Genomic DNA, 71,329 nt, shown 5'->3' on the forward strand with positions numbered 1-71,329 from the left:
CTCGATTATACTTGATCGTTCATACTCGATCATGTTGGAAATGCCCTCAAACTTGCGGTTTGTAAATCGTGTTAAACATTCTATTTATCAATAAAATATTATTGAGTATTTTATTCAAACAAAGTTGTTGATATTGTATTTTATTATGAAAATTCAGTAAACATATAATATTTTAACTTTATGTGATGACATAAACATAATCAAGTTAATAGTATATAGCCTAAATGGTCTATAAGTATAGGAACGAAATTGGGTATCTCATCCTGTTAACACGATTTGGATGTGGCCCATTTTGTATAGGTAATACAAATGATGTGATCCACTGATCATTCATGTAGAGACGTGAGAGTGTGGGCATCTTATGCAATAAGTTTGCATAAAGATTGGACCACGAAATAGTCGCTTTTCTTTATAATACCGTTTACTCTTAAAATTGACTATTTTATACTAAAGTAACATGGGATAACTCGATCTTAATCCTGAGCTAGTTATGAATTCCTGTTTATTCGGGATTGTCCTTTGATATGCATGGAACACTACTCAATAAGCCTTCTATTTTGAAATAAGATCGGATAGATAGCTAGGGACATAGTCCTGCGAGATGGAATTCGCTCCTACCCATTTTAGGGTTAGCAGATAAGTTGTTCTTTAAGTACTGATTCCAGATCTTAAACAATCGGGCCCCGCCTTCTCAGAGAGAGACATGATTCATAAGTAATATTATGAATCAATTTTTCATTAGATGGTCAGTGGGAACTTAAGGAATAAGATGTATTTATAGAGGTAAAACAGTAATTTTGACACAGCTGTAATTACGAACGATTTGTGAAGGATCAACTTACTTATTATGGTTTACATGGATAGGAATATATCTACAGTGAGAAAAGTGCAACTATCGAACTATAGTGATGTGCTTTGATAGTTAATGAATAATAATTAATTCGATTTGAAGAATTTAACTGATTAATTACAAATCGTTGGAGCTCATAATCTATAGGTACATTAGGTCCCACTACTAGCTCATAAATTGGAATTACAAATTGAATATTTATTGGATGAATTTTGGAATTAGGATTATGAATTTGAAATGTTCAAATTCAATTTTTTTAGGGTTTTTCAATTAATTATATTTGTTACAAATAAAAACGTTTAATTTAGTTGAAATTAAACGAATCAATTAATATTTCAATTATGATTTAAATATGAAATTGAATGAAATTAGTGTTTTATTAATTTAATATTAAGATATTAAATTAATATTCTTTTAATTAAAAAGTTTAATTAAAATCAAAATTAGTTTTATTTAAAATTAATTATTTTGAATTAATTTTATAAAACTAATTTAAAATAAAATGGTTTTATTTAAAAATCATTTTTCAATTTTAAAATTAGTTTTAAGTTTGTGGATTTTTCCAAATTTAGGAAAAATCCACTAACTACAATCTAATGGAATTTCACCAAAATCCATTTGATTTATGCAATTATCACCAAGTAGGTGGTGCCATCCATGCAGCCCTATTGTTTTGCATGATTTCTATCTATATATAGAAGTTCTATGTAGAAAGATGAGATAGATTTTTGAGTTTACTTACTAGAGTGAAAAAAACTGAAAACCCTACTCAACCCTTATTAGTTCATCCTCAATTTAGCTTGATTTGAGTGTTTCCACCACACATTCCTTCTTGAGCATAGTGGAGAAGATCTTGGTAGTGGTCTTCTCGAAGAATCAAGATCAATCTTGGTGAAATTTTGCTGAATTCGTGGAAGAGGTCTTCAAAGGTAATATGTTTCAAACCCTCTTATGAATGTCATATGAATAGCATGTTTAAAACTCAAATTAAATATAGTTTAAGTGCTTATTGATTCTGAATTCTTCCGTTGCATGTTATATTACTCCTTTAGATCATATTCGATCGTGGTTGTTCATACTCGATCGTGCTCGATCATACTTGATCATACTCGCGTATTTTACACGTTTTCAATATTATGCATTATTAGTTACCTCATTTATTAAATTATCTACCAATTTTAGTAATGATCGTTCTGATTGTTTGTTGATTTTATTTATGACCATTCTGATTGTTTGTTAATTTTATTCCACTTGCATATTTTCACTACCCATTCAACCACTTCATTAATAACTTAACCAATTTATTAATTGGATTTGAGTTCATTCATGATGTAAACTTAATATTCCGAGGCTGGTCACACTTTTTTTAAAAAAATATTTGTTGGGGTTGTTATTAATGTTCAACCACCACCTCTCTCCCTTCACTTTTCCTTAATAACAACGTTGGTTCTTCTCTATTTGCTGAGAGACTCCATTGTCCAAGATTTATTTTGTCAATCCGGTAGGTTGCTTAACTTCGGTTTCTCCTTCTCTACTTTCTAATGTTTGGTTATATTATTTTCATATTATTAAGTTTCTAACTTTTGGTTGTTTAGTGGGTGGTAGGGTGCCTCATTGTATTTTGATTTGGCAACCCGTGGACTCCATCCATATTTCATAGAAGTAACATAGGTACTTCTTTATTCGAACTAGTTCTCTTCTTACATTATAAGTATTTCAGATTTTTTTCTAACTTCTTTTTATTGTTTTGTTATACAGCCCAAACTAATATGAAATATTTAATTAGTTTGAGGTTGTGTGTTACTTTTTTTTTTGTATTCCCTTATATTCCATTTCAGTTATATTTTAATTTTGCCATGTTACTTATATAATGGATATATTACATGGACTGCTTGACATTTTTTGGTGTTATTAATTTTTAAATTTTTTTGTGAGTATTTGCATTAGCTTCGTTTATTTTTAATGTTTACATGTTTCTTAATATTGAAGTTACCTAAGTTACCTTGCAAAAGTGTGAGATTTTGTTTTTGGAAGATTGGACAATAAAAATATAGTTTAATTAATTAATAAATATAAATATATTACTTAGACTTAATAAATTTCAATAATTAATACAATAATTTTAATTATTTTAATATAAATTAGCACTGTAATCATTTTTAATTATTTTAATATAAATTTAATTATTTTAATATAAAATTGAACTGTAAATCATATCTTGAGATTGGAAAGAAGAAAAAAATGCAATTAATGTCTTATTCTAAATAAGATAGATACAATAATTGGATTCTAAGATTTTTTTAAAAAAATAGTATTCATGCAGACAAATTATTATAGAGTACAAAAACTAAATCAGATAACATTGACATAACAAGTCTGCATACCCAAACACAGACATATGAATTCAAACATAAAAACCTTTATACACCCAAACACCGAAATATCAACTCAGACATAACAACTCTGCACATCCAAACACGGACATCGAAACTCTCCAGACATCAGAACTCCCCACATTTTATATCATCTCAGTACCCCAGCCTCTTAATGATGTGCCAAATTATGAAGTAGTAGATAAATACTAGAAATTGTTTTTGATGGTGTGGTGATTTATTATAATGTATATTATGGGAAGATTTGAGCAAGTATTTCTACCTAAGTGGCTTTGGAATATGATAACATTGAAAAAAAATTGATTTCATATTCTTAGAGATTTCGTCAGCACCCCAAACTACCCCTTAATGATGTGTCAAATTATGAAGTAGTAGACAATACTAGAAATTGTTTTTGATGGTGTGGTGATTTATTATAATGTATATTTTGAGAAGATTTGAGCAAGTATTTCTACCTAAGTGGCTTTTGAATATGATAACATTGAAAAAAAATTGATTTCATATTCTTAGGGATTTCGTCATATACTTAAGTTATTATTTATATATATATATTAGTACAATTGAGGTATGGAGATTTGGACCATAAATCTTGTCACATTTAAATGTCAATTGAACTATACTTGGTTTGATTATGTTTTATTAAACCCGTATTTATATAGTCCATGGCATTTATATATGGAGACCAATTTGATTTTTTTTTCTTAGCATTGACTATTGGTAATGTGACCAAAATTGACTTCTTTTCCTTTGTGCACTAATGTTTGGATTGGCAAAACCAATTTGATTTATCTGAATCCTTCTAATTGTATAAGAAAAAAACAATTTTTCTCTAATTTTTGTTTAAACAACTACTTTTTCTTCTTTCTTTCCAAAAAAGAATTAGGGTTGTTTTCTTTTTTAAAATTGTATAGTTCATAATTCATATGACAAAAATGACTAATGGAAACAATAAAGGATGAATAAAGAGGAGGATGTAAATTAAACCTATGATATGATATATATGAGGGGATAATCTTTATTTCATTATTTTGCCTTTCATCTTTTAATAAATGTCTAATATGAAGGGATTGAAATTTTCGGCAACAATTGAATGTTGTTGTCTCTAGATTTGTTTTACAGAACATTCAAAATATAGAGTGACGGAAACTAAGGATAAACAAAGACCTACACATGTTGCTACTAAAAGAAGGGAAAGGATATCACATATCCTTGAAGTATCGTCTTTTCGCTTCCTCTCCATAGCACGTCTTCTTCTTCTGATCTCATGAACTCGACACCACGAACATAGTAACAAGGAAGGAGATACCGCCACGAAACCTTCCTTGTTATTCTCAAGAACGATAATCATTAGAGGGTTGTGGGCTTTTAATGATCGATTTTTGTGATAAGAGAGAGTGTGATCTTTTTGAGATCTCTGGTTGAGAGAAAATCAAAGAGAGGCTGAGATGAGAAAGATGATGATCTTCTCTCTCTTCTATTTCACATATTTGAGAGGTTGGGAGAGTTATAACTTCCTCCCCTTTTGGCTTTTAAAATTCAAATTCAAAACAATTTGAATTTTAATAATATATATATATATATATATATTAACTAATTTATAATATATATATATACATATATTAACTAACTCAATATATTAATGTTAAGTTATATGTTACATCACATTTAATATAACTTATAGCTTTTATGTAGATCACACTCATATAAATTAATATTTGAATCAAGTTCAAATAACAACCTCTCTCATCAAACTATATAGTTTTAATATGAATCATATTCGCATTAATTTTAACATATAGTTTCTATATGAATCATATTCATATGATTAATATTTGAATTATATTCAAATAATCATTTCTCTCATAAAACTATATATATTTAATATGAATAATATTCACATTAAATTTTAACATATAGTTTTTATATGAGTTTCATTCATATAATAAATATTTGAAACATATCCAAATAGCTATCTCTCTCATAATATATGAACATAAATTATACATTATTTAATTGTATCTTATACAATTAATTTGAATAATTTAAATTAAAGCAAAATTAATTTGATTCTCATTAGTCCTTATCGAGCTAATAAGGGAACCTTATGGACCTATTGATTGAAACTTCAATGATACTTGATTAATTAATTAAACTATTTAACCAACTTAATCAACCTTCATTAACTGACGGTCACTCCATCCGACATTTGCACTCTTCGCACTATAGATATATTTATGTGTTCATTGGATATAACTAATCAATAGTATGTAGAACCTTCACAAATTGCTCGTAAGTACAACTGGGTCAAATTCCTATTTTACCCTTGTAGTTACATCCAAGTTCTTAGGTACCATTGATCCCTCTAATGAACAATTAGTCATAGTCCAACAATAACTGAACCTGTTTTTAGGCTCGGAGAAGGTGAGACGCCTCATTATTCAAGTTCTAGAATCAATCCTTAAGGGAGCAATTTATTTACTTACCCTAACAATGGGGAAGGAGTGAAATCCTTTTTGTGTAGTTGTGTTCCCAGATCCCCAATCAGATGAATCTCCAGAATGGTAGACTTATTGAGTCGATGAATGTGACCACTCTCACCTATACAAAGCAAAAGATCGGCCTCGTAGGCAGGAGTTTACAACTCACTCAGGATTCAGGTCAAGTCACCTATGGTCATCTTGGTGAAATGTAAGTCTCTTCTAGCAACAATGTTATAAAGAGAGACTGTATTTTATGGTCCGATCTTATACAAACTCTTTGTATAGGATACCCTCGCTCACATGTCTCTACGTGAATTATCATAATTAGATAATTTGTAGCACTTTACAACAATTGTAACAACTACAAAGCAGGTCGTATTTGTAAAGTTATCAGGATAAGACACCTAACCTTATCCATATACTACAAACCATTTAAATCATCACTTAAATATGATCTACTTGTATGTTTCCACGTACATGTTTAAGTTACATAAGATGATTTTGGATCTTTGTTTAATGGATTATTGCATATAAAACTAATCAACCATCGATTCAAATAACGTACAATTATGAGGTTTTAGGATATACATCCCAACATAAAATATTATTACCTACAACATCATTTCACAAAATAAATTAAATACATATAATTTTGTTTTTCTTGGGCTCAAAATCATTTTCAAAATGTTACGAATAGTCTTTTATTAGAGAGATTAAAATTTTTAAAAGAAAATAGAAATTAAAGGTTTGGAGAGTTCATAAACTTTCTTTTGTCAAAGTGGAACTTTGAGAATTTGGAAACTTATTTATGTGGATGAAGAGGTAGCATTGCTCTCTCCAAAATTAAAAGTTTAAATTTTGGTGAAATAAATTTCTATCAAAATTAACATTTGTCATGGCATGAGACTTAAAAAACAGTAACTTATGAATGATTGAACAAATATAATGGGTTACATGCAAAATGTAAATGTGTTTATGTAAACATACCTTGAAGAAACTTCGTAAAGCAAACCTCTCTCCATCTACTTCCCTGTAGAACCAAAACCCTCCACATTTGAAATCCCTCATTTTGAAACCTTTTCATCCATCATACATTCACAACCACCATTTGAAAAGTTCATCCTCTTCACTGATTGAGACACTGAATTAAGATAACATGTCTAGAGTTCATATATTTATATTTGAAATGCAGAGTCATTTGGTCTGAGTTTATATGTTTGTGTTTGGGATACAAAGTTGGGTTCATATGGTTGGGGTATTTGTTGCAGTTTTTTAAATTCTAAATAATCTTCTTTTATGATTACTATTTTTGTTTTGAAACTTTTTTTTATTTAATAATTATACTCATTTTTGTTCGAATAAAATATGGACGACAATTTTTTTTCTTTTAATTTTTAAAGATTTTCTTTCTTTTTTCTATCGTGGGTAATGAACAACAATTAACCCATTATATATCTTGTAGAAATATCTTAAATAAAATGAGAAACTAAAGAGAAATCAAAACTTTTGATTTCTAATTTTTCTCCATGAATGTCATTACCATCTTCTTTTTCATGTTGTTACTTTGTATTTTTACTGTCATGAAATCTTTTTAATTGAATTTCTCCTATAATCTTAGTAGTCAATGGAATGTCATCATATTTCTTCTACAATTTCACTTTCAATTCCTCCAAATTTGGAGAATCATCAGAGAACAAATCTTTAATTTTTACTAATTTTTGCTAGAAAATGTTCTAAGAAAAAATCTTCATTGGATGGTTTTTTTGTTATACGTTACATACTTTTCATCTAAATATTATGAACACTCATTTGATATGTGAATTTAATTAAATAAAAATATATTTTACAAATTTTACATATAAAATTGCACAAAATACGATTATTTATATAATCAACAACCCTACAAACATACTTTAATAGTCATCAGTCTTATAATAGTCGGAAGTGATTGTCGAAGATGATTTTTGAATATGATTTTACTGGAGTTTGTAGTCGGATGTGGTTATTGGAGCTTGAAGTCAGTTGCATGAAGGTGGTCGGAGGTGGTTTACTGAGCCTGGAGTTGGTCGTGCAAAGGTGGTCGTCGAAGTTGATCATTGAAGATGATTTTCGCTAGAATTTACAATTGGAGGTGGTTCTCGGAGTCCGTAGTTAGCTGCAAAAGATGGTATTAGATTTGGTTGTTGGATTTTATCGTCGAAGGTAGTTGTCGAAGTCCTGAGTTAGTCATCTATTTGTTTTCTCGAAGATGGTCATCGAAGGTGATTTTTATCGAAGTTTGTAGTTGGAGATGGTTATCGAAGCCTACGAAAGTGGTTATCAGAGTTGGTCATTAGTGTTTGTTACCAAAGGTGGTTTTCGGAGCATGAAATTGGTCGTTAGAGTCGAGGTGATCGTCGAAGTCAGTCGCACGAAGGTGGTCGTTGAAGTTGGGTCACCAGAGTTGTCATTGAAGGTGGTTGCTGTAGTCCGGAATTGGTTGTCAGAGTTGGTCGCGCAAAGATTGTTGGGGCTTGGAGTTGGTCGCAAGAGTTGTAATTAGAGGTGGTTGTCGGAACCTAGAATTAGTCATCAGAGTTGTCATTAAAGGTGATTGTCGGAGCTTGAAGTTAGTTCTTGGAGTGTGACAGCAACAGTCACCGATAGTAGCCAATGGTGGAGCCATTGAAAACTTTGGATGAAGGGAGAGTTGGGATGAGTTGGTAAAATATACCAACACAACTCCAACAACATTTAAAGTTGGTGGGCCAAACATTGAATTGGTATATTATACCAACTCAACTCAACTCATGTTGGTGAGCCAAACACCCTCATACTATCGATGAGTTCCACTACTTGGTAAAACCCTGATGGGGAACAAATTTGGTGGAGAGATCACATTTCCATCGAAAGATGAGAATCTCCTTGGAAAATTGTTAGAAATAGCATTCAAATTTTCATTTTTCAAAACTAGCATTTTTTTGAAAACTTGCTACAATAGTTTTTCTCAGTCCATCTTGCTCGAAATCGACCACTGAGATTTACATAAAAATTTAACGTTTTCTAACTTATCAATTTTTTTGGGCTTTCTCTATCAATTTTTATAAATACCGTGTAATCTTTCCATATTTTATATCAAATATTACTTAATTTTTCAAATCTTAAGGCCCAAAATAAAAACTTGATATATACTACACATATTGTGATATATACTTGATAGTGTGTATCACAATTTTCTAATTTATTGATTGTTTTTCTAACGAGTTTTCCAAAAATGTATTAGTTTTGAAAAGTGAAAACTTGATAGTATTATTTCGGGTAATTTTCCAATCTTCTTTCTTCTTTAATTGTTTTGAAAATTTGTATGTGTTGTTGATCCTATTCACCCCATCTTCTGATTCCCATTTGTTTTGTAATTGTCAATACATAAAATTCATTTGGTAAAGTATAAAAGATCAAACTCCTAGTGTAATAACGAATTAGATAACAATTTTAAAAAATGGATAGATTTAAAAATTTAAAGATTTAAATATAGAGGAATCAAACTTAGAAACCGTGAGAATTGTTTTTTAAACAAAGATATTATAAAATGGAGAACAAACAAATATCCTGCCAATTATGCCATTTTTCATTACCCTGCTTATTTTGTATTCCATATATCACAATTTTCTGAGAGAAAACGACGAACTTCAATTAGATCCTTGATTTAAAATATAATTTAAATTTTATCATAAAAATGTTTTATCCATCCATCCATCCAAGTAGAATTAAAAAGGTTAATGTGTGGATGGATAAAAAACAACAAACAACTAGATTTCAGCGGGGGTGGGATGGGAACAATCCAATGCTTTCGAGGTGATAAACTTGTAGCACAAAAACGATCTTTCTTTGAGATTGACCTTTTCGTTGAGAACATTATTTTTGTCAAAATTTTGTTATTTGTATCTTTTTTTTGTCATATCCTCATGGACGACATTAAATCTGTTCATGTTTTAGCAATTTTGACATCATCTCAGGTTGTTCTTTAATTTAGAAAGATAGTTTTATCTCCATCAATCGAGGGTTAAGGTGTAGTTTATAGGGTTGACAACGAGACAGGGGACGAGGATGGGATTTTCCACACGGACCCATCCCCATTTAAAGAAATAAAAATTTAATTGGGAACAGAATTGGGGACGGAGCATATGAAAATGTATTAGTAATAATATGTTATTAATTACCTTGATGCATATGAAGATATCATTTATAAGATGAAATTTATTTAAAAAAAAAAAAAAACATTCAAATGGAATCTTCAAGGCTTATTCCATTCTTTTGATCTTATAATACCATTCAAAGGAAAAAGAAAAGAGTTTCAAAACCATTAAAAAAATCAAACGGTTCAAATTCTTCCACGTACAATTACATAAAATGGAAGATAATGTATTTACCTTTTAATTTTTCACATATATTATTTCTTATACATTTAATTTCATAAAAGGCAAAGTATAGGGAAAAAGTTTGGTGAGATGAGGTTAATATTCAATGTACCTTATCTACTAATGTTTAATATTCCAAAAGTGCTTGGAAGAACTAATCAATATGAGTTGTTTGTTTGGACTTTTGTTTGTTTGTACCAAACAAAAGAGATTATGTCATTATTATTACAATAATCAATGACATAAAAGAGAAAAATAGAACATCAAATCATCCATTTATATTTAACTTCGAGTGAGGTAATTGAACTTTTAACTTCAAGGTTGATTGTACAAATTTTATGGCTGTTCAATTATGCTCGTTTTGACAAACCATTGGTAATTAGTACTTTATCATGAAAAGAAATAGATAATGTTTGAGCAACGTGTAACACTTTTCTATATTTACTCTATTCATTTTGATTATGAGAAGAACTTTTATCTGTTTATGTTGATGTTATACATCCAAAATTACCTCCACACCAACCATTGTTTTTCTTTTTCTTCTTTCCTTTTTTTTTTTTTTTTACTACTTCATGCAAGAACTCAAGATATTTACTATGAGAAAAGCAAAAAAAAAGTGGTTCGTTCTGTAGATAAAATAATAATATTCATTTCAAAGATGGATAGTTTGATCCTCTATTATTGCAGTTGTTGAACTAAAAAAATGATAATGATGATAGTCATGGTCCAATTTAGGATAATCAAATGAGAAAGAAAATAGTCCATTTGAGAATATTTCAACTAGTTAATACACATGACACATGAATTTGTACTATCAATCTCAAGGTTTGAGTTTCAATCCATCATCTTTGCTGTTGTTATACCAAAAAAAAAAAAAGAAAAAAAAAATTGAGATATGAATTTTAGTCCCCTATCTCATATATTGTAAAAAAAAAAAAAAAGTTAATACATATACTTTTGACCATAGGTCAAATGTTCGAATATTCACTCATACATGTTTCTTTGAAAGAAAGAATTGAGTTAAAATACATATTTAGTTCCAAACTTTATATAAATAATAGGTCAAAGAGCTTTCAAAGATATCTACTAGATCTCTTAACATTTAGTTTTGTCTTATACATCTTTAAATATTTAATTCTGTATCTAATAGCTCTCTTCTATGTTTAACCGTTTTCAAAATCAACAATTCTCTAAATTTTATATCTAGCTAGACATTAAATTTTCAATTTCGTTTCAATGTTCGTGATTTTTTTAAAAAAAATGTATTGAATAAGTCCAAAATCTATTAGTAATAGATGCAAAATTGGAATATCAAAACTTATTTACATGAAATTAAAAGTTAAAGAATTTATTAGACATTTTAAAGTTCAATAATCAATTAGACACAAAATTAAAAGTTTATAGATTTATTAGATATTTTTTTGGATAAGTTATGTTCTTGATCTCTAATATTTGAAGTTTGTGGTAATTTGATCTATAGATTTCAAAATTGGACAATCAAGTACCCAAAATTTAGAAAATACTCAATTATAATTTTCTCACTAGCCTAAGAAAGAACAAGGACATATTTTCCTTTTCGTTCAAGTTTTGAAATCTAAGAAATAAAGTGATCCGTTCTCTAAAATTTAGAAATAAAAAAAAAAAACCTTACTTTTTAAAGTTCATAGACGTTGATAAAGAAAAATCCATTGGCTATGTAATAAAATTTGAAAATTTAAGGCTTAAATTTGTAATTTAACATATATTCTAATCTCCAAAATTAAATAAACATGAATGATAAAAAAAATTAAAATATCAATGTTGTTATATTGAAATTTTAATTTTACATTTTTAATTTAATATGATATTTCTATCAATAAAAAATCGATAAAATCAATTTAAATAAATAATGAAGTTGCTTTTTCAAAATAAGTTACAAATTTTTATACTGAAATTAATAGGTGAATATAAAAAAATGAGTGAATTTATTTACCAATATAGTAAAATATCAATGTTTAGAGCGATATTACGATATTGAGCCTATTAATTTATCAATATGGGCAGATATTTTAATGTTCATCGTAGATTCTCGTGACTGTGGGGTACAATGTCAACACCACCCCTTCCACGTTACTTTTTTTTTTTTTTTTTTTTTTTTATATATATATATATATATAAAAGGAACCTTTTAGAAAGAAGGGGAAAAAAAGGGAAAAAGAAAAAGGGGGGAAATTAAAAAACAAGAACTTTTTTTTTGTTTTTTTTTTTCTTATATTCTCATTCAGTTCAGTTTAGCTTCAATTTGTATAAATTTGTTCTCCATTTCCAAACCTTTCTTCTTCAGCGATTTCAATACTCTGTTCTTTCAGTCCTTTTGGTTAATTCTTCTTCTTCTTCTTCATTCTCTTGTATGGTTATGGCGAAAGCTATTCTTGTCACTGGCGGCGCTGGCTACATTGGAAGCCACACTGTTCTTCAGCTCCTTCTTGGCGGTTACCGGACCGTCGTCGTTGATAATTTGGACAATTCCTCTGAAATTGCTGTTCGTCGGGTCAAGGAGCTCGCCGGCGATCTCGGCAAAAACCTTTCGTTTCATAAGGTTTCCGTTTCGCTTCTGATTTTCTTAAAAAAAATTTCTTCATGTTTACTCCTGAAACCGATCTTCATTTTTCTCGTTTTGTTTTGTTTTGATTTCATGCGTTGGTCGTTAATTAATTATGTTTTCCTTTCTGTTTCCGCTTCAACTGATTCAGCTTTTCGAATTTCTGTTTTGCTCTCATCTTCTTGCTGTTTCCAATTTCTTCTGCTGTTTTATTAAATAATATGATTATTTCAATGACGTTATTTGTTTATCATTTTTTTCTTATGCTTTTGGGGATTTCTGATTTTCTTCCATCTTTGTTGCTGTACTTTTTTTTCACTCTCAGTTATGAAGTATTAGTAATATTTGAAGCTACTTTTCGAAATTGGGACGAATCATCTTCTCTGTTACTGAAATGTTTGTTTGATCATTCCTGACTTCTATCTAAATTAGAATTGCTGTCATATTCTGCAAAACATTGCATAATGATGTATATACATGTGTTTCTGAATTGGTTTGATAAGAATTGTAATTTTCTTTTACTCTAGCTGGACCTCAGGGACAAACGGGCTTTGGACAAGGTGTTTGCTTCAACACCGTAAGGACTTGCTCTGCTCTTGAACAGTTCTTTTGTTGGATAGGAAAATAGAGATTCATTTAGTTAACATCCCTACTGCCCACAATTTAGGTCTCGAATCGATGTTAAATGGAAGCTTTTATTCTTTTTTTGATTAAGTAAATTGGTAAAAAAGATGCCGAGGGGGCTCCACCCGTGTACAAGTGAGGCACACAAGTAAGCTTCCATGCTAAGATTAATTTGGGATCTTATATAATCTCCTATCACCCTATAATTTGATAGAATTCAGCACTTTGATCGTTTAGGCAATCATATTGATTGACAAGTTATTATTAGAACAATCTTTTAATTCCATCTACAGGAAGTAAATTTTTCTATTTGTATTTGATTTGAATAATAGTGTTCAACTGTTTATATATTTTGACATGGTTAGTGAGCCTTTGTAATTCTCAGTCGACTAATCTTCATTGCAGATTTGATGCTGTTATTCACTTTGCTGGGTTGAAAGCAGTTGGTGAAAGTGTACAGAAACCATTGCTTTACTATGACAACAACTTAGTTGGAACAATTACTTTATTGGAAGTCATGGCGGCCCATGGGTGTAAAAAGGTATGCCTATGTCATTGCTAGTAAAAGTATTGTTCTATTGATATTAACTGAAAAGAAACGTTTCCTGGGTTTATTGTTGAATATGCAAGGTTGACCTTTTCTTTTCTCTTACATTTAAGTTGCTCATCTGTAAAATTAATTATGATTTAAGTTTGGTACCTTTAGTTCAAGAACAATTTCTAGCTTTATTTAGGGAAAAAGTTTGGGCATTCCTCGATCTTACCCTAACATGCATAGTCCACAAAATTTAAATGGTGTAGCAACTCTGTGCCACAAACAGTGAAAAGCATGACTTTTCTTTCTTTATTCTGGTTTCTTATTATTCAGATTAATGTTCTTGTTATTTTAAGACCAAATTTCCTGAACAATTATTTTTGTAATTATTTTGATATTTCAGCTTGTCTTCTCATCTTCAGCCACCGTTTATGGTTGGCCAAAGGAGGTACCATGTACAGAAGAATTCCCCCTTTCTGCAGCAAACCCGTATGGACGAACCAAGGTATAGAAGTCCTTTTATTTAATGTGCACTGTAGTCGATCTTTCATTATGTCTAAATTCTAACTGTAGACCATCACACGAAAGAAATTCTCATCAATTCACTATTGCACCGTTGCTGTGCTTTCAGCTTTTCATAGAAGAAATCTGCCGTGACATTTACCTTTCAGACTCTGAATGGAAAATCATATTGCTAAGATATTTCAATCCAGTGGGTGCTCACCCCAGTGGCTATATTGGTGAGGATCCCCGTGGAATCCCAAACAACCTCATGCCCTTCGTGCAGCAAGTTGCTGTTGGCAGGCGTCCTGCCTTGACAGTCTTTGGAACCGACTATTCAACAAAAGATGGAACCGGAGTAAGTTTATTATAGGAACACTAGAATCATGTTGTTTGGATGATTAGTGGTTTTTCTTGCTGTTCCTGATTTGCTTAGTCTGAGGCTTCCAATAATTTTCTCTTCCTAATGTATACAAGTGAAATTTATGGAGAAAGATGATCATTAAAAGATCTAATATCCTTTGCAGGTACGCGATTATATTCATGTTGTTGATTTAGCTGATGGACACATTGCTGCATTGCGCAAGTTAGATGTGGCTGGTATAGGTAATACACTCACTCTCAGGCTCTTTGCTTCTGGTAGTTGATAGTAAATTTCCCTGATTTTTTAGTTTTTATTTATATGTCAAGAACCACTATGGAGGATGTTTGTATATCTATTTTGAGCTCTAATAAGTAATAACATTCATCATGCCGTGAGAATATCGTGAACTCTCTAATAAGGCATGTTCCTACGTTAGATGAGAGAGTAATGTACAGGGCCAATTTGTAATTAATGTCTTGAGTTTTAGAAGAAAAAAAAAGTCCCAGGTTCATTATTGTGTGGCCTAAAATTTTGGCAACTGCCCTGTTAAAATTAATACAGGTTTGGGGCACTGAATTGTTATTTGCTTATAAGGAGGCAATTTGATTGTGTTCAAATTTTCTTGTCTCTCTCTGATTTCTTCTTTCAAGAATTTTCTTTTTTTGTAACCACAACAGCTAATAATGACAAATTAAAATTAAATCATTCAAGAGTTTGAGCAGTATATGTTATGATAGGTTGTGAAGTTTACAATTTGGGAACTGGAAAGGGTACATCAGTCTTGGAGATGGTTGCAGCTTTTGAAAAGGCATCTGGAAAGGTATTTTTGGCTCTATTTTATTTGCATTTGTTACCAAGAAACTCGATCTCTTTGGATAGGTAGTAATTAGAATTAAGGGTGTTCTTAGTTATGAGTAATGTGCTCCTGGTTTCAGTGCCTTCCTCTTATTATGGTAAACTAGGCTTAATTTAAATGACAATAATGGGATTCGTATCTAGGATTTCAGTTTTCAGATTAGAGATGCTACTGTGATTCAACTACCAAGTATGGATGGATCCAAGGGAAATCTGATGGTGATGGAACTTCAATAACCTATCGCCCATCCACAACAGAGTCATCACCGTTCACTGACACTTCCACCACGAGCACAAATAAAATAACTAGTTTCTCTCTTAATTTAGTTCTTGTCCACTTGAACAACCCTAAAACTTTTGAAGTCTTTGAATGTTTCTTTACCCCATCATGGCTCTACTTCACCTCCCACCTGAATTCACTGGTTAATTTCTCTGTTCCAGAAAATTCCTCTTGTGATGTCTGCACGCCGACCCGGTGATGCTGAAATTGTCTACGCATCGACACACAAAGCAGAAAAGGAGTTGAACTGGAAGTATGTCTCCCTATTCTTTAATGGTTTCCTTTATAGATTATATATATTTACGCCCCACCTGCTATTTCCTATATGTCATGTCAAGTGGGTTTAGCTTGCTTTCACAGCCATAACTTGGTATTAACTAGCCCTTCATAAACACTGGATGAAATTACAACTTTATCAATTTATTTTCCGCAGTCGAGCAGATGTAGAATGCTGTATCGGACTTACTTACAACACATTTTCTCATAACCAAAGCTCATTGTTTTGTTCTGTTATGATATAATGTTAAATTTAGTTTGCATTTCTTGAACCAAACAACAAAAACAGAGACCAGGATAGTTTTGTGTTTTGTTATGTTCCTTGAAAGTTGGGTGTTATTGAAAAGATCATCTTACAATTTCATTTGTGAATGCAGAGCAAAATATGGAATCGACGAGATGTGCCGGGATCAGTGGAACTGGGCCAGCAAGAATCCTTATGGCTATGAATCTCCAAGCTCCAACTAATGGCTTATACTTATACTAACTCTTGAGGCCATCTCTTATCCTACTCGCTTTTGCATTACTTTTACTTCTCCTCATAGATGTATTTTATGTTGTGTTATATAAACCTCTTGGTTATGATCCGTTGATCATCACGAGATATCGATGTTTTGAAGCCTATTTAATAAAAAAAACTCTTTTGCTTCTTTATTATCAGTTCTGAACATGTTGGTTGCTTTTGTTTAGCTCCAAGTCCATTATTTGGTTAAGTTTTTGGTCAGTTTCGTCACGTGGACGTTTGCATTTCTTATAACAGGGACAGAGTTGAGTTTGATGGTTTCTAAATTGATCGGGAAAAAGCTTTAGTAAAGCAGTACTGAACTGAGCTACGGTATTCTCCCTAACTTCTTATCCCGCCCATGCCCTACGACTACTAGGTCACTCACTAACTTCCTTAAGAGGTGCCTAATCAGGATATTGCTTCAGGAAATTCATTAACAGCTTATTCTGATTTAATGCCAAACCTCCTCTTTAAACCGGGTATTACCACTAGGTTTGTAAGATCGGTCTTCGGTTTATGCGTTACTTGCTCTTGAAAGACTTCTAAGCCTTTTCTTATCCTCCCTTTGGACTCATATACAACTGGATTTCTCCAAAAAGAAAAGAGTATTTCGGATCAGGAGTAATAGGGCAAAAAGAGAGGGCGATGCGTTCGTTAAATCGGTAACAAACAAGCTAGACAATGGAACTAAATGATGGGATCTAAAAAAGGGCATGAACTGGCCGTTGAGAGTGGAATAGTTGAAATTTGAATTTGAAATGGTGTAGATTAGCTATGAGTTTGAATGGGAAAAAAAAATGGTAAATTGGTAATGACAAAAAGGCATTATGATGAGTTTAGATAAAGCCAAACAAAGATTGTGCGTCTAAAAATAAGCTAAATCCAAGCGACAATCTCCATGAGAAGAGGGATTTTTCAAGAGAGTGGACCCTTTCAACGGTTCAAAATATTTGAATTGTGTCTTTGTCTTTGCTTCACATGGTCATTGCGGTTTGGAAATTTAAAGAGTTTTGAATCTTCTGCACTTTACACCTCAAAATCAATTCTGATGGTGCTGAAGAGCATGACTGGGAGTGATTTAAAGAGTTATTTTTGTCCTAAACTGTAAAATTAAATATTTGATTAATTTTAAATTATTAAAAGTGTGTTTCGAAGTGATTTTGAATACTATAGAAAATCACTTTCAAACATTTATCGAGTTTCTTTAGCTTTGACCAGTTTGATAGTTTTCTTCAATTTGAAGATAACTCAATTGATTAAGATATAAACTCTAAATCAAAAGGTTTGAGAATTCTTGAAAAAATAATTGTAATATAATAAATGTGGTTGTTTTCTTAATCTCTCTTTACCAGATTCTTCATCATTTTAATGTTCAACAATTTAAAAAACAATAACAGTTAATGTTTATTTTTGAAAATTAAGCTTAAAAAAGGTAAAAGGGAAAGTAATGAAACTCAAATGTGGACAAAGGTTTAGTGTTAGGGATTTTTTTTTTTTAAACATGAAAAGTTTGAATCTGTAAAGCTGCTCATTTTTATGGATTTTATAAATTAGACATAATAGAAAAGTGAGTTTTTTTAAATTGATGTGAAAAATCTTCAATTACGCTAAACATTGTTTTTTTAAATAATATGTGAGGGATTGAAATTTCGAGATGGAGAGTACATATTTGATGTAGGATGGACTATGTTCATTTTGACAAATATTGCTTTCTTAAAATTTCATTTTTATTTGACTTTATTTTGATCTCGATGCACTTTTATAAAATTCATCATTTTTCTTCTAAGCTTTGGAAGTTTAACAATGTTAGAGTAATACATTACTTTAGGTTGAAATTTTAAAGGAACATTCCACACAAATTTATAAATTTTAAATTAATTTTAGTTTGAATCACAATACTTTATTTTATTAATATTTTCTTAATACGATGCAGATTAAAAAGATTCAAATGATGTACTAAAAAAAATATATTTCAATTAAGTTATGATATATTTAAAAAAAAAATATATGTCAATTGAACTATGTTGCATTTCATAATAAACATAGTACTAAGAGAATAAAGAGAGCATGAACTAAAAAAATAAATAAAAATGAAATAGAGTGCGTTACAAATTCTGAAGTATAAAAGAGGAGCCGTGTGCTTTCCACCGCCACTCTCTATTTTCTATTTCCATTTCCAATTTCTTCAAACCCGATTCTCTCTCTCTCTCTGAGCCGGAGATCTTGGATTTTGAATTTCTTTCGAACATCGTCGCTGCTTCGAGTAGTCGTCGGATCAAACCGATCTGATCTGACTGTCTTTGACGGATTTGGATCTTTGATTGCTAAAAATGGAGAATCTGATCTCTCTCGTTAACAAAATTCAGAGGGCTTGTACGGCGCTTGGTGACCATGGCGAAGCTAGCGCATTGCCTACACTCTGGGACTCCTTGCCGGCTATCGCCGTCGTCGGTGGCCAAGTCTGTTTCCGATCTCTCTCTTCTTCTTTTTCCCTTACTGTTTCATCTAACTGTGCTTGTTTCTGTCTCGTCAATACTAGTTTAGCGATCTGAGCTGATGGTGCTGTTCTGGGATTGAGATCTTCTTGCTCTTTCTTTATACTTTACTTTCTTTTGGAATGGATGAAGATTTTTACTGCCTGAATCGTTAGTTCGGAGGTTTTTGTTGCTCAGTCAAATATTAAACATGGAGGATTTTGTGAATAGATTATTTTGTTGTCTAATTTTGAAATCGAGTTTGTACTGTGGATCCGTGTGATTAGCCGAAAGTTCTGTTCGGTAGATAGACGTTGGGTAATTTCCAAACTGAAGTACAACCGCGGTGTCGCCGCGATAAGTTTTTTGTGTCGGAACATTCTTGATGGCATAAGGCTTCTCCATGATCTTATTTTCTACCAACTGGACGTCCTCTCTGTTACTATGTGCTGATTTAACTGGAGAGAGCTTTGTAGCTCTTACGCTTAGCCATAGCCAAGCAGAAATAACCTTTCTCGTTATTTCTCTCTCGCAGAGTTCGGGAAAATCTTCAGTGTTGGAAAGCATTGTCGGCAAGGATTTCTTACCTCGTGGATCTGGTAATTAATGGATGACTAGGACTCTTCGACGAGTAAAATATGCAGACTGCACTTTTTGACTAAACAGTGCACAATGCTTTACAGGTATTGTTACTAGGCGACCTCTTGTCTTGCAACTTCATAAAAGTGACGAAGGAAGCAGAGAGTATGCAGAGTTTCTCCACCTTCCCAGGAAAAGATTTACTGATTTTGGTAAATTTCTTTATATTAACATAATATTTCACATTTTTTTTGTGAACTTTATTTTTGAAAATGTTTATTTATCAATATATATATGTGTGTGTATATATATATATATATATATACATATATAACAAAATTTTACCATTAAGTAAAAAACGGCACTATGAAGACTAAGCACTCAGCTCAGTTTTAAACTTCTTGGGAAAGTTCAATAGAATCATTAATCATTGACAAAGATTGCAGCTCTTTTTAAAAATTATCGGGGAAGTTTGAGCCACAATAGTCAGGCTTGATGCATGTAATGTGAAAATGGTAGAGTGATGGATTTCTATTCTTCTCTATGTGGGGACTGACGGCAACCTAAGAAGCACGAACATTGACACGCGGCACGAATACGAGACATGGTTAAACGTCAATTTACAAAAAAGTAGGATACGACACATTGGAGACAAATTATTTATTTTATTTTCTTTTTACAAAAATAAATATATTTTTGCATAATTTGACATATTGTGAAATATGCACACATATATTTTACGAAAAGTAAGAAAAAACAGAAGTGGAAAAAAAGGGAAAAATAAAAACGGAAGGAAAAAGAAAACAGAAATGAGAAAAGAAAAAAACTGTAAGAAAAGTCACATAAGTTGTTCGTGGTCGTGCGTCTTGAAGTTGAAGTCACCCTTGTCGATGAAGTTAGAAAGAAGAATCGGGTAGCATAGTGGGTTTTTTATTTTTCTGAAAAAGGTTGTGGGTTAAGTTCTTGGGGGTGAAGTGTCTTCATATGGAGAAAGTGTATAAAAACTCTAAAATTTTGAAAAAGTTGGGCTGAACAGTTAATTTTAATCGGCTTATAATGGCCCTTAAATAGGTTGTCTATCGTTGGTCTTGTTTCATTATTTTTAATTATTTTGGTATATGGAGTGTCCTTGGTGCACCAGCGTGTCCTAGGCATATCTTGGTGTCTTGACGTGTCATAAGGTTAAAAAAAAAATTGATAATAATGGACATGCCATCTGGCGTGTCGGACGTGTGGGTGTCTGACACTGACACTTCGCCAGTTTAGAAGTGTTGGTGCTTTATAGACGGCAAGGTTGTGTTTCATTCATTTGCAAAAGATCATGAGTACTATTTTATGTATTTCTTGATATCGATGATTTAATGCATTTGCGGAATTTTCATGTTTTTATGATTTGATTTAGCAAAAGTCTTGGATAACAAGTTGTGGTGACAAAGTGGTTGGCTTATGTTTCTGTGTGTACACTTTTGAATGAGGGTGCAAAAATGTATAAATGATTGTTTATCTTACTTTTTTTCTTACTGCACAAACTATTTTTGCAGTTGCTGTCAGAAAGGAAATTCAAGATGAGACGGATCGAGAGACTGGTCGTTCTAAACAAATTTCCAGTGTCCCAATTCATCTCAGTATATATTCTCCCAATGGTAGGTCAAATGTTTGATTTTTGATTTTTTTAATACTCTTTTGCACTTGTGTGGCATATATGAATTTTCTTTTTCATATTAACGATTAACTGACTTTCTTTAGTCGAAGACTTGTTCTTCCAGTCTAGCAGAAATAACTTTTTCTAATATTTCTTCATGAAGTTGCATGGTTGAGATTTGACCTTCTTGGAATAGTATTTTGAGATTTAGGAGAGTTTGAGAAATTATTTTGAAAACCATTTTTTATTTTCTAAATTGATTTGAAAATGCATCTTGGAAATATTTAGCGGATACTAATGCTGCTATGTTTTTTGACTGCACATATTTGACACATGTAGCATTCATACACCTTGCATCCGCTCATATATTCTCTGTATTTTTCAAATCTTGGCAGTTGTAAACTTGACACTTATTGATCTTCCTGGGCTTACGAAAGTAGCTGTCGGTAAGTCACATCAGCTTATTCTGCTTTCTTATTCTCCTTGTTCCATTGTTTAATTTTGTTAATTTAGCAATTACATGGTGACAATTTATGTATTCTCTTGCAAAATTCAGAGGGGCAACCAGAGAGTATTGTTCAAGAAATTGAAATGATGGTTCGGTCCTATATTGAAAAGGTAAGGTTTGGCAAATAGTGGGTGCTCTTTTGATTTTAATCATCTATTACAGTCTCTCGTCATCCACATCAATTTTCATATGCTTCTTTTTTTCCTTCTCTCTCTCTCTCTCTCTCCTTTGTGTGTGAAGGAAATTGAGTGAGATTTGGTTATTTCTTGTACAGTCTATCGGATGAGTTGAGTCCATCTGGATTCCTTTTTTTTTCTTTTCCTTTTTTGGGGATATTAGTCGTCTAACTCTTAGCTTTGTTTTACCTTTTTCTAGCGGAAAAACTTATGCCTTAACCCCATCTGTGATACTTCTGCAAGTGTTTTGTAACTTTGTTTGTACTTCCATTGTTAGAAAGGATTAAATTTCATTCTGTTTATTAATTTATTTGCTTTGCTCTCATGCAGCCTAATTGTATTATACTTGCTATTTCACCTGCCAATCAAGATTTGGCAACATCTGATGCAATTAAAATCTCTCGTGAAGTTGATCCTACTGGTATCATCAATGCTTTCAAGCCATTTGTCACTATTCATTGCTAAAAGAAATGCATTTTGCATACTCTATGTTAATTTCTTTCTCATTGTTATTTTCTCAAGTGTGTTCTTCAAAGGAGTAAATTTGATTTTAAGGTATTTTAACCTTTGCTATTTTTCTCTTAGGGGAGAGAACTCTTGGTGTGTTGACGAAGATTGATCTCATGGATAAGGGAACAGATGCTGTTGATGTAAGTTTCTTTGACTCCCTCTACATCAAACATAAAATAATATAATTATATAAGCCGCTTTCTAAGAACAATAATTAAAAATTGAGAAGGTTTGTCTTTGCCTTTTCAGAGAATTGATATTTTGGATCTTTTTTTCCCCTGATTTGATGGATATGTATTTACCTATTGTATCATGTATTCTAAATCGCATTCTTTGCATTGCTAAGATATTGGAAGGCAAAGCTTACAGGCTGAAGTTTCCTTGGGTTGGTGTTGTGAATCGTTCACAAGCAGACATCAACAAAAATGTTGACATGATTGCAGCTAGGCGTAGGGAGCGTGAATATTTTGCTAGCACTCAAGAATACAAGCACCTTGCCCATAGGATGGGCTCTGAGCATCTAGCAAAGGTCCTTTCAAAGGTATGCTTACCATTTATTTTGTCTATTTCCTTCTTTTTCCCCCTTTTGGAATTGTGTAAAGTGGCATATTGTGGTTATTGATCTTTGACTTCTTGTAATTGCAATGTTAATTTCAGCATCTTGAAACGGTAATCAAGTCCAAAATCCCCGGCATTCAAAACCTTATTAACAAAACCATTTCAGAACTTGAATCTGAACTAAGCCGTCTTGGAAGGCCTGTTGCAAATGATGCTGGAGTAAGTTCCTTGAAATTCAATGGCTGTCTGTAGTCTGTTGGTTCTAAACCTATCTAATAGGGTTCATTTTTATTGTTTTAGTTTTACTTGTTCTGCTTTAGGTTCGGTAAGATGGTTGGAGGGGATATTAATATATGTTTCTTCAATTACCTTCTCTTATGTTCATTTTATTGTTAAATGCAGGGAAAACTATACATGATTATGGAGATTTGTCGTGCTTTTGATCAGAATTTTAAAGAACACCTTGATGGCGTGTATGTTTATGTTCCCCTTGTTTTCTTTTGTAATACGCGGTGCTTCCTCCTTGATGACTTTTGTCATGTTTTCTAAGCAATTTCATATCCTGATATCTTTACAGGCGTCCTGGTGGTGATAAAATTTACAATGTCTTTGATGACCAACTTCCTGCTGCTCTGAAGAGGTTGCAGTTTGATAGGCAACTGTCAATGGAAAATGTAAAGAAGCTTATTACTGAAGCTGATGGATATCAACCTCATTTAATAGCTCCTGAGCAAGGATATCGCCGTCTTATCGAATCTACTTTAGTTACTATTAGAGGCCCAGCTGAGGCATGTGTTGATGCGGTATGCACAAAACAACTTGGTATTACTTTGGAATGCATGAAATTTATGCTTTACTTTGTGAAATATTGGCGCATGAGGGGGGGAGGGGGAGATGAAAATTTGCCATATAGACTTTCAGCTGTTAGAAGGTGGTTTTGACTTGCGCATTTTATTGTTCTTGGGCTCTGCTTCAAGGATTTTGATCCAACAATTCTTCTTTCCTGTTAAAACCTGAATTTTAGACTGATCAGTTTTGTTTGATTATTGCTTACCTGTTAAAATCTTTCCTCCATGGATCGGTCACCAACTATTGCATTTCAAGCATACTTTTATTTTTAGCATTAACGTGTTTACATGTGTTTCACTTTTTTACTTGAGCACCGATGCATTATAATATATTCTTCAGTGTATTTTCTCATTATCAGATAGAGATCACTGCCATTGTTTAAGAATCTATTGGATACTCATCATTCTTCATATATATATATTTTTTTTCACTAATTTCAGGTTCATGCCATATTGAAGGATCTGGTTCACAAAGCTATGGGTGAAACTCTAGTATGTTCTTGAATCTTACATATGCTACACTTAATCAGAATCACGTTCCACATTTTTAGAGTGTTATGATTCACTGCAGCTGGTTTGGTGATCTCCAACTTAAAACAGTTTTGTATTGAATTTGATTCATTTACATTATTTGTCTTCTTGCACCTAAATATTCGTCCATGAGACGTGCTTTGTCTTTGAAAAAAAAAAAAAAAAAGAACTTTTTTTTAGCCCTACTGTTCACTCATGGAAGAAACGGTCCAACAATGTTCGATGAACTTTTTGTGATACATTTATTAGTTTAGTGAAATTTTAACTTTGAAGTTATAGAACTTGTTTAAATTTGATTTGAGCTGCTTCACAAAATGTTCAATGAACTTTTTGTGATACATTTATTAGTTTAGTGAAATTTTAACTTTGAAGTTATAGAACTTGTTTAAATTTGATTTGAGCTGCTTCCTAAGAGATGAAGCCTGCCTTCTTCAATCTTCATTCCTACATTAATTGGCAATACTTAATCAAGACTGATGAAAATATCCCCAGTTTCTGAATTATAAGGTTATGTTTTTTTTAAAAAAAATCTTGTGCATAAATGTTCTTTCACTGCTTTCAGGAATTAAAGCAGTATCCTGGTCTTAGAGTGGAGGTAGGAAACGCAGCTATCGAGTCACTTGAAAGAATGAGGGAGCAAAGCAAGAAAGCATCACTTCAGCTTGTAGATATGGAGTGCAGTTACCTGACAGTTGATTTCTTCCGGAAGCTACCTCAAGATATTGAAAAGGGCGGCAACCCTACACATTCAATTTTTGACCGATACAATGACTCATATCTAAGGCGTGTCGGTAGGTTTTCAACTGTATTATTGGACTATCTTACCGTTTATTTACTTCCTGTGCTTCTTATCCAAGACATGTTTGATTAACAATCAGCCTAGTTCGTCACATTTACCTGTTTGGAACTTGGCCTCTTGAATATGTTCTAGAGGATCTAGTATAATCTATCAATGATATGTATTTTCTTGTGGCATATTACAGGAACAACGGTGCTATCTTATGTCCATATGGTTTGTGCAAGCTTACGGAACTCGATTCCGAAGTCTATTGTTTATTGTCAAGTACGAGAGGCCAAAAGAAGCCTCCTCGACCACTTTTTCACCGAGTTGGGAAAACTAGAGGTAAAACAATTCCCCTCTTCCCATATGATCAAACCTTCGAAGTTTGCCTCTCTACCCATGTTACAAATTTTTTGCTATTTCCCTTTCAGCAAAAGCGCCTATCATCTTTGTTGAACGAGGATCCAGCGATCATGGAGCGGCGTTCTGCCCTAGCAAAGAGGCTCGAGTTATACAGAAGTGCACAAGCAGAAATCGACACAGTTGCTTGGTCAAAGTAAGATTGTTACATGTATAATATCTTCTTCTGTATCTGGAATCTGGGAGCGAAGATGGCAGCAGCACAATTCTTTCATTCATACATTGCGGGGAAGAAGGTTAGCTGGATAAGCTGATTTTTGTTGTATTCATTTTCCGACGCTATATAAAGAAGTGATTTTCGCCATCTTTCTTCGACGCCCTTCGTGGATATGGATACCGATATCTAGATTACCAATTACACAAATATTATATGAAGAAATACCTGCGTTTCTTTTTCCTTGTTTTGAATTACTTGGAGTGGGGAGGAAAAAAAAAAAGAAAGGAGAATCTTCTCTTTTGGAGCACAGATAATTAAATAGATATTTATTTTAAAGAAAATACTCCTAAATTTTGCTATTTATTTTGAAAAGATCTATTCTTTTAAAAGGTTCTATTTTGTTATATGATCATTTGACCTTTTCTACTTTTGGAGTGAAACTTGTCAGATTGTGAGGCCAAAATTGAGATTTTAGAACAGTGTGACAACTCATATTTTTGTTTTACAGCATTCAAAAGGATTTCTACAATAATGGTTGTTTTGAAACCTATATGTTCAAGGGTAATTCTATAATATTTATAAGAATATAGTTTTTTTTTTTTTTTTTTTTTTTTTAACAAAAGGCAAAGTTCAAGGTATTGTTTATAATTAGCACTTATTAAAAAAAAAATTAGATACTGCTTGCACTCTACATCTGATGTCAATAAATGATGTATTATTTTATTTTATGGATTTCATTGTAGTTAAGTACTTTTGTTTCAAATATTGAATAGAATTAGCATGATCTTTCATACTACCATTGTATTAAATATTTTGCCATGGTATTCAGAAATCTAGAAATAAGGACTCCATAGTGCGTGGTGAGATTGTCTTTGGTTATAGGTTTACGCTTGACTTTTTGAACTTTATTCTAAGAGTCAATTTAGACGTGCTTATTTTTTTCTTTTGATGGATGAATTGAACTTCTAACTTCGAACTTGAAAATATAGGCAATATGTCAGTTAAGCTTTTGTATAGGTATAATTTAGATATATGTCACAAATGAAGATGTGAATTAAATCTTATAGTTTTAAGTGATTTGAGAACTTTTGTTAATCTCTCTATATCATTGGATTTTAAACATTTATACCATGTTTTAATTTTTTAAAATGAAGTTATTTTCTTTAATATTTAAAAATTAATTTAGAGTAAATAAAATATATTATTCTAAACAATTATTTACAACTATATATATTATATATATAAAAAAAAAAAGTAAAAGTTTAAAACAATTATTTACAAACTATATTATATATATATATATATATATATATATAATATATATATATATAATTATATAATATATTATATATAAAGTAAAAGTTTTAGTAATAGGTTTATTTTAGCTACTATAATTAAAAGAGCAATTGTTTTAAATGGTAAGACTGTTGAAAATATTTTCGAAGTATAGCAAAACGTATAGATCATCATTGATAAATAGTGACATTTTGTTATATTTGTAAAATAAGTTTGCTCATTTAACTTTATTTGAAAATAATTCCAACTAGAACAATATAATTTGGTACTTATTTACCAATTACCAATACCTACATTTTCAGGTTTCAAGTGTAAATTTATCCGACAATTTTTTTTTTAAAAAAAAAAATACAGTTGTTAGTAATTATCTTAAAACCTACCACAATCTCAAACGAAGTGGGAATGCTCCATAGAAACATTGAATTATAAATTTGGCCTTGAAAGTTGTGGTAGGCGTCTGTTTAATCTTTAAAAGTTAGTTAAATTTGTTAAAAATTGTGGTTGGTGGCTGTTTAATCTTTGAAAGTTGTAAGTTAAATTTGTCGAGAATTAGATAGAGAGAAAATTTCAAAATCTAGAAATGAAACTAATTTAATTTGTTATTTTTGTTTTTGTGAAGCACTCAAGAAACTTCCTTTCCATTTATTAATTGAGAAATTTCCCAGGTTGGTTCCTGCCAAGTGAGCAAAATCCAAAGATAAGGTCAAGGTAAATTATGTGGATGAAAACAATAGTAGATGAAAGTGGGGCAGTGTAAAAATAATAATTAATTTTTTATTTCTTTTTTTTTAAAAAAAAAAAAACAAAGAAAGAAAGAAAGGGCGGCCCACATCTTCAATCAAAATGTAGAAAAAGCAAACTTTCCGAATCCCTATGCCCATTATTCTCTTCCACCACCTCCGTTTCTAGTTTATTATTTATTGTTATAGTTATCGTTACCGTAAATTTAAAGTTAGTTTGAAACATTTGTTTTATTCTTTTTATCTCAAATCAGGATACATAAATTTTTGTTGATAGCATCAATATATTTCTTAATATATTTATATCTATATGAATTTTTCATCGACATAGAAAGTAAATCAATGATTTTTTATTATACTATAAAAATTTATTAAGACATGTAAAATAAACAACAAAATATTAGTAATGTAAATATAATATAAGTGATGAACATAATACTTTATTTGAAAAGGATAAATTGTATATTTGTAGATTAATTCCTTTTAAATCTTTCTCGTCTTTGTAATTTTAAAAATTAAAAATTTCCATCTAACTTTGATATTTTCAAAAAATTAAACAGATTTTTAGAATATATATACTACAATAGTAGTATAAATTTTTTCGATACAGGACACTGACTGAGAAGACAACCTATTTAATTTTCTGTCACTCATCTTTTTACATACAGTCAGTGAATATGAATTCAAACAAATCTGGAATTTATTACTTTTTTGTTTCGGTTTTCATACATATTCTTACTTTCAAATAATTAAAATAAGTTTTAATGATTTGATTGAATTAAATACTAACAATTTAATCTTATGGCAAATTTGAAATCTAGAAGTAGGTATATAAGTACTTAACTACTTTTTTTTTGGTCAAAAAATAAAAGGTACTTCACTACTTTGAGTTTGAGCCTAATAAGGCTATAATTATAATTATTCTCTTTAAAGTTATAAATTTGAATATAAATATCAATTAATACCTCTGAACTTTAGGTATTGTATCAATTTAAATCTTGAATTTTGGAGATTGTACCAATTTAAATTCCAAACTAATAATTATATCAATTTAAATCCCAAACTTTCACAAGTGTATCAATTTAAACCTTGAAATTGCATAATTATATCAATTTAAACTCTCCATTGTGTTTCATTTGAATACACTTATGAATGTTTAAGGTTTAAATTGATACACTTATGAAAGTTCAAGATTTAAATTATATAATTATTAGTTTGGGGTTTAAATTTGTAGAACACTCAAAGTTTAATGTTTAAATTGATACCGTTTTTAATTTAGGATTTAAATTAATACGATCTCCAAAGTTTAGAGATATAAATTAATAAATCATAAAAGTTGATGGATACAAATGGACTTTCTCAAGTTGAGTTAAGTTGTAATGTGAAAACAGACCTTGTAAATGACATCAAATACCTATTTCAATATTTTTTTTTTTTTTTTTTTTTGAGGTCATACATAATTGTTTTTATTAATTTGTTAAAAGAAAAAGAAAGGGCTTCCTTTGAATGGTTTATTAATATATGTAATTCAAACAAATGAAGTTTCTTATTCAACTCAAAAGTAAAGTAAAGTTTTTTTTTTAAAAAAAAAAAAAAAAAAAAAAAAAAACACTTCAGCCGAAAGCCTTTTTAAAATAATGAAATTTGCTTAGTGCCCAATTCACTAAACTTGGAAAAAAAAACTGAAAAAAGGAATAATTTAAAGAAAATTAAAACTGAGTATAGTTATTTTAAATGAATAAAACTATTGTAAATATTTCTAAAAATTTGTCTATCACTATTTTCTTATATTTATAAATAAGTTAAACTTATTTTTTATATTTGAAAACCATCTACTTAGTATCTAAATTCAAATTTCTTTTTTAAAGGATCTATAATTAGAGTTTTATCTTTTTTTTAAGTATCAATAAAGGTAGGAGTAGAAGATTTGAAGCACATATTCTTAATTCGAAGATGTGAGTTAGTAAAATTATTTATGAAAATTTTATTTAACTAATTATTTATGAACATATGTAATAATATATAGTCTAAATTGTAGTTTTAAAATGATTGGGAGTAGATAATAACCTTATTGAATGACCAATTTTGTAATTTAATAAAAAAAAGAAAAAGAAAAAGAAAAAGAAGCAGAAAGAAAATGAGTAAAGTCCCACTTTGTTCTTTGTTTCAATTGCAATTATCCTTTGTTCACATCAACTTTCCTTTATGATTCAAAGCCATAGATTTGTCCCTACAACTCAAATTAACCTTAATTACCCTAATAAATCACAAATCCACAAAAATCTTGATGAACTTCACACAACCAAAATCTAAGATCAGAATCACTCTGCAATTCAATTGCACAAATTACTCAAGGGAGACACAGAAAGAGCTCAAGATCTTTTGAGATTTTTTTTTTTTTCTTTTTTACACTTAAAGAGTATGAGAATTTCAACACTCAACTGACCAAATTTTCCAGAGGCAAACAAGAAGAAGAAGAATTAGCAATGGAAACCTAACACAGATCCATCACTTACAGCAATGGCGACTCTGCAACTCGATGTGACTTCCACATGGTGTGTGAAGAAGTGCAATACCCTAACCCTACCCACCATATCCATCTTCGATTCAATCTCCAGCGTCGGTCCGATTCTGTACCCGTTCATTCCCTCCGAGAAGGTCGGTCCAGCTCCAACGGCGGCGACTGGAGCGGCCAACGAAAATGACTGGACGGAGAATGTCGCTGCCATGTACTGCGTCTGACCCGCGTCGATTTTACCGGCGGGAATGAACATGAATCCTATTTGAGAACCGGAGTAGAGGAGCTGAAGCGAGCTGTCGTAGTGAGAGAAAGAGGCTTTGTTAGGGTTTCTGACGGAGACGTACTGAGAGAAAGTGAAATTGATACTGCCGTTGGCGACGGAGAAGGATGGCAACTGGACGGCGGAAACGGCGATCTTCGGATCCTGAGGCTTGAAGACGGTGAAGAAGACGATGAGGACGATGATGACGAGGAAGATTAAGAAGACCGTGGCGACTATACAGGAGGCCAAGTTCGTGCGGCCGGACGGCGGGTGGTGGCCGTGGGGTTTGCTCATGGCGGTGCTTACGGCGGAGTTGGAACGGATCTGATTTTGCAACAGAGGAGAGAGAACAGCGGCGTGTTTGGATGCAAAGAAATGGGATATAAAAATGATGGGGAAAAAAGGGAAAGGGAAGTTATCTATGTGGAAATTGTGCAAATAAAAGTCCTTTTTCCCCCCTTCTTTTTAAATAAATTTATTATTTTGGGTTCTAATTCTAATTTTAAAAAGTGGGGTTTGGTTGTTGTATTTGTCTTCTTGGATTTTGGGTTTTAAATGTTTGATTCTATTGGGAAAGAAATGGAAAAAATTACTGAAAGAGTTACTATTAAAACCAACTTAAAATATTAATAAGAGGTGGTAAAATGGATATAGTTGAATTGACATTAAATTTGTTCGGTTGATTTTGAAGTTAGAGTTTCATTTTTCAACATATCTTATATATTGTCAAAAGAATAATAATAAGAAGAAGTTGGTATTAGTAAGCTCGAGTTCATAGATTTTCCACATGGAAAGAGTTGGATATAGGTAAATAGTGTTTGGATTTATGTAGTTTGAAGAAGGATAGTTAACTCAAATTAAGAATGTCAATTTGAAATTATTTAGTGGATAACATATTTTATTATCATCAATGAGTGACAAAGGTGGAATCGACTGATTAATTCATGATCATGAGGACCATGTGATTTTGGGTTGCTACAAGTTCATCCAGAGTTGTGGAAGTGTTAGTTCGCTGGAAGCGGAAGCGTTGTTGGAGGGCTTATGTGCGATCGAGCAAGAGCGGTCTAATAACAAACCACCTATTGAAATGGAATCTAATGCCCAAAAGGTTATCAAGTTTTTGAGTAGGGGATGACTTTTCTTTCACTAAGATTGAGATTCTGATTTAGGATATTCTTTTTGTTGAGAATGTTGTTAATATTGTTCAATTTTGTCACATCCTTCGAGAGAAGAACAAATCTGTTCATGGCATTGCAATTTTGGCCTCCTATCAATGATGCTCCTTAATTTAGAAATATCTTTTTGCAGATAATGTTATCTCCCTCCTTGGTTAGGGGTTTTGGATGTGGAAGTTGTGTGAAAAATTGTTAGAAATAACATGTTTAATTTTTCATAGCCCCTTTTTGAAAAATCGTAAGGATAGTTTTTCTCGGTCCATCTCACCCAAGATCAGCTACTGAGATTTTTGATTTTGTAAAAAAAAAACTTTTCCTAACTTATTTCGAGCCTTCTCGGTACATCTCGCTCGAATTACACAACAAGATTTGCTAATTTTTTCGAATGTCTGTAATCTTTCCAAAATTAAAAATTACACTACCAAATATTACACAATTTGGAGAAATTTGAAAAGACAATTGATAAATTAATTTAGAAATTCGTGTAATTATATAGATCTATGTGTTAATCTCGGGCAAAATAACACCGAAATTCTATATATATAGGCTTTCTCAATGAAATCGGGGCATAATTAACATAACAATTCGATATATTTGAGTTTTTTCGATGGAATCTCAAGTAGAATTAACACCTAGATTCAATATATATCACTAATCTTATCCTTTTTTTTTTACAAAATTTGATCTTTCCCAAAATTTGAGAATTTGATATTTCCCAAAATTTGAAAATGACAGTGATATCATCTTGAAACAATTTAGAAAATCTATTTTGATAATTGGAAACCCATTTAGAATTTTGGAAATTCATATAATTGTGAAAACATAAACTATGTTAAAGGTTTGAAATATTAAGAAATAATTTGATATAATATTTAGTAAAGGCAACCAAATTTTGAGAAATTTTGAAAATATATAAGATTTGGTATAAGTTTTGGGAATATTACATACAAAATGTACCATGAAAGGCCAAACCAATCGATTAGTTAGAAAAAAGTTATTTTTTTAACTAAATCGGTGGCCGATCTCGGACGAAATGGACTGATAAAAACTATTCTAATGACTAATGAGTTTTAAAAAAAGTGCTAGTTTTGTAATGTGCAACTTTAAAAGATTATTTATGATAATTTTTTAAGTTGTGTTGTTTGTTTTGTTGGACTAAAAAAGGTTCAATCTTTACCTCAATTCTAAACCTCAAACTAATCATACTAATTAATTTTTAAAAATTATTAAAAGTACAAAACTAAAATGAAACGAGCTCAAAGTAAGTACCTTTAATTTATGAACAAACATTATATTTGCGTTATTACATATATATGTATTTAAATTATGAGGAATATTTTACGATTTTAACTTTTTTTTTTTTTTTTTTCTTTTAAGAATATTTTATAGTTAAACTAGAGGTGGATACCACAACCATTTCCGATACTAATTCTAAAATTAATATATAAACAAATAAGATAATATTCAAGTTCTCATTCACTCCAACAATTTTCCAAATCTTATATTTCCCTTACAAGCAATACCCTTTCTTGAAGATAAGAATATGCTTGAAACTTGAAACTTTGAGGTTTTACCTACAATAATATTGAGTGTTTCTTAAACCTTGGGGAATATTATCTCTTGGTTTTAAAAAATTATATCCAATGTAATGGGATTTGTGAGTCGTTTAGTTTGAGAGTTTTCTACGTGAAAATTCATACAGACATCAAAATATCATGTTTGTTTTACAGATTTCAACCATTAATTTGAGAATAAATTATTTATAAGTATCATCATTTCCCACATACAAGAGTTTTCTATTCCCTTCCAAAACGGTGGATTTTATTTTTTTTCTCTCTCCATCTATTTTTCATTTTATACCTAATTTATTTTTAAATTTTAATTTATTTAATTAATATTAATTTAACAAAAATTAATATAAGTATTTATTTTAATAAATCAATAATAATCTATTAAAATATGTACATAGGTAGAAACCTCAGGGAGTACTCAATCATTAATGTAATCCCATTAGAAATACTTGAGAAATGCTTAAATGAAAAAATAAACACCATCGGTAATGAAAAACAATAATATGAAGGATACTTTGAATGAGAAAATCAATGGTATCTTGACCTCTACGAGAACTATACTCGTGATAAAGGCGGTTAACTTACTTTTACAATACAAATTTACTAAATAATGCAATAACTTTTTTACATATATTACTAATGAATTAGCTAACAATATTTTAAATATATTTAATTAGTAAACTAAAATTAGGTAAACTTAGTTAGTACAAAAATTCACTTTTCAATAACAATAATTGATTACTTTATTGTTTTTTAAATATTAAACAATTATTCATTGAAATTAATTTTAATTTAATCATTCATTATGAACATATAATCATTATCGGTTATTTATAATAATTTATTTATTTATTGTGATTAATTTATATTATTTCATTCATTATTAATATATAATATTTATAAAACTTATTTTTAATATTATTTATTAATATTTGTTGTTTCATTTCACTTTTTATATAATATATTATTTATTAAAATATATTTCCTTTTATTATTTACTTAAAATCAAAATTATTAATGTTGAACTTAAGTATTATAACGTTCCTTAAATATATTAATTGGTTAATTTGAATTATAAATTTCTCCATTTTAAAATATTTATAATTAGAATTATTATTGATTCTTAATTAATTAATTTTTATCAATATATTGAATGATACTTATTGTTTGATTAATTGGTCTATCAAAATTATATAATATTTTTCATGCTTAATTTCATAAACTAAATACAAACATAATTTTTGTTTATAAAATTCTGATAGTATTTACTATGTATAATCAAACAAAATTATCTTTGATTTCCAAACATTCTATTTTTTTGATATTCTATTTCCATACTCAGCATCTATAAAATCTTAAACCAAACAGTTCCTTAAATATTTATTTTAAAGAGGAAAGAGAATATCTAAAATACATATTATTATTATTATTGTTAGGCCATATTTCTGTCTTCTATATTAATATTATGCTTCAATTTAACCTAACTAATCATCCTTTTATGGTTGGATTAAAGTTGGACATTTATTCCATCATTTGGACCTCATAAAAAAAAAAAAAAAAAAAAAAAATTTAACAAGTACTTTATAAATAAGATACGGGATTTGGGTGAAGGTTTAATAGGTCATATGGATTAAAACAAACATGAACTTTGATTGTATTTTTTGGTAATTAATTATCTTAATTCAAAATTATAACAACACTATAATACAACTACAAATAATTTAGGAAAAATTTCATAATTTATAGAAGTAGAAAAAAAAAATTTGATAGATACGGATAGATTTCTATAAACTTCTATCATTAAAAAACTTATATTAATTTCTATCGTTGATAGACTTCTATTGGTCTTTATACAAAACATTGAATTTTTACTATTTGACGTAAATAGTTTTCCTTATTTTTTTAAAATATCCAAATAATTTACCTAGAGAGGTTTGTTAAACAATTATGAACTATAGTTAGACTTTTGAAGATTTCAATATTAAATTTTAGGGCAAATATCAATTTAAACTCTTGAACTTTCGGTGCTGTATCAATTTAAACCTCAAACTAATAATTGTATCGATTTAAACCCTGAACTTTGGGGATCGTATCAATTTAAATTCCAAACTAATAATTGTATCAATTTAGACCCTGAACTTTTATGTGTATCAATTTAAACATTGAACTTTCATAATTGTACCAACTTAAACCCTCTATTATATTTTATTCGAATATACTTATGAAAATTCATAGTTTAAATTGATATATTATGAAAGTTTAAAGTTTAAAGTTTAAATTGATACAATTATGAAAGTTTGGGTCTAATAATTAGTTTGGGAATTAAATTGATACAACTCATAAAATTTATGATTTAAATTGATACAATTCTCAGTTTATGGTTTAAATTGATACAGTTCTTAGTTTATAGTTTAAATCAATACAATTCTTAATTTATGATTTAAATCGATACAACTCTCAAGGAGGAGTGAAAAATCGTATTGCGAAATGTCTAGCTTAGTATCCACCCTTCTCTCCTACTCTCTCTGGGTTTGGCTACATATCTTCTTCTCTTGAATATCACACCATTTTAGCATGTGTAGCCTCGCTCCATTTTTTTCATATTTAACCAAGTATTTCTTTAAAAAATGTATTGCTATAAAAAAATCTAAACATATAATTGAAGCGACTAAATTATAAGTTCAATCATTATACTTTCAAATTTATGTCTAGACTAAATTATAAGTTTAATCATTAAACTTTTAAATTTATGTCTATTTTGTTCCCTAAACTTGAAAATAGATTTACACGTTTTTTAAGTTTTCATTATGTGTCTATTTTATTTTTAAACTTAAAAAAAATCAATAGATATCTCAACTTTTAATTTTGTATATAATTGATCTTTAACACATTATAAAGGTGAAAATTTTCAAAAATAAAAAAAATAAGGAAAACGATTTACACAAATAAAATTTTTTTAATCTTCTTTGATAGAAGTAGATAGAAATGGATAGAAGTCTATCATTGATAGATGTTGAGATTTTTCGACTAAGTGGTTTTTGAAGCGGCTCTTCTAAAGTTTGACACCTAGAGATTCCATGCTAGTGGAGTTTGAGGTGAAAGATATGTAAGATGAGATTTTACATACATTTTGTTTTTAAATAGTTTTGTTTTTCAAATGTTCTATCTGATGACCGTCTACTAGTGTTATTATTATTATTATTTCTATAAATAGTTTAACATTTTTTTTCTATTGGTAAAAAATGTTCTTAAAAAAAATAAAATCATCTAATTTTTATATCTAATGAGAACTTTTGATTGTGTCTATTATAACTATGAATTAAAATAAAAATGTGGAATAAATAAAGAACATATTAAGACCTAAAATTAAAAATTTAAACACTTAGAGATACAACATCAACATTTTACATTAGACAGTTGGTATTGGATAGGAAGTTGAAAGTTGTGAAGAGTTTTAAAGGTTGAAGCCGTTATCTTCCCGCCCTAATTCAATTTCAAGCTTAATCTCTCTCTCCGAATGTAAAATTAATGGCGCTTGATCTGCTAATTTCTCTAATCTTCATCCTCATTTCCACCATTTTTCTTCAATCAACAGCTCTGCTAAACCCTAGAGCTCCTCCAAATCCTTTGGCGCCAACTCCTTATGCTTTCACAACCCCTCCAAATTCATCTTTTCCCATTTCACCCCTCGCTCCTCCGCCGTCCAATTCTCTAGTCCCCGCCCTTTTCGTCATCGGCGACTCCACCGTCGACTGCGGCACCAACAATTTCCTCGGAACCTTCGCCCGCGCCGATCATCTTCCCTATGGTCGAGATTTCGACACGCACACTCCGACTGGAAGGTTCTGTAATGGAAGAATTCCCGTTGATTTTCTTGGTAATTGTTAGTTTAGTTTCTTGATCTTTTGTTTCCTTCGTCTTTCCGGATATGTTATGATTCTTAATCCTTTCTTTTAGGTTCGATCTCTTATTTTTCTTCCGTTTTTGTTTCTGGATGGTTTTCCCAGCCCTGCGTCTTGGACTTCCGTTCGTTCCGAGTTATCTTGGGCATAGTGGAGCAGTGGAAGATATGATTCAAGGAGTGAATTACGCATCAGCTAGTGCTGGAGTTATCTTCACTAGTGGATCAGAATTGGTACTTCTTTTCTTCAATTTCAATCTGTTTTATTCATTGATTAAAATCATTGATAAATATGCAAATGGAACAGTTTCAAATCAAATTGATTTCCGTTCCTTTCACCAATTTAATGTTCTGTTATAAATTATAATATTCACGAGAGTAAAAAGGAGTTTCATAATGTATCAGGTAATCTTAGGTTGATTTAGATGGCAGATATGATCATTGTTCTATCATTTTTCGCATTACTTAGTTTTATTGTTTCTCTTGCTAAATTTCTTTGCCTTTTTGAAATGTTATTTGTGACAGGGCCAACACATCTCCTTTACACAACAAATTCAGCAATTTATGGACACTTTTCAGCAGTTTGTTCTAAATATGGGCGAGAATGCTGCTGCTGATCACATTTCTAATTCAGTCTTTTACATATCAATTGGAATCAACGATTACATTCACTACTATCTGTTTAATATATCTAACGTTCAAAATCTTTACCCTCCATGGAATTTTAACCAATTTCTGGCAGCCACAATCAGACAGGAAATCAAGGTGATTTGATCATATAGTTCTTATTATATAATAGCAAGTATATATAGATATTAGCCATGATGCCTTCTCTTTGCCTTCAGGATATTGTTTTTGTGCACACATTTTCATTTTCCAAAGTTTGAGTTCTTGAATCATTTTAGATATTGGAAATTAACCCTGCATTGTTTATTGGGTGCTGCTCCTGCCCTGCATAGAAGTTCCATTTATTTCCAGTATGTTAATTTTTCAATTGTTCAAAAACTTCCTAAAAGACTTCGTATTCTTGGTCCAGAATTTGTATAACATGAATGCAAGGAGAATTGTTGTAATGGGATTGGCACCTATTGGCTGTGCTCCTTTCTACTTATGGCAGTATGGTAGTGAGAATGGAGAGTGTATTGAGGAGATAAATGATATGGTTATGGAGTTCAACTTTGCCATGAGATACATGGTTGAGGAGCTTGGCATGGAGCTGCCTGATTCAAGTATTATCTTCTGTGATTTGCTTCAAGGTTCAATGGATATTTTGAAGAACCATGAACGTTACGGTGAATGACAATCTAACTTCTTTATACTCTCTTCGCCATGAACCCAAATTTGCCTCTCATTGTGCCATTTTGTTTTTTCCATATAGGTTTCAATGTAACTTCAGATGCTTGTTGTGGGTTTGGTCGCTACAATGGTTGGATCATGTGCATCTCACCAATTATGGCTTGCAAAAATGCTTCTAATCATATTTGGTGGGATCAATTCCATCCAACAGATGCAGTAAATGGCATCCTTGCAGACAACGTGTGGAATGGCCTCCACACAACAATGTGCTATCCCAAGAATTTGCAGGACGTGATAAACTCTCAAGGCTGAACTATACTTTAGTCAGATTTGTTCATTCACAAAGCTGCACCAACACATTCCAACGCAATACCTGGTACCAACAAAACATTGACATATAGATAGATTTGTTGAATTCCAAACGATATGCTTTGCTTTAAAAAAGTATGGTGGTGATTGGTGCCTATTTGGTAATTGATAGAGTTAGAAATAAAATGATTGCTTATATTTTGCTTTTAGTGCCATTAATTTTGTAGTCAGCGTTGAAGTCTTTTTTGTATCCCTTTGTTTTCTTTCATCTTTTCAATGAAAAAGTTTGGTTTATGCTTTGCTTGTCCTTAGGTGAGGAACTATAGTTGTTGTTATACATTAATCATGAAAAAATAACTAAACAGGGCAAATGGTTGATAGGAATAGAATAAATAAGTACTGTAGTTTGTTACGTTGCTCTTCTTTCTATTACTTCATTTTCATATTTGTTTTTTTAACATCCAATGGAACAGGGGTTAATCTAAGGCATTTTGGTTAGCAATGATTAAAGAAGAGTATTTCATATCAGGTTTTTCTTCCTTGTTTTTGGAAAGGTATTGAATTGAAAAAGTGGGGTGGAGGAATCTAATCTCTAACTTCGAGCTTGATAGTATAGTCACCATGCTTGTTAAGTTATGCTCATTTTGCATTTTCACACGGTCTAAAAGAAGTATACAAATACAATATGTTTTAATGCACAGACTTCTTAATCGTTTATAGAAGGCAAACAAAGAGCAGAACATATATATTTTGAACACAAATACACAGTATTTGTTATATAATGACCTAAAAGATTAACAAATACAATGTATTTTAGAGTATAAGCTTCACAGCATTTGTCTAGAATACAAACATCTCATTTAATTATAGGTAAAAAAAAAAAAAAAAAAAAAAAAAATCAAACAAACATATCACAAACCCAAATTGCCAAAAGCAATAACTGGAAATTAGAGGGAAAAAAAAAAAAAACTAAAACTCCCTGTTCAAAATAGTCATCAATTATAACTATAGTTAATAGGAGAATTTAAAAAAAGGATTAGATTTTTTCATAAAATAGGGAATGATGTAAAACCAAAGAAAGGAGAAACAATCAATAGAAATGTTTACCTGTAATGACACCAGGTGCAGAAGGAAACAAGAAGTGCTATTGAATTTGAACCTAATTTTCGATATGAATAAAGTATAAACCTTCTATATAATTTAATCCAATTTACTTTCTTATTCTAATTCCTATGTAAATGTAGCCTAACATTAATATAAGAGGATGGTGAATAGAATAGATAACCATAAATTATAATTGACATGTGGAAGCTCAAATTCTCATATTCTACTTTTATTGTACTGGAAAAGATGAAAAGTTGCCCCAACATTGTAGATTTGTAGTATCTTTTTTTTTTTTTCCCTTTTATTCATTTTAATCCATATGAGCTTGAATTATTAGGTACGTCCAAAGTGATTGATTGGTCCATTTATTTTATTTTTTTATCTCATTTTTCTATCATACTTTCAATCACTCTTTTTTTTTTCGTTGCAAAGATATTGAATTGCTAAAAAGAGAAGAAGACCTCACGGTCCAAAATAAAAGAACAAAGAATGATAAATAATAACCATAGATAAAGAAATAAAACTCAAGGGAAAAGGTCGCAAAGAGAAGAGGTCATTGAAGTCTCTACAAAAGAAGCCTCAAGCCACTTAGAACAACAAATGATAACCTCAAATCGAACAACCATACTAATCACATGGGGGATGCAAAATAGCACCATGAGTATGTGTATTGCGCTTTCCCCAAACATGATACATAATAATACACTAAGGAACTCCGCCTTAGCCGATTACTTGCATTAAAGTGACAAGAGCTCTGTATCCCAATATGAGATTCTATGAGGTCACCTTCCCCTACAAAAAGCATGTCCTCTCAAATAATCTTGTTAAAAGGACAATAAAAGAAAAATAAATGATCCATAGACTTAATTTCACCTGTACAAAGAACACAATTGCTCGATATATTAGAGTACCATCTATAAATATGATCTCGTGTTTGTTTACGAAAAAGCCATGTGATGAGCGAATGTTTGAGAATATTACTTCCAAACCAAAGGAGGCTAGCTCAAGACATCACACTGTCACAAAATGCCTAGGATCATAAGGACTCCCAAGCACTAGTGACAAAAAACACACCACATCGACAAGGAAGCCAAGTTATACTATCCTCCTAACTAATCTCAACCACTATCAAATGTACCTACGATGAGAGATCGATTAGTTCACTAGAATTAGAAGGTCAGTCCCAAGTTCCATCATGGAGTAGAACATTTCCCACTTAGTATGAAGAGAACTATCTGCATCCAAAATAACCGTACTAAACTGATGGGTGATAGAGCTCCTTTCAAGCCAATGGTCGAACAAAACAAAACAACATTGCTCATCACCAATACTATCGTAAAATGACTATGTTTGCTAAGGTACATACCAAAATGCAAAATATAAAGGTTAAAACACAATTTGAACATGTCAATCTATGTATTTATCAACAGATAGAACACTAATCATCATCTTAAAAGTTGGTGTTTTAATCCAAGTTGTAAAAAGTATATAAAAATCCCTCAATGTGAACATTTTCTTAGTTCAATAGTTATCGATGAGGAGATCAAACTATTTAATTAGATTAGATTAATGATATGTTCTAATTAGATTAGATTAATGATATGTTTGGAGGTGATTATAAAATAATTAAAGTTATTTTTTTTTTATAATTTTTAAATGCTTTAAATTATTCAAAATTGATTTTAATAGTACATAAAAGGCGAAATTAAACTTAAATCATTCAAATCAAAGATTTTTTTTTAAATAAATAATTATTTTATATTTTTTAAATTTACTAAATTACTACTTAAACTTAGACCAAAAATGTATTTGAAAAAAATGCATTTGAATGGATAAATTTTGCTTTCGCGAACCCATATAAAAGGGCACACAATGTACTAAAGCCCGTCTTCAACCTCTTCCTATCTCGGGTTTCCACTTTTCAAGCTGCAGGCAGCAGAGAAATGGAACTTATTTCCATAGCTCCTTTCAGTTCTCTCATGGACTTCACGTCAACCATTAAAGCTCTCTAATACTTGAGTCCCCTTTTGTTCTTCACAAATGGCCTCCATTGATTCACTGCTATCTCCGAGGGCTTTCCTTCCAAAATCCTCCTTCAACCAACCCACCCCGCGTCTAAACCATGTACCAACTAAGCGTTTCAATTTCACTCGGAATCCCAGAACGTCATTGCTGTTTCTTCACCGAAACAGGTTTGCTCTCTGCTTGGCAGTTTCAAATTCTTCGGATTCACCGTCAAAGTCCTCCGGTGGTGATGAAGCTGCCGGAGACGATTTTGTAACCAGGGTTTTGAAGGAAAATCCCAGCCAATTGGAACCCAGGTATTTAATTGGCGATAAGTTGTATACTTCGAAAGAGAAGGAGTATTTGAGTAGAAAATCGGAGGTGGGTGTGTTTGATTTCGTTGTGAAGTGGTTGAATTCGAGAAAGAAGTCGAAGGAGGAGGGAATTGAGGGTCATGAGGAGGGTGGAACTAGGAGTGAGGCTGTGTATTTGAAAGACATTTTGAGAGAGTATAAAGGGAAGCTTTATGTGCCTGAGCAGGTCTTCAATACAGAATTATCGGAGGAAGAAGAATTTGATAGAAGTCTTGAGGCGTTGCCGAAAATGAGCTTTGAGGATTTTCTGAAAGCCATGGAGAGCGACAAAGTAAAATTGTTAACTTCAAAGGAGAGTATAGCTACGTCTTATGGCAACAGGTTCAGAGATTTCATTGTCGATTTAAAAGAAATTCCAGGTGAAAAGAGCTTGCAAAGAACTAAATGGTAAACTTGACTTGCTTACATCCTTTCTTCTGCATTTTTACTCCGTTTTTTTCCCCTAATAAGTATGCATTTACCAGGTCGTTAAGGCTTGATGAGAGTGAAGCTCAAACAGTATTGGAGCAGTATACAGGTCCACAATACCAAATTGAGACGCGTACCTCGGTAGGTAATCAATTTCTCAAAACTAGTTTTAGTTTGACAGGTCGAGTAAGGATTTTTTAGGTTGCTGAATCTCTTTACTCTCAATATTTTTCATTTTTATTAGGAATTTCCTTTAAATGTACGGCCTTACTTTCTTATAGGTTGTACAACCGTGTCCTTGAGTTTTAAAATTGTCATTTCATATATGGACTCTGTAGATTTAGTTTGTAGTGTTCCCTCTTGGTTAAAGTCTGAAAGGGAGGGACAGCTGGCAGGCGGGTTTATAGATCCTAGAGTGAACAGATGAGTTGAGTAAAGCTTTTTGGTACCTGAATGGTAATGGAAATTTATTTCAAATTTTATCAGTAACATGCTACCAACAAGTGACTTGATGCAATTCAATCTCTTTAAAAAACTTAAGAGAGCGGATAGACATAGATATGATACCGAACACACCGTTAAGTTTTCTTCATTCATCAAATCCCAATGGTTGGGTTTTTCTCTTATACAAAATAATATGCATAGTTTTTAATCAGTGTACCTTTCTTGGGATTGTGTTTTTTAATTGGAATTTGTATCCTAGCTTTTGTATGGGGTATTTCAGCATTAGTCTACCCCTTCTTTACAATAAAAATTATTTTCTATCTCCTTTCATCAAAAGAGAATATGGAAAAAGGCTAGAAGATTTGATGTTCATGTTCCCTGATATCTTGATTCTTATGATACAGTCTTGGGTGGGAAAATTGCCTGATTACCCTCATCCTGTAGCATCTCGCATATCTAGCAGAATGATGGTAGAGCTTGGAGTAATGACTGCTATAATGGCTGCTGCAGCGGTTGTTGTTGGAGGGTTCCTAGCTTCTGCTGTATTTGCTGTTACTAGTTTTGTCTTTTTGACATTTATTTATGTTGTATGGCCGATAATCAGACCATTTCTTAAGCTTTCTCTTGGTCTGATCTTTGGCATTTTTGAGAGAGTTTGGGATAACGTTGTTGATTTTTTTGGTGATGGAGGGATTTTCTCCAAGATTAAAGAGTTTTACACTTTCGGTGGCGTCTCTGCCAGTCTTGAGATGTTAAAACCAATTATGATTGTTCTTTTGACCATGGTTCTTCTTGTTCGCTTTACCCTTTCAAGGAGGCCCAAGAACTTCCGCAAGTGGGTATGTCCTTTTCTATTCATTTTTTCCACCCGTGATCTTGCTTTCCATGCATTTACTCTCTTGCAACTGTTAGAGGTAATAATAATATGGACAACTTTCTTACTTCTTAGTCAGCATCTCCAAAGATCAAATGCAAAGAAAGAATTTCTCATTTTGATGGAGAACTTATGAAATGTTATCTTTTCCTTGCTCTCTTTATCATGTAGGATCTTTGGCAAGGGATTGATTTTTCACGCTCTAAAGCAGAAGCTCGTGTTGATGTTAGTACTCATTTCAAGTTCTTATAGTATTCTTAGAGTAAAGGACATATCCTAAGCATCATCCTGTTTCTCTTGACTGAAAATTTTCAGGGTTCGACCGGAGTCAAGTTCAGTGATGTAGCAGGAATTGATGAAGCTGTGGAGGAACTCCTAGAGGTACTTAGCCATCAGTTGAGGCCTTTGTTCCTTTCCTTTAAAGCTTTCATTTCTGTCCCTCTCTATGCTCAAAAGAAACGATAGATTCTTTCATAATTTTGTCTTACATCTTACAAAGAGAGAATCGGATTTCCACAATTACCGTAATATTTATGATGAAATTTGAATCATCATGTGGAACTTTCTTTCCCTTTTAACTCTTTTGATTGCTTGAAATGTGAGTGCTCAAGCTCTTTATTATTATTTTAATTTTATATATTTTAAGAGGCAGGGGAAATGGGAAAAGATAGGAATGGTTGGAGAGATGGAACTCACAAGCTAGGTGTCTTGATACTGACAGTGACAACAACTACATTTTTTCTTAAAAGAAATGAAAATCTAAACTTTTATTAGAACATACCAAAGAAAACAAGCTTGCAACAAACGAAGACAGAACAAAGGAACCATGCAAAAACAAAAAAAAAAAGTTACAAGAAAATGCTCCGATTGTTGAAAAAACTACATTCATTCCTATAGTATTCAAGTATTTCAATCCTATTTTTACCTTATCCACGTGAATTCCCTGGGAATAAGATTTTACTTTTATGGCATTTATCTTGTTGTGGGTCGTAATTTTGTATCTGGTTGGCAGGCTTCTCATCTTAATTTACTATTTAAACGATGTACATTGTTATATTTAGTGTTGCTTCAAGGCTGCAAGTTCTAATGAAGTGGTGGATTTACCTTTTTATTATTGTCCTGTTTAGCTGGTGAGATACTTGAAGAATCCTGAACTGTTTGACAAAATAGGAATAAAGCCTCCTCATGGAGTTCTTCTGGAAGGACCTCCTGGCTGTGGTAAGGTTAGTTTCACTCCCTCTGGATCTGGAAATATTTGAGCTGTGCAATATTCATTTACACATGTTTAACTCCAGCCACATGTTTCAGACGTTGGTGGCCAAGGCCATAGCTGGTGAAGCTGGTGTTCCATTTTACCAAATGGCTGGATCCGAGTTTGTCGAAGTTCTAGTCGGTGTTGGTTCTGCTCGTATTAGAGATCTGTTTAAGAGAGCAAAGGTGATACATGGGTTCTTGGCACCTTGGCATTTTTTTAGTGACTGTATGAAGTATCCTCTTAGTTATACAATTTTCACGATTCCATTCTTGTCTTCAATAAGTTATATGAGTTCCATGCCATGCATGAAAGTAACTTTAACTCTTCCAATAGTATGTTTTTTTCTTGGCTCGTTGATTATCATTTTGGGAGCTTTGATAAGCTAGTAGGACCTCGTATAAGGTTTTTGTTTTTAAGCTTAGATGGTTTGCCTCATTGGCTAATCTGTAATTTGTCTGGCTTTTGGAGAAAGTTGGGGTCTTCTCAGTGGTAGTTTGGAAATGAAGAAAACCCTTGATTTAGAACAATGCTCTATTCAGCTTGCCTGTTATCAAATAACTATGTATGAAGTTGTGAGTGTGGAGTTTCACTTGTCCATTGTTTCTAAAGTCAGTTATCTATGTTATCTATATGCAGGTAAACAAACCATCAGTTATCTTCATTGATGAAATTGATGCCTTGGCAACTAGGTATTCTTGACGTTGAACTTCTTTGGTTTTTAGTTTAGATAATAGATTACATTTAATACAGCACATTACATGACATGTTATATTATGTGACGGTGGCAAGAGTTTGGGACGTTTGGAGATACCCTCTAAGATCATAAGGGCTTGGGGTTCACGGCCTCAGGTTGAGAACTTAATAACTTGGTGAAATCTCTCTAAAAATTAGTGGGGTGGGTGGTTCATGAGCACAATGTGAGGAGTGGGGTCTCCACACCCCATGTTATTGGATATTTGATGCCATTTATTCTGTTAATCTATTTTCATGTCTTTTCTTTTAAGCAACAACCAAAAAACCAGAGTGTCTATTTTCGTGACTTCATTCTTGTAATTACCATTATGTCTCAGGCGTCAGGGAATTTTCAAGGAATCTACGGATCTTCTCTACAATGCAGCTACCCAAGAGAGGGAAACCACATTGAACCAACTTCTCATAGAGCTTGATGGATTTGATACTGGAAAAGGTGTTATATTTTTAGCTGCCACGAATAGAAGAGATCTGTTAGATCCTGCACTTCTTCGACCGGGTCGTTTTGATCGAAAGGTTCAATTTTTTGCTTCATGAATGTAGTTGCTTGTTTTCCTGTCTGTGGCAATGCATACAGAAAGATATCAAGTGTGTTTTGTAATATTCTTGAAATCAATTGTTTTTTTATGCATGACATCATTTAATAATTTGAAAACCTGCATTTCATTTGATAGAGAAATCATAGTGCATTCAAATTAAAGACTATTCTAGATGATGACCTTCTAATCCTTTTAAATATATTTTCCCCTGGCAAGTAAACAAATTTTCCCTGCTAATGCTGTGTGTTCATACATATAATATATAAATCATAGAAAGGTATACAGCACATGAGTATGCTTTTATGATTCTGTATCTTATTTGTCTTTACTGCTGGATACCTTCTTGGGGCATTCCTGCGTAGATAAAAATTCGTCCCCCGGGTGCGAAAGGGAGACTCGATATCTTGAGAATTCATGCAAGCAAAGTGAAGATGTCAGACTCTGTTGATCTAAGCATCTACTCACAGAATTTACCTGGTTCGTTCTTTTTGCGCTTTTTATATTATTCTGTAACTTTGTTTCTTGAAATGACATATCAAATAACCAGGTTGGTCGGGAGCGAAGTTGGCTCAACTTGTCCAGGAAGCTGCTCTTGTTGCTGTGAGGAAAGGGCATGAATCTATTGTTCAGTCAGACATGGACGATGCAGTTGACAGGCTCACTGTTGGACCAAGACGTGTCGGCATAGAGCTAGGTCATCAGGGACAATGCCGGAGAGCTACCACAGAAATGGGTGTTGCTATAACTTCACATTTGCTTAGGAAATATGAGAGTGCAAAAGTTGAATGTTGTGATCGTATTTCAATCATCCCCCGTGGTCAGGTTTGTTCAAATGCTTCCGGTTGAAATATGTTGAATTAGCCCTAAGGGCGTTTTTGTAGTTTACTCTATATTTACTAAATTAAGGTTTTCCCTCATCCTATTTATATATGAAGTTGGGGTCTCTTGTAAGCATGACATTAAACAATAAAACTTTTCTATCGTGGTTTTCTCTCCCTAGATTAGGGTTTTCCACGTAAACCTTGTCTTGTCTCTTTTCTTTCTATCTTTCAATATGGTATCAGAGCAAGGTGATGAAACTTTAACCCCGATAGAAGAAATTCAATCATCAAACTTGATACGTGAAGGAACACTGGCAGACACGACTAATGTGGTTGTGATTCAAGCAGTCGTTGATCGATATCTTCGAACCATCTTAAACCTTGCGCAACCCGAACCATCTGGAGCCCCGCTGCCAGACTTCAACAACCCAGTCGGCACGCACCTCGGATAGCTTCAATCGCCAAGCATCACCAACCCAGTCGGCGCGCATCTCGGACCGCAGCCTCGACTTGGATCGCGATTGACACAGGTCTCTGATGGATTCGCTCCAGCCGGGCCGCCGAACATCTCCCAGCTCTAGGGTACCAGCCCATTCTAGCCGAACATCGCCGATGGGGGTCCTTCGACTTCGCACACGGTCGGGTTCGCTCCAGACGGCCGTTTGCTTCAACCTTGCAGCCGATCGCCGAGCCCTCTGTCTGTTACCCACCTTGGCAGCCGTCTGGGAGCAACGTCGATCACGGGCCGCCGTATTTTGCCGTCGGTGGAATTCCGGTAGTAGCCTCCTCCTCACAGTACCATGGTGGACAGCCTCTTCCTCATGTGTACCTAGTTCAACCTCAGTTTCGAATGGGCGATTCCGTTGAAGAAAATTCCATTACTTATGGACAGAAACACCCTAGATCTGAATCCCATGGGGAACTCCAACAACAATTGGCCAGTCTCCAACAACAGATGGCCGCTCTCGGAGCCAGATTGAATGGCCATGATTCTTCCTCAATCTATTTAGAAAATCTGGTAACAATGTTTCCTACTCTTCCTACTACTAATCTTTTATCTGGGACTATAGGAAATTCTGCAGGAATGATCACAGGAGAGAAGCTGAATGGATAGAATTACTTCTCTTGGTCCCAAACAATTAAAATGGTTCTTGAGGGATGCCATAAGTTTGGGTACTTGACTGGAGAGATATGAGATACCACGACTGAGTCTTGGGGATCCTCAAGAGCGTGTCTATGAAGGTAGAGGATTCATTGCTCGCTCGATGGTTGGACCAAGTAGTATGGAACCACAAATTGGGAAACCTTTACTCTATTCAGCCACCGCCTGAGATATTTGGGATGTAGTCCGACGGTTATATTCGAGACGTCAGAACGCATCTCGCCTGTATACTCTACGTAAACAGGTTCATGAATGCAAATAAGGGAGCATGGGTGTAACGTCATACTTCAACAAGATGTCTTTGTTATGGCAAGAAATGGATCTATGTCAGGAGATCATCTGGAACTGCCCGCATGATGGAATTACGAAGATAGAAGAGATTGAGCGTGTGTATGATTTTCTTGCGGGGTTGCACCCTAAATTTAATACAGTTCAGAGTCGAATACTAGGGCAGAAACCAATACCGTCTCTCATGGAGGTCTGTTCAGAGGTTAGATTGGAAGAAGATAGATCAAGTGCAATGAATGAGCCTGGTGTTACCACTGTAGAGTCAGGGTGAAATCTGTTGGATCTGATGGTGACAAGCAGAATAGTAAAACATCCCCAGTATGTGAACATTGCAAAAAACCGTGGCACACGAAGGATCAGTGCTGGAAACTGCATGGTCGACCTCCAAATGGTAAACGTCGCCCTCCAAATGACAAGTCGAAATCTGGTCGTGCTCTAGTGAGTGAATCGGTTGAGGGGGCCACACAACCTCCAGTGACCAAGCCAGATGATTTAGGTACCATAGGGATCGGAACAGTTGCTCAATTAGGTAACCTTCAATCTTTTAGTTTCCTTGTTGAAAGGAATGAGTTATGGATTCTAGATTCAGAAGCGACCGATCACTTGACTGGCTCATCCGATCGATTTCTCTTGTACTATCCGAGTGCTGGAAATGAGAGGATTTGAATGTGGATGGGTCCTTTGCTCCTGTTGCTAGAAAAGGCAGATTGTCACCATTTTAGGGATTAATTCTACAAAATGTCCTACACGTGCCAAAAATTTCTTACAACTTGTTATCAATAAGTAAAATAACAAAAGATTTAAACTGTAGAGTTGTCTTCTCACCAGATGTTGCTTTATTTCAGGACTTGAGCTCGGGGAAGACGATTGACACTGCCCGATATGACAGAGGCCTCTATTTCCTTTCTGAAGATGCTTCCTCTAGGAACTTGTTTAGGACTAGCCTTTTATCTTCATTTACTATGTCTGTCAAAGATTATTTATTGTGGCATTTTCGTCTTGGACATCCAAGTTTTCAATATATGCGATATTTGTTTCCCCACTTATTCCATAATATGAATGTTTCTTCGTTATCTTGTGATGTCTGTATACGTGCTAAACAACCTCGTGTATCTTTTGTTTCTCAGCCCTATAAACCTACCCAACCTTTCCACCTGATCCATAGTGATGTTTGGGGTCCTTCAAACATCTCTACCCTATCTGGTAAACGGTGGTTTGTAACATTCATCGATGATCATACCTGACTTACATGGGTATATCTCCTTGCTGATAAGTCCGAGGTTCTGCCTACCTTCAAACAATTCTATACCACTATATTAACACAATTCAACACAAAGATCGCCATTCTTCGAAGTGACAATGATCGTGAGTTTGTCAATCACACCCTCCAGGAATTCCTAACATCAAAAGGGATCATCCATCAAAACTCATGTGCGTATATTCCGCAACAAAACGGGGTGGCTAAACGGAAAAATCGCCATCTCATTGAAGTTGCTCGCTCCTTGATGATTCCAACGTCTCTTCCTTCGTACCTGTGGGGAGATGCGGTCCTTACCGCAACCCATCTCATTAATAGGATGCCTTCACGAGTTCTAAAGTTTCAAACACCCCTTGAGTGCTTCAAAGAGTCCTACCAGTCTACCCGTCTTATTCCTGAGGTTCCTCTTTGTGTGTTTGGGTGTACAACCTTTGTTCATACTCATGGTCCACACCAGACTAAGTTTGCCCCATGAGCTCAAAAGTGTGTGTTTGTCGGGTATCCCCTTCATCAGCGAGGCTATAAATTCTTTCACCAATCTTCCAGAAAATACTTTGTCACTATGAATGTCATGTTCCTGGAAGATAAACCGTTCTTTCCCGTTAGTCATCTTCAAGGGGAGACCACGAATGAAGAGACTAACAGTTCCACATACTCCGTACCTATTAGCTTCAATCTTGAGCCTAGTCCTAATATTCCTGAATCTGGTCCACCTAGTCTCGAACCTAATTCTGCTCTTGCTATTCCAGTATTTGTCCCTCCAACTAGACTAGTGTATTGGATAACATACTATAGGAAGAATCTCAGAAAGGAAACTCAGGAACCTTTGGTGTTCCTGTCCCGCTATGAGGAGATTCTTGAAGAGAAGTCTGGGAACATAGAAAATGATGAGACGAGCTCAGAGAAGGTTGAAATTTCAGGAGGTAATGAGGTGCTGGAAGATCCTTAAGAAGATGCAGAATTGTCTCAGAAGTCTGATACTGGAGAGAGACTGACGAAAACTGGCAATCATGATACCACTCTGGATATGCCAATTGCTTTGAGGAAGGGAACCAGGTCATGTACAAAGTACCCTTTGCACAGTTTTTTGACCTATAGTAACTTATCTCCTGGTTTTAAGGCTTTCACTACCCAATTGGATGCTCTAGCAATACCTACCAGTGGACATGCGGCCATGGAAGTTCCCGAGTGGAAAGCGGCAGTAATGGAAGAAATGAAAGCTCTTGAGACAAATAAGACTTGGGAGTTAGTAGCTCTCCCTAGAGGTTACAAAACAGTTGGTTGCAAATGGGTGTTCGCTGTGAAGTATAAGTCTGACGGAACGCTCGAGAGATATAAGGCTAGGTTAGTTGCTAAAGGGTTCACTCAGACGTATGGGATTGATTATTCAGAAACATTTTCCCCAATGGCTAAGCTAAACACGATCCGTGTTCTTCTGTCTGTCGCCGTGAATAAAGATTGGCCCCTACATCAACTGGATGTAAAAAATGTCTTCCTGAATGGTGAGTTAGAGGTTTACATGAGTCCGCCTCCAGGTTTCGAAGCTAAGTTTGGGAATCATGTTTGCAAACTCAGGAAGTCCTTATATGGGATGAAGCAGTCTCCTAGGGCATGGTTTGACAAGTTCACAGTGTTTGTTAAGTCCTAAAGGTTTGTTCAAGGGCATTCTGATCATACATTGTTTACCAAAAAATCACCTTTAGGGAAGATTGCTGTGTTGGTGGTGTATGTTGATGACATCATTTTATTAGGAGATGACACGATAGAAAATGTTAAGTTGAAACAAAGGACGGCAGGCGAATTTGAAATCAAGGATCTTGGTGGTCTGAGGTATTTTCTCGAGATGGAAGTGGTGAGATCAAAAGCAGGAATATCTGTATCTCAACGGAAATACACTTTGGACTTGTTGAAGGAAACAGAAATGACCGGATGCAAACCCATTGACACTCCTATTGAGGTCAATGGCAAACTGAAAAGCATTTCAGAAGGAGTTCCTATGAATAAGGAGAGGTATCAACGCCTGGTGGGAAAACTGATTTACTTATCTCATACTAGGCTCGACATCTCCTATGCTGTGAGTGTGGTAAGTCAGTTCATGCAGAATCCATATGAGGAGCACATGGAAGCAGTGGCCCGAATTTTGAGATACCTGAAGTCCACCTCTGGGAAGGGCTTAATGTTCAGAAAATATGACACACGGAGCATCGAGGCATATACTGACTCAGATTGGGCTGGATCTGTGACTGATAGAAAGTCAACCTCAGGATACTGTACCTTTGTGTGGGGAAATTTGGTGACTTGGAGGAGTAAAAAACAGGGTGTAGTGGTTAGAAGTAATGCTGAGGCAGAGTATAAAGCTATGAGTCTGGGAGTGTGTGAAGAAATTTGGTTGCAGAAAGTTTTGTCTGATCTTCACCAGGACAGTCCGGGTCCTATGAAGCAGTATTGTGATAATAAGGCTACCATCAGTATTGCTAATAATCCAGTACAACATGATAGAACCAAACACGTGGAAATTGATAGGCACTATATTAAAGAGAAGTTAGACCACGAGATTATCTGTATTCCCTATGTACCTTCAGTCCAACAGGTTGCAGATGTTCTTACGAAAGGGTTATCCAGACAGACGTTTGAAGCTTGTGTTAGCAAGTTGGGTCTTGTCGCTATCTACGCTCCAACTTGAGGGGAAGTGTTGAAATATGTTGAATTAGCTCTAAGGGCGTTTTTGTAGTTTACTCTATATTTACTAAATTAGGGTTTCCCCTCATCCTATTTATATCTGAAGTTGGGGTCTCTTGTAAGCATGACATTAAACAATAAAACTTTTCTATCGTGGTTTTTTCTCTTTGGATTAGGGTTTTCTACATAAACCTTGTCTTGTCTCTTTTTTTTCTATCTTTCAATACTTCCTTATTTTTTCATTTTGATCAAATTTACTTTAGTTTCATCAGTGTCAAACTGACATGTTAGGCGTTAAAAAAATGCTGAAACCGATTTTTTCTCCTCTTTTTCTTGTTTTTCTAGAAAAGTAAACTGATTTTCTGACTCAAACCGTCAAGAGCTTGGTTTGTACCTTCTCACATGCTCATGATGGTTTCCGCATTCATTTGAGATGAAGAATTTATTATCAAAAGCCAACTACTATCAAGGCTGTAATTCTGAAAATTCATGCGAGTCCGTTGGGTTTTTATTAGGATCCTTAGTTTGAATGTAAGTGGTGTCTGTTTGTAGTTGCTCTGGATCAAATGCCAACTGAAGTACTTTGCTATAAACTCTTTGGCCTGTGGATGGATATCTTTCTTGAATTCTTCTCTATTGGCTCAGCGGCCTTAGTTTTTAACTGAAATTGGTTTCTCAGACATTGTCACAAGTTGTGTTTCGCCGGCTCGATGATGAATCATACATGTTTGAGCGACGACCGCAATTACTTCATCGTCTCCAGGTTTGCTAACATGGAACTCAGGCACTTTAGATTGTGCCTTTCCCGGTATTAAACTAGCAGGTCTATTTTCAATCATCTGAAACTCTTGACACGCTGTAGGTTTTTCTTGGAGGCAGGGCTGCGGAGGAGGTCATATACGGGCGGGACACATCAAAGGCATCAGTTAGCTATCTTGCTGATGCCTCTTGGCTTGCTCGGAAAATTTTAACAATGTCAGTTAACAGTTCTCAATTTTTATCTGATTTTATATGCGCATGTCATTCCCTTTACATGGAATGGTCGCTTCTCCTCTGTAGTTGGAATTTGGAGAATCCCATGGTGATACATGGGGAACCACCACCATGGAGGAAGAAAGTGAAGTTTGTTGGTCCAAGGTTGGATTTCGAAGGCTCTCTTTACGACGACTATGATCTAATCGAACCCCCACTGAATTTCAATTTAGATGACGAAGTTGCTCGGAGAACTGAAGAGCTAGTACGTGACATGTATGATAGGACGCTGGCTATGCTCCAGAGACACCACGCAGCATTGCTTAAAGCCGTGAAAGTAAATAATCCAACCGTGTCTGAAAACAGTCTGAGTTTTCTGTTTTACAATTCATTTCCGACCTTGAGGCTTTTCCTGGAATTGAATTGAATTGAATTGCAGGTTCTCATCAGCCAGGAGGAAATAAGCGGAGAAGAAATCGACTTCATTCTAGATAATTACCCTCCACAAACACCTATTAGTGTTCTTTTGCAAGAGGAAAACCCTGGAAGCCTTCCATTTGTAAGACGAGAACAAGAACGAGTACCGGAACGTGAACATGAACATGATTTCGAGTATGCTGCTGTTCCTCAGTCCATAAGTGAAGCCTGAGAAGGATGCAAAATCTATATGTGAAATTGGTAGTTTGATGATGAGGTTCCATGACCTTGTTAACATGCCTCTCTATTCCCTGCATCTTTTGCATTGCATCAGTTTGTGAAGCTTGAAGATGGTAGCAGCTAAATTGAGATGACAAATATTGTCATATTATATTCTCTCAAAATTCACATTTTTTTTAATAATAAAATTCTCATAGGTTAAATTTGCAATTATCAAGTCAATTTTTTTAAGCGAATTATCAAGTCAATATATTCTGTAGGTAGAACTTTTGATCTTTACATACTATATTTAATATATTCCTTTTCTTTTACATACTTCAAATTTTATCTCATCAAGATCTTTGTATTAATTAAAATTCAACTTCTTGGTGTAAATTCAATGCCAAATTCAGTTCGTTTGATGTGTCTTGAGACGTAATGACTATTTCTTTGAAAAGTTCATGGACTATGGATAATAAAGGATATTTTTAATTTGAACATTAAATTAGATTTACTTTTATATATATACATATATAGTGTTAATGTGTTAAATGAGTTTATGAACTTTTATAAGTTGGTTATTTTTTAAAAAATATAATAATCGATTTAATAGATAAAATTTGAAGTTTATGTTTAATGAAACTTTAAACCAGTAATTTCATTATTATCTAAAAAATATTGATGTTCAAGGAGTAAATTTGTAATTTTAAAAATTTTAATGGTCAAATAGACCCATATTAAAATTTGAGAACTGAATTTTTAATTTAAGATTTAACCATTGTTCGGTTAAAATTGTAATAAGAACGAACTTAATCAAACACACTTCTTATCTTTGATATTTAATGGCATACAAATAAATCAAAATACTTTTTCATAACAACTAAACAAAACAAAAGTCGAACTTTAAAAAACAAATGAAAATAAACGCATTTTTTTATGAAATTAAAATAAATAAATTTCAACAAACAAAATATAATCACTTTTTTTTGTTAAAAAAGTGAAAGTTGTAAAAGGAAGGATAATTTTCAAAAGTAAAAAACAGCTATCAGCTACAGTGGGTGTATAATGATTTTCTCACTCAACCAAGAATTAAACAAACACCATATAATATCGAGAAATTGTTTTAACGAAAACTTTTACACATAAAAAAATGTCAAATTATTTACAAAAATAGCAAATGAAACACGGATAAATATTAATAGATTTTTATCATCGTCTATCACATAACATCAATGATAAACTTCCATAAGTTTTCATCAGTGATGGATATTGATAAATTTTTATCCGTCTCTATCAACCTCTATCAAAGAAAAATAAATTATTTTATTATTTTGGATAAATAATTTTCCTTATTTTTTTATTTAAAAAAATTTTCTTTATTTTAAATTATAAAATTGTTGAATATTTTCATTACAAAATATTACAATATATCAATGATCTATTCGGATAGATAATGATATTTTGTTATATCTATAAATATTTTGATTTATTTGAGGGACTAATTAATGAAATTAATGAAATCCATTTTACAATAAAGACGAGAATGGAATTACGAAAATATCCCCACGATAAACAGACTGACTGACAGAGAAGTTTCACACGTTGGGAAATTTCTCCTTTTCGTCGTCTGTTACGATACCATTTCACGGGTCACTAACCCAAAACCTCCACCTCCTCCTCCTCCTCCTTCCGCCTCTCCGATTCCAAACAAATTCCGGCTCCGTCACCAGAGATCATTTCCCCACCGTCATCTCCGGCGCCGACCAACGCATTTCATCTTCCAAACTCCACAGTTGACCATATATTGCATAGTTGAGCTTCTCACGGCGACGGCGCGTTTACACACCTTCCGCTGAAACGCGACGCCACAAAATTTCCTAGGGTTTCATGTTTTGTATGGTTGAGCGTCATACAGAGGCTTTCATGTCGTTTGAATGGAGATTATCTCTTCTGCCACCATTGCCTTGTCGTCCCAACCCTTTCCTATAGCTGCGATTGTTACTTTTCTTTGTTTCCTTCTCGCTCTTTTCGCCGCCGTTCGATTGGTTTCTGTTCCTTACATTAGAAGGACGAAAGCGCTACAATCGGTGGCCTTGGGTACGAGGAATTGTAATTGTACCTGTTCGCTTAACGGTGGTGTGGTTATTGGGGGTTTGGACCCCAGGGCTGAGATTACTTCTTCGACTAGTACGAGTATGCCTTATTTGAACGGTCGTGCAGTGGAAGTTTTGGAGAAAGCGCCGGTGGTTGTGACGGAGCGGCAGACGGGCGCTTCGATGATGGAGCAGTTGGTGCCGGAGATCACTACGCATGCTCTTAGTTACTTGGATTATCCCAGCCTATGCCGTTTGTCCATGACTAATTCGTTGATGCGCAAAGCCGCGAATGATGATAATGCCTGGAAGGCGCTTTATCATAAGGTACGGGCTAGGTTTAATATTCTCTTGTACAGTTTTGGTCTGCTAATTTATTTTTCTTCTGGAAGATGAGTGCCGGGGAAGAAACACGAAGGGAATATAGAGTCTGTGTACTTGGCATTTTGTTATGAAATTTTGCTATCATCACCTCGTCTACATTTACTGAATTACCTCAATGTCTTTTTGTAATTCTTGAGGGGAACGAATTGACTGTATTTACTTTTAGATTTCAAGTAATGGAATCGTTTCAGTTGATGGTTTATGGCCAAAGTTCTTAGATTGCAAGAACTATCTCTGTGCTTTCCTTGTTGTGTTGTTCTAGATGTTTAAATCTATTTAGAATTCTCTGGGGCTGAAACAACCATTTCCATGAAATCTTTTAGGACTTCACACTGGAACAAGATACTGTAACTCCAATTAACGGGTGGAAGGCTTATTATGCTGCAACAAGAACAATTATGAATATTAATGCTCAATTCTATAACATCATCAGAGACAGGTCTCTTCAAGCGATGAGTCGATTTTGGTTAAATGCAGATTATGTGAAGTGTATTCATGCTTCAGGAGAATTCTTTTCCGGGTATTTACCTCATTGTCGTATTTTTATCATGATGATATCAGATTACTGCTTCATATGGCTAACTAAATTAGCAAACATGTCCGATGTTTGCTTCTTCAGACTTGTGAGGTCCCATATATCATATATGACCCCCTTTTCTTTTTGTCTGTCTCCTCATCTGATCTTTCCATTTTCTAAGCCTTTTTAGTGAGAAGAAGGTGATATATAAGGGATAGTTAGAAATGACTCTAGGCTTATGATTACTGCCATATGCGTTTTGTGGATTATCTGAATTTCTTTATTTTAAGGTTTATGTTATATAAGAACATTTGACGAGAATAACATATTTACTATGTTGAGACTGGCAATAGACTTGACCTTGCGTCTCTACTCTTTAGTATCACTTGAATCTGGCTGTATCCTACTGTTTCTTGAAGAGAAAGGATAGACCATGCACATGGATAACTAGATTATATGACTAGTGAGATACCGAAGAAGGTTCCTTGTAATTTGCTCGTGCCGCATTGAGTTCCATGTTAATTTGTATTAATCTTATATGATTAGATGATTATATGTTGTCTAACTTTTTAAGTATGTTGAGCTTTATCGTTCTGCCTCTGGCAATTTTGCAAATAACCTTTGCGATCAACAAAGACACTTATTAGTTCTAGGTTGAACTATATTTAAGGGATTCAATCTTGAGCTTGTCAAGTTGTCAAGTTACTTGTTTGGGAAAGACTATTTATGCATGTTATTTCATGCAACAGCTCTTTGAATTCCTGTCATATGTTGAGTTAGGGCTTTCAAATAAATAATCCGGTACTTACTATGTTAGGGATTTTCTTTCTACAGGTATAATGCCGTAATTCAAAGTTGGCAGCTTGCATTTAATTGGGAACAAGGGATTAATTTTCAGGTCCGTGATGTACGGGCTCGTGTGCTTACAGATATGGCTTGGGTTAGCATGAAAACGTATGTCGACATGGATACAGGGCCATTCAATGTGACCAACATTTACGAGTTTCATAATGGTCGATGGTACATGGTGCATCATCACAGCTCTGTGATGCTTATTGTTGGGGAGATGGAACAACAAATGGTTCACGGGTGACAGCGAAGATAGAAGAAAGTAAAGCATGGAAAAATATACAATACTAGGTGGTACAAAGATAGGGTGGTGTCTGGTAGCAGAAGCAAGATTAAAAGAAGAAAAAAAAAAAAAAAAGAAAAATTTCTTGTCCATTACTTTAAACACAACACCATTTCAACTGTTCCAACCTCAGTTTTGCTTGACCTGTGTTGATTGATCCCTTTTTCTTTCAAAGTTTTTTTTTTTTGACCCCTAATTTTTTCAGAGCTTTCAGGAGTTCGATCCCTTCAGAAGTATTTTTCTTCCCGTGGTTTGATTCATGCTGAATGCTGTAATGGCTGTGCATGTGTTTTCCGGCAATGGAGTCCTAACAAAACTTACTAAATGCCTGTACTTCAATTTTCTTAATATTGCTATTGAGATGCTCAATTTGACTCCTCCACCATGACAGGTACCTGACTTGTTCAATAACTCTGTATAAAAGCGAGGGATAAGGAAAAGGAACTTTGGAACAACTTTAATGCAAATGTGTTTAAGCTTTCTTGTTCAGAGAACTCCCATCTATGTTGGTGAAGGGTTTAACATCCTATTAGTTTTTTTTGAGACTTATGGGTTGTCAAGTAAGATTAGTCAAGATGCGCGTAAACTAACTTGGGCACTCATAGTTTTGAAAAGAAAAAATACATCTCTATCGATGAATAGGGTTAAACATCGAGTGATTGGTTCATTTTAAACATCTTGAAGTTTCTCTAGATGATAATCATTTCTAAAATTTGTTTAGAAACATTTTTCTTATTAAAGGGCCAAGAGATCATGGGTTTAGTCTATGGTGGCCACTAAGGATTTAAAATCCCATGAGTTTTCTTGGCTTTCAAATGGTGTAGGATTAGGTGGGTTTTTTTATTTTGTTATCTATTTTTTTTAGGTACATTTTGAAAATTCACCAATAAAAAGTAATTTTTAATAACTTGTTTTTGTTTTTTAGATTTGATTTTTCTTTAATTTTAAAAGAAAAAGAAAGATGAAAATCATTGGGAAGAAATTAAAAAAAAAAAAAAAAAATTTACAAAAGTCAAAAGTCGAAGGGAAAGGAATGTGTGGTTAAGATACTTGTATACATTCTCGAGGGAAATTCAAGACAGTAGTTTGTTGAGCCATTTATATAGTTTCTCTAAAATTGAAATACTTTTGTTGGAAGAAAATCGCTTTATCCACTAAAGATTGATTGTCTTCAAACTTGCCAATTTAGACATGGTCATGTTTATCGATGGTAATCTGAAAAGTAAGTTCCATTTAATTATATTTAGTGTTGTTTATTAGTGTTTCGTACCCATGACATCTAGGACTTACTTATAAATATGTAATAAAAGAATACAACCTCTTTGAAAAGTGAGAGGTCATTAATCCAATTACTTTTGAAAATTGCATTATCGTTACCGTCAGTGTTACTATTATAGTATGAGAAGTATGAATATACCACATTTATTATTATCATTACTGTTTGATCCTAAACAGTAACGGTAACAATAAATGTGATAAAAAGTTAAAAAATATAGCATTTTTTCAAACTATTGATAAAAATGGGGTATATGGGAAAGTATTTTTAAAAATAGGTGGGTGTGAAAAGTATTGACAAAAGTAGGGTAATGAAATTGTGTGCGGGGTACACGATTACCATGTGGCAAAATCGTGTATGGGGTACACGATTAGCATGTGGCAAAATCGTGTACAGGGTACACGATTAACGTTTAATCCAATCAGCACCACGTCGGATGACTTGGTTGATCGATCGCATGGAGACTCATGGACCGGGTCCACGATTTATTTTTCTTTTTAAAAAATAGATTGACTAATTATTCATTTTTTTAATTGAAGATGTACAACAATATTAAGACTTTAGGATCGGGTCCACAAATTCCTTCCTTATTAAACTTAATTATATATTTAATCTACAATGAAAACATAATTATTCTGCACTCATATTAAAAAAAAAAAAAAATAGATGTCATGATATTAAAGAAGATTTACAATTATTTTTTTAATTCGAAAATCAAAGTTTACATGGAATTTAAAAACAACCCCCTAGCCCTTACCCCTATGAGGTTGTCTTCGTGTTTCTCTAAATTAGGTTCATCCTGCCGTTGTCGTTTACGACGAATATTGTCAGCAACATTGAGTTGTCTTGTTTGTTGAATAATACCTTCTAGTTTGCTGACACATTGAACCCAACTCTGGTAAGTTATGCTGCAATAAATATTGTTGTACATCTCCGATAAAATTATTCTGTACAATGAAAAAAATAAATATTAAACAATATTCATATCATATATATGGAAAATGTCTCATTTTAAATCTCTTACCATGCAGTAATCGTAAGCGCCGTCGGGTGTGATAAATCACCTCGTGATTGAATCGTACTAGGAAAAGTAGTCATATGATACAGCTGGCCCATTTGTTAATTCTCCTTGTGCAGAACGATCATGTCGCCCATGCTAGTAGGATATATATTCCGCTGGATTCGACGCCAGTCTTGGTCGTGCTTACCTCTCAAATCAATCTGGTGTAATTTTAAGTGTATATAGGACAACGAAAATATCGTTTGTCGTAGACCGAACAGTCTCAACACACGATCTAGATGATGTCACTCTACTATATGAAAGCATATAAGAGGGCTAACCAGATGTCTTTACCATCACGAGGTATTGATGACCAAATCTATTGTGTATATGGCGTCCAATTAATCTGACAAAAAAAGAAGATACGTATACATCCAAAATGTTTTAAATATTCATTTATATATACATTTGTTACCTGATTCATTTAAATCAGTCCAAATCTAAGATCCATTAAATCCGCCCAAATAAAAACAAAATAATATATCCATGAATCATACATTTAATTCAGCCCAAATGTAAACAAAATAACATATATATATATATATATGAAACAATCTTCATTTTTATAAACATATACATATATTTTTAGGTTCAATCCAACAAATACATAATCATCAAACAAATTAATCATTAAAAAAAATAGCCCAACAAATAGGCCAACATAATCCTCAAGAAAAATAGCCCAACAAAATCTAATTTCTAAGTTCAACATATATTAAAAAATAAATCATGGATCCATAAACTACACATTAAGTTCAGCCCAAATGCAAACAAAATGATATATATACATTTAAACCATGGATCCATAAACTATACATTTTCGAACTTCATCTTCATTTTTATAAACAAATACATATATTAGGAAAAATTAAAGAAAAAATTTTCCTCAGTCAAAGAAAATCGAAGGAAGACGGACGATTTAATGGAGAAGGAGGAAGGAGGAAGATCGAAGTTTTTGGACGATGTTTGGACAGACAGTTAAATTCTCGAATATATTGGGAGGTTTTCGGACAATGTTTGGATGAAGGAAGATGGAGGAAGATCGACGTTTTCGGAGGAAGAAGGTTTCAGATGGAGGAAGAAGAAAGGTCGTGACGGTTTAATGGAGAAAGAAGTCGTGTACCCGATACACGACTTAAGATAATTGTGTACCGGATATACGATTACCCCAGTCAACGCTACAGCCACATTGGCAGTCTGCACGTGCCAGATCAGGTACTCGTGTACCGGGTACACGATTTAGAGCTAATTGTGTACCGGATACACGATCCAAGCGTAATTGTGTACCGGGTACACGATTAAAAAACCTATTTTTGTTCATCTTTTCAATCCTATCTTATTTTTGTTAATATATATTAAAATAATATTATTTTAAAAAAAATTCCTTGTTACGATTGAATTAAAAAAGGAAAATTAAAAATTCAACTTTCTCTAGTAAAGTTTTGCAAAAGGGGAGGGAAAAAAAAATTCTTTACAACAGTTGCTTTGCTCTCTCTCTCACGGTCCTCTCCTCTGCCCACAGGCTTCTTAGTTCTTTCTGAAAGAACTAAATAGAAAATTAGAAATTTAAAAGTTTTGGAAAAATTAAAAAAAAAAAAAGAAGATATTTGAATATTTGGAAAAAAGAAATTCGAATGGAGTTGGAGTTCTTTGAGCCTCTAATTGGGCACCAAAGCCATAGTATTAATAGTGGGCAATGGGGATGAATGAATGAATGAATGTTTAGCGTCAAATATCCTGTTGCTCTGTTTGTCACCCACAAATGGGAACTGCGCTTCTCTCAGTTCCTGCCCCATTCTTCCACTCCTCATCATATACTGCCACCCCCACAACCTCCCATCGTTCCGGATCCGCCACTTCACTCCGATTTTCATCATCTAGGTCCATTACCTTCCTCTCTTCCTCCTCCTCTTCTTCTTCAGCTTCCGTTGTTGATGAAGAAACAAATTCTTCTCCCCCAGATCAACTCTCTCTTCAGTCTCAATCTGACCCAGATGATTCTTCCTTCAGGTATTGTTCATAAATCATCCCTCTTCTCTATATTTGCAACTGACTCTCTCTCATGTTACAAGGGTTGGGTTGTATTATGTTTACTTTAATTCCATGCTGCTTAAATTTCCTTTCTACTTGGGATTTGTGTTATTGTAGTTTTGTTAATTCTGTTAGAAGCAAAACCATTCGCCTTTAGAAATTCTGGATTTCAGTGTCGCTCTATTTGAGGAACATATTTGAACATTACCAGAAAACTTCCTTTGAATTTTTAGTTTGCCCTTTGGCTATTTACCCATGTCGTTGCTCATGTTCTATTTGAGGACTTAAATAAATTCTTCTTCATTTGAAAAAGTTACTTTAAGAGGGAAAAGGATTTGTCAATTTTCCATGCTCTTTCTAGCATCTGGTTAAGCAATCATGATGTGGGAGGAACAATTTAACCTCTTGGCTTTCTTTGGTTATACTAAATCATATTGGTGTAATTAGCTGAGAAAAAAGCTGACACTGGAGAGGACTTGGCTCATCAATGAAAATCACTAGCACCCCATTCAGAGTTGAAATTTTCTTCATTTCTCATATTCTTTTGCTCTCACCTGTTGAATGTTAAATGATATAATATTAAATTTACCTTTATCCATCGGCTTAAGTTTTTGGGTCAACCGGTGATTTAAAGTGGTTAGGAGGTCTTCTGTTCAAACCCTTGCAATATTACTTCCTCCCCTATAAATATTGATTTCCACTTATTGGGTCTTCTACATATCTCAAACCCACAAATGAGGGGATGTTAGATGAATACCTTCACTCATCAACTTAAGCTTTTGCGTCGATAGGTGATTTAACTCATTGAAGGTCATGTATTTCATGTGTAAATGGTGTGACTTTAATCAGCCCCATAATGCCAGACTGCGAACTAATTGAAAGTCTCATTTCAAACCACATCTGGGGTCTCTTGTAACCATCGATCTGGATGTATGTTTTCAAGTCATTTTCACTTAATTTGTAATCATATGTGTTTTGCTTGGCTTCAGATATTATAATGATGGTGCCAATGGTATGGCTTAGAACAAGCTTGTTTTGTGTTTTGTTTCTTATACATAGAGGGTGTAAGGCCTGTGGAAGGGAAGAAATTGAGAGGGGATGCAATGGTGAGGGAAGGATACAAGGTGGCATTGCAACAGTCCCTGGTTTTGGTTGGTGGCCTATAAAGGCATACAGGCCTTGTCCTGGGTTTCTAGCATCTGGTGGCAGATACAAGCGGCGCGGACAAAGCATGGACGAGGTTACATCTGGAGGAGGAAGGACGGAAGCCTCTGCCAGTGCTGGCAAGAAGGACTCGTCGAGGTAGAATCCTAATATCCGTTTTCTGAAGTAAATTCTTATCTTTATAAACCCCTTTCAGAGTTTGTACTATTGCAGTCTTAACATTCTTCTTGTGTACTGACTTCCAAAATAACCAAAGGAAATGCTTGGTACCAATTTAGTGAACTTGCTCATACTATAGGAATAAAGACTTATTTGGAATGACTTTTCACGGACTTGAAAACATCTTTTTTCGCACTTAAAAGTCATTTCAAGCCGGCCATAAAAGTATATGGTATAATAGGTTTTACATTTATTAGCCAGTTAGCTGTACTAACACGACCTCGTCTTATCTTTAATATTAGGCTAATCTGTTCAGTTATGTCACTCTGGCCAAAACCAAAACAGCTTCTCCTATCTTTGTTTGGCTGAAAGATGAAAGCATTATCTCATTTTCAGGAAGAAAAATGAAAACTTTTAGCATAAAATTCCGTTTGAGAACTACTTTTAACATCTGCGTGGACCTCTGTACGCTGTACTCACGAATCTTCTGCCAAATCTGTGATAGGCATTCAACAGTGAAAAGAAGTCATGACGGGTAGGGACAATTAATTAGTTTGAGGAGAGGGAATGTAATTTAGGTTGCCACAATATGAGTGGTAGTTGTATTATAGTCTAACATTCTTATTCTATATCGTGGGATACTTTTGGATAGATGAGAACGAAATACTTCAAATTTGTCTATTGTTTATTAGGAGATATGTAATTTTTTCAATCTACATCAAATGGTTATTATGAGGCAATCACATTGTTGGGGCCTCATCGGATAGTTTTCCAAAGCTTGGGCAATCATGTGTAGTAGTAGGAGTTCAAGGCTATATCAAGCAGCCACGCTGCTTGTATAATAGACCTCTTCAAATAGTCTTTCAAAGCTTGGGCAATCATGTGTAGTAGTAGGAGATCAAGGCTATATCGAGCAGCATGGGTGCTCGTATAATCAATCTCTTCATCATCATTTTGTTTCATTATTCACATCAGCCTGATAGTCAGAGAAGGTAGCTGTTAGGATCGGCCATTAAAGGGATCATGAGAAATGATGCAGTTTGCATAATGTGACTTCTTGTTACCGTTGTGATTTAGGATTTTCCCACTTATTTTTTTTGAATTCCCTTCATATTTTACTTTGATGCTAATTCATCCATTTTGTGCAATGTCCTTTCGTCCAGCAAGAAGAAGTCAGCTAAGGGCTAACTCATACTGGGAGGAAATGAAGGATGGATGTCAGAATTGTTTATATGGAAATACCAAAGTTGAAGGGGGTGACTTTTGAAGAACATGTCAAAATTTTCTCATAGGGAATTTGATTGAAATTTGGTTAGATTCTCATTTCTTTACGGATTCTGTAATGATACCAACAAGCTTGTATTAGAAGACTATATTTAAAGGCAAAAATTTCAAGTTCAATGCTTGGTTTGAGGCTTATAAAGATTCATTCTTGTAGAACATTGTTTCATTTCCAGTTACAAATGAGATGCCATGTTTGTTCTTTCGTGACTGCTTCCAATCCCAGGAACTTTTAACAAAAGCAATTTGGTTTCAAATCATTGGAAACTAGAAGCTGGTATGAAGCAGGTTCCCTTTGACTAATTGAAATCAATTTTTTAGAAAGCAAAAGGCAACCTAACAGACTTTTGCTTCTTCCTACCTCTAGACAATACAAGGAATAAACCCCATTTAATTAATGGAGACATTTTTGGTTGAATCTGACTGTTTGAAAGTCGTTAATCTTCTAAATAATGTTCGTACTTTTACAGAAGTAATCTTCTAAATAATGTTCGTACTTTTACAGAAGTCTTTCTTTTCATTGAGGAGACTAGAGCTATTGTATACAAGTTGGGTTCTATTTCGTTCTCTCATCTCTTGTGTTGATTTCTTCTAAAATATTTATACTCTCCATTTTCACCTTTTTTTAGTAAGGATTTTAGATTATTCTAGAATCAACTTATTAGAGGGTATTTAAGTATGAGTGGTAAACTTAGTGTGCGGTTGATGATTACAAGTCTTGATGTATTGGTATTAGTATAATGTGTCAGTTTTTTGGTACAATACATGAAATAGAAGATTGAACTTCCGATCTCTTGGGATAGAAGTCATGCCAATACTATTGAGTAAACTCACTCATGTATCATGAGGTGTCAGCTCGTGCATAGTTCAATTGGTTAAGATATTTTTCGTCGATTAAAATACTATAAATTCATATTTAGTTTATAAGCACATTTGCTTCTTAATCAATTTATGGATCTAGATATATAAGAAATTAAATTACTTTAAATTTTAACAATATTTTTTCTTTATGATAGGAACTAAATTGTTACAAAATTGAATGTAAATGGACTAAAATATGTTTTTACCTAAAAATAGCATATTGTTCTTAAGCGAAAGTTTCTATCTTATTCTTTAAATGGGGTAAGTTAATGCGGAAATTTGTTTTTGTTTTCTCCCAATTTCTTACACATATTTTCATATTTTTCATGTAAATATTTGAATTATTAGCCCATTTTCAAAAATAAAAACTATTTTTTGAAAACTATTTTTTTTTTAGTTTTCAAAATGCAACAAAAATATAGAAAATATTGATTTAAACTATGAACTAATAATTGCATTAATTTTACATCCTCCTTCAAATTTAGTTTGAATAATATCGTATGAAATATATAATTGTTCTATTTTTTTTAAAAAAATTTAAGTTACCATCACACTATTTTAGATTCTAATTTCTATCCAAAATTGAATTTTGAAAATTCTAAAGAAGTAACTTCAATATTAACTTTCGAAGGTTATGAAATATTAAAGACAATGCAACTTTCGAAGAATGAGGATAATTTTGAAAGAGCAATACTTGGGTATATCTTAAAATGCACCTATCTTTATGTATCACATTCACATGCACACATAAAATGAAGGTTTAAATATTACTGTGGTCCCTCTACTATTGATTTTTGTTCATTCTAGTCATTATACTTTTAACATTGGTTCATTTTAGTCTATGTACTTTCAAAATGTTCATTTTTTTTATCCTTATACTTTCAAAAAGTAACCATTTTGATTTCCTTATTTTCATTTGTACTTAATTATTTAGATATCAAAATAGTCACTTTTTAAAACTTCAAGGATCAAAATGAACGAAAGTTGAAAGTATATAGGCACAAAAACTAAAATGAACCAAAACTAAAAGTATATGAACTAAGTGGTATTTAAAATAAAAAAATTAATTAAAATATTCTAAAAAAGAAATAAGAAGAATTTAACGTGTGACAAATTATAATTAGATAATTTAGTAAGATACAATAAGATAGGTGTTGTTCTATATTTACACCTAAGTATTTTTCATTTTGAAATAAATGATAAAATTAAGTACATCTTTTTTATTTAACTAAAAAAAAAAAGCATTGCATGCAACGTGTTATCTCAATCACCAAAGTATATAGTATATCCGGAAAGAATTATTATTTTTTAATCTAATCTTAATCGATTATATAATATTAATATGATTTTTTTTAATAAATAATGACAAAAATAGGATTTGAGGGAAAGTATTCCCAAAAATAGGTTTTTAAATCGTGTACCGGGTACACGATAAGCTCTAAATCATGTACCGGGTACACGAGTACCTAGCCACCTGGCACGCACAGTCTATCGTGGCAGTCATGCAGGTTTGACTGAGGAAATCGTGTACCCGGTACACGATTACCCTAAGTCGTGTACCCGGTACACGACTTCCTCGCCATTAAAATCGCCGTCCGCCCCTTCTTCTTCCTCACCGAGACGTTTTGGCTTCCATCGATTTCTACCGATTTGGTAGTTGCTCGCCATAACTTCGATCGTTTTCCTCCATTTTGTTTTCTGCCTTCCAAAATCTTGTTGATTTTCCTCACCGAGGTTTCCATTTCACCGAGTCCTCGATTTTCCTCACTGAAATCTTCCAAAATTCCGATTTTGTTTGATTTTCCTCACCGAGTCCTCCATTTGTTCCTCACCGAAATCTACCTCTTTGGCTACCGATTTTTTGCTTGCTTATGTGGTAAAATTCTTTCTCTAGCTGTTTTTCAATATATTTTAAACTTAGAAATATATGTATGTTTGGGCCGATCTTATATTTATATGGTAATTCTTGGAATTCTTTCTCTAGTTTATGTATGTTTTTGGGCTGATCTAATATATTTTATGTATGTTTTTCAATAAAATTCTTATATATTTTTATTCGTATGTTTTTAGGCCGATCTAGTTTATGTATGTTTTTGGGTTGATCTTCTATTTTTTTTTATTTGTTTGGGCTGATTTAAACTTAGAAATATATGTATGTAAACTTAGAAATATATGAATTTGTTGGGTTGATCTTATATGTATTTGTTGGGCTGATCTTATATGTATATGTTTGTAGATCTTAAATCTTAGATCTTGTATTTTTTATTTGTTTGGGCTGATTTAAATATATAGTTTATAAATCTTAGATTTGTTCTAATTTAAATGTATAATATTTAGATCTTAAATGTTAAACTTAGAAATTGGATTTTGTTGGGTTGACATATTAACATTTTTTTTTTTGTCAACTATAATAGTTGAAAAAATCATAATAAATATGTTGATGCGTTCTGAAGATTTAGTAATTCTTGAACCTGGAAATGATGGAGATAGTGACATTGACGTTGAAGTTGATGAATTATTTGGAAACGACAGTAGTGGTGAACATGATCTTGAGTTGGTACCGTCGAAAATGTTCACCCAAATAGATTGGAAAATGACAAATTCAACGTGTGAACTATGGTCTACTTTGGAAGAAAGGAATGTAGGAGTAGATAACTGTATTTAATACAAAAAGAAATGTTGTTTAATACCAAAGAAGATTTACAGCTTGATGTAAAAAAGTATTGTGTGATAGAACACTACGAAATTGTCGTAGTGAAATTAAATTAGGATCTTTGGTATATTAAATGTAAATCATGGAGTGATGGTTGTGCTTGGATGCTACGGGCATGTCGGCACAAAACTCATGGGATGTTCGAAATCACAAAACTTCAAGAAGAACACTCATGTTTGTTTTCAAAATTGACACATGATCATTCACAGCTTGGTTCAAATGTCAGGAGTATTGAAATTCAAAATTTGGTTAGAGCTGATCCTAGAGGACTTGTGGCCCTACTCCAAGAAGCCATTAAAAAACAATATGGCTATAATATCAATTATAGACGAGTGTGGCAAGCCAAGAGAAAAACGTTGATTGCTTTGTTTGGCGATTGGGAGAAATCATATTCGGAGCTTCCGTATTGGCTGAGTGCTCTTGTTCATTACAATCCAGGAACACGAACAGATTAGTTTTTCCTTTCCTCTGATGTGCCAGGTACGACTATTTTTGGATGAGTTTTTTGGTCTTTTGGTCGGGCAAGAGAAGGGTTCAACCATTGTAGGCCATTAATCTAGATTGATGAAACTCATCTCTACGGAAAATATAAGTGGAAATTATTGACAGCCTTATCTATTGATGCAAACGGACATATATTTCCCCTTGCTTTTGGTGTTTAAGGCCAGAAATCAACACCAAAGGCGTAAGTTCATTCGGTGCATGAAAGAATTGAAACAATTGCACACTGAATGTCTTGAATTTTTTTCAGACATTGACTTGAAAAAATGGACATAGTCACATGACGGTGGGTACCGCTATGGGTGGATGACAAGCAATGCAGCTGAATACATGAACGGTGTTTTCAAAGGTGCTAGAATGTTATCAATTACTTCTTTGGTTAGACTAACATTCTATCGCACAATACTGTATTTTGAACGCTGGAGACAAGAAATCAGTGAAGCACTCGATCGTGGGGACATATATACAGAATATGCTCTAAAAAAACTGAAGAGGTGGGAAAAACGAGCATCGGCACATACGGTAACATCCATTGACAGGGAAAGTCAAACTTTCGAAGTACAAACTGTCATAAGTATGATTGCTCCCTATAAAGGACAACACACCCAAGTTTTAAGCTTGAAAGAAAGGACATGTTCTTGCAATAAGTGACAATATTCAAGATTTCATGCTCTCATGTAATTGCATTTTGTAATTACATGCGTCTGACATACCTACCACTTATTAATGAATGCTACAAAATTTCCAATTTTAAGCGTTGTTATGAAGGCCGCTTCCATCCAATTCAACACCCAGATTATTGGCCAGAATTATCATTTATAGAAGTTCGTCCAAATAAGGACTTACTAAGAGAACAAGGTAGCAAAAAAGTACGCGCATTCATAATGAAATGGATTGGAGAGAAGCAAGCCAAAAAGTACGATGTACAATTTGCAAAAGAGAAGGACATAACAGACGCACTTGTCCACACCGTACACTGGGTACTTCGTCGTCTTCGGGTCATTAGGTGTATTTTTTTTTTACTTGTATATTTCATGTATTTGTATTCTTTATGTATTTATATTTTTCATGTAATTGTATTCTTTATGTACTTATAATTTTCATGTAATTGTATATTTTATGTACTTGTATTCTTTATGTATTTATAATGAATTTATGTAATAAATTTATGTAATTGTATTTTTTTATGTATCTTTTATGTCATGAATTTTATTATGTAATGTAATTTGAACTTTTTAGGTAATGGAGTCTGGTCCTTCTATTCCTATACAATTGTATCAACAAAATACGCATCGTTCACAGACAGATGAGATAGTTCTTCCACTATAGTGTTAAGTTGTCGGAGAAGGGAGGCGATTGCACAACATACTATCTCATTTGATCACCGCTGATCACCACATTATTCCATATGTTCAGCAGGCAGGTTTTCTTGGGATTATATAAATTGGTTTCATCCAGCTTGATTGCCACCTCATTACTGCTCTAGTTGAGCGCTAGAGACCAGAAACCCACACATTTCACTGTCTTGTAGGGAATGTACGATTACGCTGCAGGATGTTGCCATACAATTTAGGTTACGAGTGGATGGGCAACCATTGATAGGTTCACTACAGTATGACTGGAAGAACGTTTGTGAAAGCTCTTAGGCGGTCTACCAGAGGATCTGAAGGGATCAAGATTGAGTATCCCTTGG

At 33.1% G+C, this 71,329-nt stretch overlaps 7 protein-coding genes across 8 annotated transcripts; 6 read left to right on the forward strand and 1 right to left on the reverse strand.

Moving 5' to 3' along the window:
- The first annotated feature begins 12,300 nt into the window (after positions 1-12,300).
- LOC120092596 (UDP-glucose 4-epimerase GEPI48-like) lies at positions 12,301-16,796 on the forward strand. Its single transcript, XM_039050736.1, has 9 exons — positions 12,301-12,698; positions 13,229-13,278; positions 13,731-13,866; positions 14,264-14,365; positions 14,492-14,719; positions 14,889-14,967; positions 15,463-15,545; positions 16,022-16,113; positions 16,514-16,796. The coding sequence occupies exons 1-9, from the start codon at positions 12,510-12,512 to the stop codon at positions 16,602-16,604; spliced, it is 1,050 nt and encodes a 349-aa protein (XP_038906664.1). The 5' UTR covers positions 12,301-12,509; the 3' UTR covers positions 16,605-16,796.
- A 1,985-nt stretch (positions 16,797-18,781) lies between these two features.
- LOC120092587 (dynamin-related protein 5A) lies at positions 18,782-26,166 on the forward strand. The gene is made up of 16 exons (XM_039050724.1): positions 18,782-19,100; positions 19,651-19,714; positions 19,799-19,906; positions 21,236-21,337; positions 21,732-21,782; positions 21,893-21,954; positions 22,351-22,441; positions 22,606-22,670; positions 22,877-23,071; positions 23,188-23,307; positions 23,491-23,561; positions 23,666-23,891; positions 24,378-24,428; positions 25,030-25,258; positions 25,451-25,590; positions 25,680-26,166. The coding sequence occupies exons 1-16, from the start codon at positions 18,972-18,974 to the stop codon at positions 25,806-25,808; spliced, it is 1,833 nt and encodes a 610-aa protein (XP_038906652.1). The 5' UTR covers positions 18,782-18,971; the 3' UTR covers positions 25,809-26,166.
- A 4,005-nt stretch (positions 26,167-30,171) lies between these two features.
- Positions 30,172-31,103, reverse strand: LOC120086842. The gene has a single exon (XM_039043653.1). The coding sequence runs from the start codon at positions 30,936-30,938 to the stop codon at positions 30,342-30,344; it is 597 nt and encodes a 198-aa protein (XP_038899581.1). The 5' UTR covers positions 30,939-31,103; the 3' UTR covers positions 30,172-30,341.
- Positions 31,104-36,918: 5,815 nt separating this feature from the next.
- On the forward strand, positions 36,919-39,199 carry LOC120090940 (GDSL esterase/lipase At1g71691). The gene is made up of 5 exons (XM_039048645.1): positions 36,919-37,267; positions 37,398-37,525; positions 37,817-38,056; positions 38,328-38,583; positions 38,670-39,199. The coding sequence occupies exons 1-5, from the start codon at positions 36,919-36,921 to the stop codon at positions 38,897-38,899; spliced, it is 1,203 nt and encodes a 400-aa protein (XP_038904573.1). The 3' UTR covers positions 38,900-39,199.
- Positions 39,200-42,040: 2,841 nt separating this feature from the next.
- Positions 42,041-54,798, forward strand: LOC120070190 (probable inactive ATP-dependent zinc metalloprotease FTSHI 1, chloroplastic). The gene is made up of 15 exons (XM_039022047.1): positions 42,041-42,765; positions 42,843-42,927; positions 43,635-44,069; positions 44,276-44,329; positions 44,420-44,485; positions 45,232-45,327; positions 45,413-45,541; positions 45,996-46,048; positions 46,430-46,625; positions 47,011-47,125; positions 47,196-47,470; positions 53,536-53,619; positions 53,719-53,831; positions 53,916-54,165; positions 54,268-54,798. Exons 1-15 carry the CDS (start codon positions 42,041-42,043, stop codon positions 54,475-54,477), a joined length of 2,886 nt encoding a protein of 961 aa, XP_038877975.1. The 3' UTR covers positions 54,478-54,798.
- Positions 54,799-56,046: 1,248 nt separating this feature from the next.
- On the forward strand, positions 56,047-58,786 carry LOC120072604 (F-box protein SKIP8-like). The gene is made up of 3 exons (XM_039025041.1): positions 56,047-56,884; positions 57,265-57,461; positions 58,293-58,786. The coding sequence occupies exons 1-3, from the start codon at positions 56,399-56,401 to the stop codon at positions 58,549-58,551; spliced, it is 942 nt and encodes a 313-aa protein (XP_038880969.1). The 5' UTR covers positions 56,047-56,398; the 3' UTR covers positions 58,552-58,786.
- A 3,833-nt stretch (positions 58,787-62,619) lies between these two features.
- Positions 62,620-65,766, forward strand: LOC120087246. 2 transcript variants are annotated; one of them, XM_039044216.1, is made up of 3 exons: positions 62,620-62,936; positions 63,947-64,259; positions 65,444-65,766. In XM_039044216.1, exons 1-3 carry the CDS (start codon positions 62,645-62,647, stop codon positions 65,466-65,468), a joined length of 630 nt encoding a protein of 209 aa, XP_038900144.1. In that variant the 5' UTR covers positions 62,620-62,644; the 3' UTR covers positions 65,469-65,766. The 2 variants fall into 2 exon arrangements, with proteins under 2 accessions (XP_038900144.1, XP_038900223.1); XM_039044295.1 differs by having other exon boundaries at positions 62,626-62,936; positions 64,017-64,259.
- The last annotated feature ends 5,563 nt before the right edge of the window (positions 65,767-71,329 follow it).

The sequence above is a fragment of the Benincasa hispida genome, chromosome 1 (genome assembly GCF_009727055.1).
Source record: "Benincasa hispida cultivar B227 chromosome 1, ASM972705v1, whole genome shotgun sequence".
In the NCBI taxonomy this organism is placed as follows: Eukaryota; Viridiplantae; Streptophyta; class Magnoliopsida; order Cucurbitales; family Cucurbitaceae; genus Benincasa; species Benincasa hispida.

Coding starts and splice junctions, on each gene's coding strand:
- LOC120092596 (XM_039050736.1), top strand. CDS start 12,510: ATGGTTATGGCGAAAGCTATTCTTGTCACTGGCGGCGCTGGCTACATT. Junction 12,699..13,228: donor AAAACCTTTCGTTTCATAAG/GTTTCCGTTTCG, acceptor CTTTTACTCTAG/CTGGACCTCAGGGACAAACG. Junction 13,279..13,730: donor AAGGTGTTTGCTTCAACACC/GTAAGGACTTGC, acceptor TCTTCATTGCAG/ATTTGATGCTGTTATTCACT.
- LOC120092587 (XM_039050724.1), top strand. CDS start 18,972: ATGGAGAATCTGATCTCTCTCGTTAACAAAATTCAGAGGGCTTGTACG. Junction 19,715..19,798: donor TTTCTTACCTCGTGGATCTG/GTAATTAATGGA, acceptor AATGCTTTACAG/GTATTGTTACTAGGCGACCT. Junction 21,783..21,892: donor GCTTACGAAAGTAGCTGTCG/GTAAGTCACATC, acceptor TGCAAAATTCAG/AGGGGCAACCAGAGAGTATT.
- LOC120086842 (XM_039043653.1), bottom strand. CDS start 30,938: ATGAGCAAACCCCACGGCCACCACCCGCCGTCCGGCCGCACGAACTTG.
- LOC120090940 (XM_039048645.1), top strand. CDS start 36,919: ATGGCGCTTGATCTGCTAATTTCTCTAATCTTCATCCTCATTTCCACC. Junction 38,057..38,327: donor CAATCAGACAGGAAATCAAG/GTGATTTGATCA, acceptor TTCTTGGTCCAG/AATTTGTATAACATGAATGC. Junction 38,584..38,669: donor GAAGAACCATGAACGTTACG/GTGAATGACAAT, acceptor TTTTCCATATAG/GTTTCAATGTAACTTCAGAT.
- LOC120070190 (XM_039022047.1), top strand. CDS start 42,041: ATGGCCTCCATTGATTCACTGCTATCTCCGAGGGCTTTCCTTCCAAAA. Junction 45,328..45,412: donor GACCTCCTGGCTGTGGTAAG/GTTAGTTTCACT, acceptor CACATGTTTCAG/ACGTTGGTGGCCAAGGCCAT. Junction 53,832..53,915: donor GCTCGGAAAATTTTAACAAT/GTCAGTTAACAG, acceptor TCTCCTCTGTAG/TTGGAATTTGGAGAATCCCA.
- LOC120072604 (XM_039025041.1), top strand. CDS start 56,399: ATGGAGATTATCTCTTCTGCCACCATTGCCTTGTCGTCCCAACCCTTT. Junction 56,885..57,264: donor GGAAGGCGCTTTATCATAAG/GTACGGGCTAGG, acceptor GAAATCTTTTAG/GACTTCACACTGGAACAAGA. Junction 57,462..58,292: donor TCAGGAGAATTCTTTTCCGG/GTATTTACCTCA, acceptor TTCTTTCTACAG/GTATAATGCCGTAATTCAAA.
- LOC120087246 (XM_039044216.1), top strand. CDS start 62,645: ATGTTTAGCGTCAAATATCCTGTTGCTCTGTTTGTCACCCACAAATGG. Junction 62,937..63,946: donor CCAGATGATTCTTCCTTCAG/GTATTGTTCATA, acceptor GCTTGGCTTCAG/ATATTATAATGATGGTGCCA. Junction 64,260..65,443: donor GGCAAGAAGGACTCGTCGAG/GTAGAATCCTAA, acceptor CCTTTCGTCCAG/CAAGAAGAAGTCAGCTAAGG.